Source organism: Argiope bruennichi, chromosome 4 (genome assembly GCF_947563725.1).
Source record: "Argiope bruennichi chromosome 4, qqArgBrue1.1, whole genome shotgun sequence".
NCBI lineage: Eukaryota > Metazoa > Arthropoda > Arachnida > Araneae > Araneidae > Argiope > Argiope bruennichi.
In genome coordinates this window covers 117338657-117410745 of record NC_079154.1, presented here as the reverse complement: position 1 = coordinate 117410745, position 72089 = coordinate 117338657, and the positions used below count along the sequence as shown (strand labels likewise).

General features: G+C 28.9%; 2 protein-coding genes across 2 annotated transcripts; one reads left to right on the top strand and one right to left on the bottom strand.

The window, feature by feature from the left end:
* Nucleotides 1-27856: 27856 nt before the first annotated feature.
* On the top strand, nt 27857-41346 carry LOC129967051 (leucine-rich repeat and immunoglobulin-like domain-containing nogo receptor-interacting protein 1). The gene is made up of 3 exons (XM_056081691.1): nt 27857-28988; nt 31664-31812; nt 39301-41346. The coding sequence occupies exons 1-3, from the start codon at nt 28321-28323 to the stop codon at nt 39447-39449; spliced, it is 966 nt and encodes a 321-aa protein (XP_055937666.1). The 5' UTR covers nt 27857-28320; the 3' UTR covers nt 39450-41346.
* A 15978-nt stretch (nt 41347-57324) lies between these two features.
* LOC129966522 (small nuclear ribonucleoprotein G-like) lies at nt 57325-60472 on the bottom strand. Its single transcript, XM_056080958.1, has 4 exons — nt 60307-60472; nt 60171-60193; nt 58509-58633; nt 57325-57529 (listed from the first exon to the last, which is right to left on the bottom strand). The coding sequence occupies exons 1-4, from the start codon at nt 60336-60338 to the stop codon at nt 57473-57475; spliced, it is 237 nt and encodes a 78-aa protein (XP_055936933.1). The 5' UTR covers nt 60339-60472; the 3' UTR covers nt 57325-57472.
* Nucleotides 60473-72089: the final 11617 nt, after the last annotated feature.

The window sequence follows — 72089 nt, the reverse complement described above, 5'->3', positions numbered from 1 at the left end:
TTATATTAACAATGAAAGGAATATGATGGATTTTGAATTATAGCAACGAATTTTTCTACTTCCTTTTTATCAATTCGTTGTTGAAGTTCTCAGATTTTTCACTCGAATATCGAAATAATTTGAATAAAACGAATGCAGACGATTCTTGAAATAAAATTTGATTAAATGATATATTTGGTCTTACATCAAATTTGTTTATTTCATTCATCTTCGTTATGAAATTAAAGTCGTCTGCTCTATCAAAACAAATCTATAGACTGCGCTTTAACAAAACATGCATAATTTATCTTATAGAACGATTTTAGATACATTTTCACAGGAATATAGTTAACAAAAATGTCTGTTTGCTGATTTAGTAAGCAGTCATTACTACCTAATTTAGTCACAATTTTGTCTTTTAAACAAAGAATAGTAATAATTACATTAAAAACTGCGTGGCACTGAAATTTGTACAATTTATTCATTTTTAGCATAATTGTAAGGAATTGTCCTAGTTGTGTAGTAGTAATTCCACTGAAGTAATCTTTGATCAAAGATTTTAATTTTTCTGAAAAAAAATATTAATATTCGCTGCTATTCACCTTTGACTTTAAGATATTGACATTAAGTATTTGTCTACAAAGGTACAAAATTAATATGGCGAAGTGTTAATTGATATCATTTCAATTTGTGAAACATCTATTCTTTACAGTAACTAATAAGTTTATTCGCTTTAAAAAAATAATGTTTGATTATTTAATTTAGAATAAAGGTGTTTATTTATCTATAATCTATAACCGGCAACTCCAACCTACCCGAAGGACCACAGAAAAATCTTAATGACCGGATCATTGTAACGGCAACAATGGTGGGAACTGTGGTTGATTCCTAAGAGTCATCACCGGCCACGGTACAACCCTTCCCTTGGGAAGTACGCTCCATTATTGATAGGAAGCAGCGAACCACTTTTTTCAGGATCATGAGACCCAACCACGAAAACTTCTCATCCTCAATTACAAGGTGCTTGCTCCCCAGTGAAATTTATTTATCTGTGAAATGAAATTTTTAAAAATGTAAATACATGTCATTTTTCTTGATTCTTTCAGCTCTTAAAGATTCAACTAAAACTGCAACTATTCAGACGATTTAAATGACAGATATTTACATAAACAAATGCAAACATATTATTTATTCAAAAAGAAGCTATCTATTATGCTTTTTATTTTAATGCTGGATAAGCTGATGTGTAAATAAATTCATGTCACCGATGAAATAATTATTCCAAATGATTTCTGCGCGGAGAAATATCTAGTTTCGTTATATGAAATTGCTCTCTTTATTTTGTTGCCAGTAATTGAGAATACACGTATCTGCGAGTGGAATGTGCAGCTGTAATAAAGGAATGCAAGAAATATTGTGCAGGTGTTTTTAATAAAATTCAATACAAATTATGTTTCTCTAAAATAAAGAAATGAGGTCCACATAAAACAGTTTTCTTTACATTATCTTTTTTATTAGTTGTGTCTTGTAACAGTACTCTCTTTACCAACAATTCAGAAATTAATTTTTAAGGAAGGACTATGCGATTCAAAAAATTCGGTATTGTTTTTTATAGTTAAAAATTATATTCCATATATAAAAAAAATCCTGTTTTTTTTTTTTTTAGTTTAAAAATAAAATATTTGCTTTCTTTTTTTCTATGTTTAATCCATATTTTCTTTATTTGACAAAGAACACTTTTTAAGAAATTTCCATAAAAATAACCATTCTGTTCAGTGTTCTTTCTTCGTCTTCTTCTCTTTTAAAAGTTAAAAAAAAGGGGAAAGGAAAATAAAATTAGATTCTTATATTTAAAAACATTTAAAACGGGATAAAATCTAAAATATATCATGTAAAAACAAATTTCATTTCCTTGCTGCTTCAAAAATGTGATTACCAAGAATTGGAATTCGAAGCCTATCAAAAAATTTTAACTGTAATTTTCCAACGCAGCTATATTTCATTAAATTGTTCACTAAAAAAATATATACAGCAAGCAGTACAGTTACATATCACTGTATCGAGGAAATATATCAACAAGTCATTAAAATGAGTAAAACACGAAGCATTTCATTTAATTTTTAGGATGTTTTATTTTTCCAGAATAATCAAAGAAAAGGAATGTTAAGTAAGCTTTATTGTATTATTTGTTGGGAATTTGTTCAATTATCTGAAAATATATGTCTAATATATAATAAAATATAATAACACACAATTTTTTGTAAGTTATATATATCTTCATTTAATCAAATTAAGAATAAAGAATGCAGAAAAAGACTTTAAAACCTCTTTTTTTTTAAGTTCTAATTAAAAGTATTTACGGATTATTTTCGATTTCTTTAATAAAAATTAAAGAATAATAATTAATAATTAAAGAGTAATAATTATAATAATAATTAATTAAAGAAATTTACTATTTCTTTCTTAATCTATTTAAATCCAAAATGTAGTAATTAATTTTTTTTTATTAATCAATTGAAAATTGTTTAAAACTCAGCAAAAAAAAAGAAAAACTTATAATGAAGTAGCTATAAATAATTCCATAATGTGAAGTATTCATTTTTATTCAGATACTTGATAAAAATTTTCACCCTATTCCTCCCTTTTTTAATTCTTCATTGAAATAAGTAACTTTTTTTATAAAAGTAATAGAAAGAAAATCCAATACTTATTAGAGAAATGACCAGGAGTTCCTGAATCCAGGTAACCAATTTTTAAAAAATTCCATCAAACTTTTCTGTAATGTTAGACTAAATTACTCATTATTTTTAGATCTAAAAATAAACGTCTTGGGACATGCAAAACCATTTATATAAGATGTGCGAAATTTAAAAGTATTGATTTACGAGCCTAGATTCAATCGATTGAGGTACGTCTAATAATAGAAAAAGTCGCATAAGTCGTATCGCCCACTGAGATGGTAACAAATTACAGAAAAGGTTTCAGCACGGCAGTGAACATTTTTTTTTTCTGAAACAAAATTTAACATACTTTCATTTTTAATATCTGTTCATTTTTTATGGTTTTTATTTTTAACAGAGCACAAATAAGCAAATTACTTTTTGAGATTCCTATCAGAAAAATAATTCTTCAGTTACACAGCTTCAAAAAAAATCAGTTTTTTTTTTCTTATTGGTTGTAAAAATAATCACAAAAACTAAATTTTATTATGATATGATATTAAATCCTCCCCTGAATCAATATTTCTCAAAGCTCACTGATATTTTTTGCACAAAAATTATTAATATATGAGATAACGTAGGATTCACAAGGAATCCTATTTTCTCTGGTAAATTTGGAAAATATATAATGTAATTTTTGTGTTTTTATTTTAGTTACATACGTTCAATATCAATAGTTGTATTTCAATTGGGAAAAAGTCTGAATCTTATTTATGAAATAATTTATACAATATAGGCATTGTTGTTTCAATTTTTTTTAAATTGTAGAAAAATTTATTAGTTTTAAAGCCTTTTCTCCTCCTCTTATTCTTAGTATACAAAGAAAAAGTATTTCTATGGTAAAAAAATTCGAATTCGAGGCTTTGGACGAATCCCCATGTTTCAAACCCCTCTGAGTTCCAAAATGATCTTTGCACCATTTTTTTTTATTCCTATCAAATTTTGAAATCTATTCAGAGGAAATCTGTCTATCCAAACACATATTAATGCAATAACTACAAACGAAAAAAAGCTAGATAGATAAAATTTGGTGCGTAGGTTTAGAATCTAAAGTGTAAATCTGTATCAAATCTGTTTAAAATTCAATCTGTCAAAGGGTTTGAACGTCTTCCAATTTGTACTTCTGCATAAATGTAAACACGATATTTCGCAAATCTACCAACTTAGATAAATAAAATTTGGTTCAGCGTTTTATCATCTAAAGTAAAGATTCTAATAAAATTTGAATCACTTCAGTCAAAACGTTCACCATCTGTATACTTTCACATGCACATAAAAGCGATAGTTTAGAAACGTAGTGATTAGGTGAATGAAATTTGGTTTATGATCTTAAGACTATTGTTGTACTTTTTGTATCAAATTTTGGCTTCAGTTGTCTAAATACATATTCGGTTTCCTAGTTCTATATTAGCCTCATCCCAGTGATTAACCCTTAACTGGGGACGTGCGGTCTGTGAGACCGCTAGCGATGGATTTTCTGTTACACCTTTTTTATTTTTAGGTCAATTGAATGGATTGACACTGTAACTTCCTGTTTTGTGACCTTCAATACCCGTGCACTTTTTCAACCGATTTCAGCAGATGCTTTTTAAAATAATTCAGTCATTTCTTCGAGTGCGGTCTCTAAGACCGCATCTCCCTGTTAGTGTCCCAGTGATAAACAAGGCTTAGCAGATGGCGCTAAACGTGGGCCAGAAATATCATTCAGTTTACTGATCCTATTATGAAGCAGTGCTCCAGACACTTTTAAATGAAGCAGAAAGTGGTTTTAGTGATAAGAATAATTGTACAGAAGAGTTTTTCGATGAAAGTTCGCATTCAAGTGATTTTGATATGTATGTTCAAACATAATTAATTTTTCTAGTGATAATGTATTTTGAAAAATTTATAAAATATATTAATATACCAAGAGATATATATACAGAATTAATAGGTTGATTTTTATACTAGTTCTTAACTTATATATTTAAAATGCCCTAGAAAACCGCGCTATGAAAGTCACACAAGCCGATAAAAAAAAGGCCAATTTTACCTATTGTCATTTTTTTTATTTTTCATATAATTGCCGATTTTTACATTATATTGTTTTCTATATACCTTCATATACTGTAAAAATAAATATGATTTAAAAAGTAAAAAGTAATATACTTTTTCAAGAATATTATTTATTGTAACATGTAATTTGTGGAGAAAATGTATGTTCCAGCGCATTTACTTTTTTCAATGATAATATATTTTGAAAAATTTCTAAAACATATCTATATATCAAGAAAAATATCTGCAAAATATATTGGTAGTTTTTCATACTAATACATTCATTAGAAAATTTAATTTGAGTGTAAATGAAATGCGGTCTCGTAGACCGCACCTCCCCAGTTGTCCTAAAATTTCACCTCCCCAGTTAAGGGTTAATTAAAAGAAAAAAAAAAGCTCCTCAAACATCTAATGTTGATAGTCTCTTTCACAATAATTATTAGCCAATTACAATTCGATTTAAAAAAGCACAGGTACTAATTTTCTTCACTATACTACGAAGCATACAATTCTGAGGTGCGAGGTTTTGAAAATGAAAATCCGAGCACTTATGGATCTCACAACATTTCTTAAGGTCCGTAATGTTATGCGCAAATGGGAAAGGGAATAGTAGTTCTATTAGAGTGTATGCAAGAAAGTTTCTTGGAAACCCCTACCGATAGTTCTTACATGCATGTTTATTAATATGTAACATGTGTTACATGTATGTTTTGCATAATCGTATAGTTATTAGCTGCATAATTAAATTTATGAACAGATATTTAACAATGCATTAAAACAACCCAAGAAATTTGATCTATTTTAAATATATATATTTTTTTATTTTAAAAACTGAACAGTTGAAATTTAAATATAAATAACCAGAAATGTTCACTTTTTGTAATTTCAATATAAGGATGCTACTCAGATAAAAACTTATATCGACGAATGAAATTACAATCGCATCCAGCTATTATAAATCATGATTCTTATGCCATGATAATTAAACCATAAGTAGTAAGTTGCCTATAAGTAGTACAATAGATAATAAGTAGTACAATTAATAGGTAGTAAGTACAATTAATCCATAAGTAGTTACTATCTTATAACGAATATGTATACAAGAAACATGTTTACTAATTAAAATTGGAAAATTAGATCGCCATTTTCGATTTCACTTCCTCATTTCTATGATAAATATATTTACAAGAATATTTACAAGAAAAAGAAAAGTTTTAATATTGTTCATATAAAAAAGATAAATGTATCAAGAAACAATGCAATGAAAAAAAAATTTACTAATCATTACCTTTTATTCCGAATGATAAAAGACGATTTTGAAAGAAATGGTCAGCTTCCATTAGTAATATTTAATTATTTAGATTTTGTTTCAAAAACACTGTGCACAACCGGTATATTTGATTACTTCGCTTAATATTCAATATAAAATAAATAAGGATAGTTTTCTGTTTTTTTCATATATTTCGAAACAAATTCCTTGTTTTCTTTTTTTGCAAATTGGATATATAATTTCAGAATAGGAAAAAGAAGATTTAAGATAGATAGAAGGTGTAATAAAGAACACTTTTAAAAGCTGTTATTGGACATAAATATATAAAAAGTTTCTTTGCATGTTTGATACAACTATTTTTTATCTGAATATGTTTAAAATAAGAGTTTAAAATCAAAAAAATAATTTAAGCTGGTATAATAAACATTTGACGAATTCGAATTTGCAGTATCAAATTTCGCTTTTTTTTATTAAATTAACTGTTTTTGATTAATTTATCCATTACATTTCAATTCATGCATGGGACTCTAAAGGAAATCGACTTTCAATTGATTGAAAATGAAATCAGAGAGATAGTGCAAACTACAAAAATAGGAATATTGACTAATTTTTGAAGAAGATGCCAACAATTTGATCGAGAAATGAACTAAGAATTGGATGCTCTTGTAAATGCCATCTGCCGGGGAAAGCAGTGATAATGAAGAAGATAAAGAGCACTTTCAGTTTTCAAGAAGTTAAATGAATTGTTGAAAAAGATACAGGAACTATCTTATTTTATATTGGAGATTAACCCAAATGCGAAAAAAGGAAAATAATTTATGACAAACATTTAAAAAATTTTACCGCAAGGCAAAGAGAGTTTCCAAGAAAATACCAACAGCATTTTTAAAAAGCAATTGCTTCTTGTACTTATTGTTACGGAAAATCTCTAGAACCTATGTGTTGTATGGTAAAAAAAAACCAAGCATGAGTTCTGAGTAGCAAAATACAGACGAAGAGCTTACACAAAACAGCAAATCGGTAATAAATAACAGCACAAACTTTCAGAGAGACCTCGCAGGAGAGAGACTTCGTTCGACTACTTACATCTCTCGATTATTCTGCTGCTATCATTGACGCACTCTCAGCTTTGTCTCTTGGTGTTTTTTATAGTATCCACGAATTGACCAATAATTTATTTTATAGTTTCCACTAATTGAACAATAATTTATCCTGGTTTGTCAAGCACTATTAAAATGGACAGTATCTAGTGAGTACAAGAAAAAATGCAAAAAGAACTCTATCAGGCCTTTTATTCCTGATTCATGGACTCTACCTTAGACTGAACCATTGTATATATTTATTTTTCTGTTTGTTTATTTTTTATTTACTTATTTTTTTTTCATTTTTTTATTTATATTTTTCACTTTTTTGTTTATTTATATATATATTTTTTTTTATTTATTTCAATTTTTTTTTGTCTTCTAAATTTAAATTGCCTATCTTCGGTAAATTTTATTATTTACAAATTAAGTTTCAACGATGCGATATTATGTAGACTCTTTTGCTTGGGCTATTGAGACCTCTCCACTTTTTCTTTTTTATGCTTACTCTTTTTTTCTTCTTTTTTTTCCTTTGGCTAGTCCTTTGATAGCTATTTAAATTTCTATTTTTTTTAAATTTATTTATGAGCTTTTACCGGTGTAACGCCACTTTTGGCACACACCTAATCATCATCAGAATACATACGAATAGTTTCCACGACAAGCAAAGAAATTTCCGAAAAGACATCATAGCTTCTCTCCGAATCGAATGGCAAGAATTCCAAAAATTTCATAAACTTTCATTTTTATTGCCAAGACCAGGAGTCAGTGACTGGCTGTCATTCTGCGTCTATCAGAACTGTATGTAAACTCTCTTCTTTACCATGAAGGTGACTGTACAGAGAATCAATATTATTAATTCGTAACCTTATTCCTTACGTAATAATAAAAAACATTTCCGTGAGCATTTACTTTATTTTTTTCCTTTTAATTACAATAATTGGATTTGTTTAAATTATACGCACTTTCTTAATTTAGATTACACCTAATACAGATTTTCTTGCGAGTTCGCAAATTGTACAGACTAAGTCTATGGCAAAGGATACCGACGTGCTCTGATTGGTTTAAGCCTTGGCATCTCTTTGGCAATGTTTTGCCAAAAAGATGCCATTGAGAATCGATGGTGGCAGATAGATAAGGAAGAAGACCTTCTTTACCTTAGCAAAATTTTCATCGATGGTGAAAAACGATACGGAACCACTGAGAAAGAATGTATTTTTATAACAATAAATAAAGCGATTTATAATAAACGAATTATATAACGAATAAACGAATATATAACGTTATATAACGAATAAACGAATATATAACGTTATATAACGAATAAACGAATATATAACGTTATATAACGAATAAAACGAAATATATAACGAATGTACCGAATTATATTTTTATATAAATAAATAAAATATGTGAATTTATCCCCCCCCCCTTTTTTTTACGGTTTGCATGTAATATTAATCTGGATCACATATACAGCAGAAAAGATCAAATCCTGAAACTTAAATTCAAGAAATATAAAAATTACAATTTATTAAAAAATATTTTTGTGTGCGTTTCTTTCTTAATATTATTTTGATATAACGAAAAAAATCAGCTACGAAATCACATATCCCGTTAAAGCTTACATATTTATACGTTTTGGGCATTCAGTAATCATCTCCCCATATGTAGTTGATGGGAAAGTAACAAACGTTCAGCAACAAGTTTCAATGACTGCATAAATTATCTAATAAAGGCCCGAAATATCATAAAAAAATAAGAATTATTTAATTGCTGCATCATATGTTGTGTAATTACTTTCATATAGTTTTTATACTTCTGTGCATAAACAACATTAGTTACTTGTATTACTAGTATTATTAAATTTGTTATTATTATTATTAATTAGTATTAGTAGTATTACTAGTAATATTTAGAGAAAACAATTATATTAATAAAAATTAGATAGTGTTGATATTCACTCGTATCTTCCATAAACCTAATGAAAGGTACAAGGTTTGAGCCAAATAAGCGAAAACTACACTATTATGAGTGCAAAACATTGCCAAAAAGATGCCAAGGCTTTAACCAATCAGAGAACGTCGGTATCCTTTGCCATAGACTTAGTCTGTACAATTTGCGAACTCGCGATTTTCTTTTAATAATGCGATTTTTCAGTACACACAACACTACTTAATTTATGACCATATAAGTCAAGAATTTATTGCATTAAAATATATATATATATATATATATATATATATATATATATATATATATATATATATAATCAATTGGAAGCATCGATTATCATAAAAGAAATCGATGGAGGTCGCGTGCTGCCAGCAGTTCGCGAATTTCACGCGCGAGTCAGCTTTCAACTGTTTTGCAAGCATTTACACAAATAGATAAGTGCAACTTAAGCAATTCAGTTACATAATCTTTTTCATTGTATCATGATGATGCAATTGTTATGCCAAAATTCTAAGGTATTTTCGGAACAACATCAATAAACTTTACCCCTTATGATTTTTAGAAATATTTTATTCTGTATCACACGTCCCATCTCCTTTCGTTCCTCATTTGTGTTCTATTTATTCCCTTTTTTGGAGAATGTCAAGATTTATTCAATAATTATAAAATTCATCAAACAGCTCAAATTATGAATGTACTTGTATGGTAAATCGGTATTAGTATGTAATAATTATTTCTATAAAAGAAAAGTAAATGATAGGGTTCTAATAACCTGGATATGTAATTAAATGCATGAGTTAAAACATATAATAATGTTAAAATACCTTATCTTCTATTTTTTATTTATGAATATTGGTAGAAATCGGAATTGAAACGAGAAAGAATATTCGCGAGAATTGGCTCAGATTTTACACTCATAATTTTTTTAAAAAAATATTTTGATTGAATAAATCGTAAATTAAAATCTCTGATTATGTTGAAATTATTTGAAACGTTTCTCTCTATTAAAATGATAAAATAATAGTCATCAGAAAAAAAAACCGGTGACAGCTGTTAAATCTTTGCACTCGAAAAAGTAATTCGAAGCATAATTATTCATCTAATGCGAGGACTTCTTTATTGCTCTGAAAAATAAATTGTTGTTAATTGTTATAAATTGAATTACCCCCAAAAAGTTGATCTACATCATCTTATTATTCTATAGTACTTTTAACAATCAAAATTTAAATGAATAAAACATCAAAATGATGCACCGTTTTGAATGGTGCCTGATAGGAGACATCCGAGTGCAAAGATTTGAATATGATACAATTTCAAAACGGAAATGCTAATGAATTAAATCGAAATAAACTGAGATAAATTGGTTATTCCAAAAACGAATATCATAGGAACTTACATACCATAAAGTGAACTGTATTTGAAACAATGAAATTTCACTAGTAAATACTGAAATAAAGTCGCATTATCTTTTCTGAAATTGAAGATGATTTTACAATCATGTTTACTTCTGATGTAAACACAAATATTAGTGTTAAAACCAGAGATAGGTAAGGTGCGAACTGAATGACACGTGAACGAAGATTTTGTTTACTTTTATTCTTTTAGAGTACGTTTCAGTGTTTACTGTGTTTCAGCTTCGAGGTCAACGGTAGTTACCAGAACTTAATATATAGTTTCAAGGACAACTAGATAACGATTCAAATTACTGCGTTACTCTTAGCTTCGTAATGTTTCGCTAAAAGTTGTGAAACTTAACTCATTCTATCACGCAACCGATAGTTGTGGTATCAGATGAACCATGTGCTAAATACTCTGACACCAAGAATTGCTTGGCTCAACACTTCTGCAGAAGATTTAATCAAAATTCTCGAACTTTGATTAGAATTAAGTAAACACAATTTCGTAAAAGGTCGTTGCTGCGAGGTTTATAATTGGTGATTATGAAGTAACTAATAAACAGGAAATGTTTGGAGAGATATTAAAAGGATTGTGTTACAAGTTAAAAGACTTTTAGAAAGAAAAAAAAAGGATAGTTTTCTAGTAGTTTTTCATCCACTGTTTAAAAAATGAACCGCTTTTACTTTTTTACAAAGAAGTATTGTAATCATAAAAAAAACATAAGATTTAGCGGAATCTTCACATTTCGAACCTCCCTGATTCCCCTTCTTTTGGATTGTATTTAATTGCAAATAAAATAAATTCAAAAACAAAAAGAGTTTGATGAGTGAAATTATGAATGTTGCCATTCAAATTGTAGAATTAATTTGATTGCAATACAATAATTCAAAATTGTAGAATTTGATTGGAATTCGTGTAATTACAATAAGATAAACAAATACAAATACAATAAGATTCTAAAACACAAAGAGGCAATTTAATGGAATTGTTCCCAGGATTCCATATAATTGTTCCCTCGGAGTTATATATATTAAAGCATGATTTAAAGAAGCGGTCGTTGAATTCTTTAATGATGTGTATTCTTCATACTTCCAAAAAAAGATAATCAAATTTTATATATTATTAAAATAGCTTGTTCAAGTCGTGGCGAGGGCACGGGGTAGTGGCCCGAAGAGGAAGAAATTATTCGGAGCTTAGGTAGCTTTAAAAAAGAATTTTCCGACAGTGGTTTGGTTCCTTGGAATATTAATAGCCAACTCAACTCAGAAGTTAAAGTTGCCGTGAAGCCAGAGTTTGAGTGATTAGAACATAATTTTTACAGCGTAGATTTATTAAAATTTATCTCTCTCTCTCTCTGTCTGTCTGTGTGTGTGTGTGTGTGTGTGAAGACAACTACTGCAAAAAGCTAAATAAATGAGATTTGGCATGCTATCATGGAATAAAATTTGAAGCTCTGTATCAAAATGGGGATTAAATTGATCGACTGGAACGCGATCAAATTACATGCCGGTTCCCTTTCTTATAATACGAAGCAAAATACAAGACATATAAGTTTGTGACAATGTTGAAAGTAGGATACTCTTGCTGATTTATAATATTTTCAGTTTATATATCTTCTAAGTATTAATTTACTATACTTAAGAGTACTTTTAAGTATATAAATCTGCAAATACTTCATTTTTATCCGCACTCTCAAGGTATCAATGGCAGAAACTGTAATTTTGAAAGATTTTAAAAGTTTGAAGTGCTTGTATTAATAGGAATCTTATAAAATTCTGAAATTTTTGAAAATATTTTCTTTTAAAATAATATAAAATCAGTTCTCATCGAAAAAGGAACAGATTTTTGCTATATGTTTTTAAAATGTTTATGTTTTATTAACTGCTACCTGGGCATTATAATGAAACATTTGATATATATTTTTACTTGCATTAGTTATATAAATCACATTTTTAACATCCATCAGTTATAAAAAAAACTTAAGATATACACAGGCAATCAAAGAAAAAAAAAACGAATTCAAGATAGCTTAAAATTTTTTTCCCCCATTTGCATATTTTTAAGTTAGTACTTACCAAATGCTGAGCTGCATTCGATTGCACAGATAAGAAGTGATATTCACGCATCTCTTCCCGTATCTCTATAAAAGCAAAAATAGAATAATACAGTGTGTAAATCAGCAACAAATGCTACCAGGTATATATGCTATTTACGTAAAGTGAATTAACTATCTTTTATATAAAATAAAAAACAGTTGAAAAAGTTAAAAGAAGGGGTTTTTAATTTGTTTTCATGGTGGTATGTTTAATTGAAAATATTTTTATTTCTTTACGTTTTTCTTCGCTGATGAGTAGAAGAGAGGTAACATAAAATATTACCTTTCTTCTGACAATAGGCTTTTATGTCGATTTTTTTTGCTATAATTTTACCCTGTGACGGAAGATTAGTTCTTTTTTTCCTAAGAAACAATAATTTCTAACAAGATTTTTTAAATAGGCCATTGCTTGTAAAAAATCAGATTCTCATAACTCAAGTATAGCAAAATCCAATATAAAATCCAATTCTTACGAAAAATTCGCAGAGTGAATGAAAATCATTAACCCATTAATTGTTTTATTTTCTTTACTATCTAATAAGATGACATATTCTATTTTGGGAATATTTTCTTATTTTAATTCAAACGAAAATCCATTGAATACTTGACTTATCTATGCAAATAATTTTAAATATTCATAGTAATTTTAGTATTGAATTATAATCGTTATAAATGGTTTATTTTTTGCAACTATCAAAATTCGATAAATCGATGCACGTATGGCATTCGGACAAAACAGTTAAGAGGTTAATAATTGTACGTATAAGGAACCAAAAGAATATTGAAAGATAAAAAAGAAAATTCGAAATTGTGTAAACAGAGATTTAGAAACTAAAGTTACCGTTACTTCATTAAAGTTTCTTAAAAAATTAAATATTTCATTTAAATCCCTTTAATTGATATAAACCACGATAAATGGATTAATCATGCTAAAATATTAAATACATGTGCGGAAATAGTGGAATTTATGTATTCTAAAAGAGCATTTATTAGCTATTTCAAATTATATGAAAAAGAAAACCGAGATTTTTGAACACATTCACAAAACCAGGAGGTGGAGGAGTAATGTTCCCAAAATTTTTTTCACATGCTCTATAACACAGGTTTTATCTCCCATTGTCTGCAAAATATTGTGAACTTTGCGCAAGGCAGAGAAAACTTTATAAGGCTTTGACATACAATATTTAAGGAATATTAATCTTTGGCGAGAATTTAAAAGTTTGGCTGAATACCTATCGTGCGATCCTTGGCGGATTTTTTTTTTTCTTTTTGGCGAATAACCCCTTACATGCAGTTAATAGTGTCCGAAAATCGAATTTATGTTTTAGACTGCGTTTTCCCAATTGATTGAAATCAAAATTTGGCATAGAATTTGTAGTCACAAAACACCAAATTGAACAAAGTCATATCATTTAAGTCATTGCATTTTTTTTTTTTTGAGTTATCGCATTTACAGGTTTCTGAAAGGACAGACCGACAGACGTTTGTCTCCTTCTTGAATTTGCCTCAAAATTGATTAGATATCTGCAATATTAATGTTAATTCTGTGTACAGATTTTATCCATCTAGCTCTCTTTATTTTGTAGTTTTTGTGTTAATTTACATTTGAACAGCCAAATAGAAAGACTTCCTCTAATTAGATCTTGCTCAAAATTTGACAGAAATCTACAAATTGGTGTAAAGTTGATATACCAAATTTCATTCGTCTAGCTCATTTTTTTGTGTTAATCTATATTTGAATAGCCAACTTGAGAGACTTCCTCTAGTTAGATGTTGCTCAAAATTTGATAGAAATCTGAAAATTTGGTGTAAAGATGATATACCAAATTTCATTCGTTTAGCTCATTTTGTAGTTTTTGTGTTGATTTACATTTGAACAACCGAATAGAGAGACTTCGTCTAATTAGATCATGCTCAAAATTTGACAGAAATCTACAAATTTGGTATAAAGATGATATACCACATTTCATCCACCCAGCTCAGAGAGTTTTTTTTTTTTTTAATTTATTTTTATCACAGATAGACATTTTTCAAAAATATATGAAAAGTATATATTTTATATATAGAAAAATATATCCAAACTCTCCAAATTTTTTTATGATAACAAAACTTAACTCTACTCTTCGTAACAAGCAAGTAATATATATATATATATATATATATATATATAAAATAGGTAAGATAAGGAAGAAAAAAATATCTAGGGAAAAACTAGCATTTGACAGTATTTGTCGTAGACGACCAAACCTCTTGGGAGAAAACCAAATTACGGAGAATCAAATCGGAGACCCGCTCTCATCTGATGAAGATGCACCCCTGAGAAATCATCATCGAACGCCGGAAACACCCCGAGTCCAATAGATGGCGGTGAAAGGGGGATTCGGATGCGATTTGATGTCTAAAGAAAACGAATATTTTCTGACAGTATACTTCAAGAAGGTGTTTTAATTTGGATAAGAAAAACTTGATTTATTTGATTCATTTGAACTTTATAGCAAAATCATGTTCTCACATGATAATAACAAAGAAATAATACAGTTTTGAAATAATTATTAAAAAATAAGAATTTAAGCTAATATAATTACAAATGAAATTAAATACTAAATATTATTAGAATTAAAAGTAGCATTCATAAATTTATAGTGATTAAAAACGTATGACCTTTAAATAACTAAAAATAAATTAATAAATCTCTGGTTATAGCTATATCAATAGGCAAATCGCACAAATTGATACTATATAAATTAAAGGATACCCGTCAAATTACATAATCCGTATAAATAAAATTGGAAAGTCTTTTTATTATTATTATTTTTGTTGTTTGTTTCTAATAGAAATCAGAACTATGAAACAAATTATTTTATTGAAAAGTTTTATACTGTGAAGCATAAGAAAAGTTTCAGAGAAAATTTTGTGGCAGTTCATTAAATAACTAATTTTTAATTGTTAAAATGTAAGTTTCCATTGCACGTGCTCAAAATTGCGCAACAAACTGCAGACCTAAAAATTGCTTAGTGAACAGAATTTAAAAATGCCAAAGCATGGAAAAAAGTGTTTATATCACATTTATTTCATTTTACTGATACTGATAATTGTTTCTTTAACTTAAAAACTGTTTAGAACCTTCATGTAACAAAAATTATTTGATTAATTGAATAATTGCTTTTAATTATTAATGATTATTAATTGCTTGGTTTTAATTATTAATGATTATTAATTGCTTGGTTTTAATTATTAATGATTATTAATTGCTTGGTTTTAATTATTGCTTTTAAATTAATGATGATTAATTGCTTTTAAAGGGAGATGGAGTTTGAAATATATTGTTGAAAATAGATTATATTCTATATTTTAAACACATATTTAAATAGTTACTCACAATATTTTCCTAAATTCGTATCATTATTTAAAAATCATTAATAACTGACTCAAAAAAAATTATAATAATTTTCTGTGGTGTGTTTTAAAATCATGTTGGATTATTCCTAATTTTTTATGAACTTCAAAATATTTAAAACCTTTAATTTTAAACCCTTCCGTATTTAAATTAAAAATTTTCAAGCAGAAAATTGAAATTTTTTCCCCATTATAATATTTTAATTTTTACTTTTCTTTTGCATGGAAAATAGTTTATTTAAAAACATATTTGCTACGCTTGCATTTGAATTCTATTGAGTAATAGTATTAATTGGGTTTTTACTTTTTTCCAAATGACTTATACCTAAATTTTGCTCACTAATGCTGAATATTTCATTAAAATTTTCGTGATAATTAATTAAACCCTAATTTTTCACTTTCAAAAAAAAAAGCCATGAAAATTTCATCCCGAAATCCAGTAATGCTACATGTCTCAATTAGTTTATGATAAAGAAATTTAATTTATGCATATTTTACATCATTAGTTTAGATTAAAATGAAATTCTCCATAAGCGAAGTTCCGTCGGTAAACACTTTCTGTTGACATTTTTGTTTATTAATGATCTTTATTATTTTATTTAATAACGATTTCTCGTGTAATTAAAATGTTTATAAAAATAGTTTTATTATTTATCATTCTAATACATTCTTTAATCCCTAATGACGCAAATTAATGCAATGTAGTAAATAGCAAAATGCAGTAAAATATTATGTTGCACGGAATTTGTTTTATCTTTATATCAGGCCGCACTTCCTTCCGCGAATTACTTCTCTTGCATCGTTAATATAGTAATTCATACAGTAATTTATATGTTCAATGTAGAAAGTATAATAATCGACGTCCTTGCAAAGGAGTAGCGCATTTTCCCCGTGATCTGGGCGTCCCGGGTTTGAATCCCGGTTCGGGCATGGTTTTTCTTCATCTGTGTTCTATCTGTGAGGTGTGTGAATGTACCCCCCTGTAAAAAGGGTTGTGCAAGCGAATGTGTGAGTTTCATCTTCATATGAGCTAGAAGTCAGACTTCTGCCCACGGGTGCTCAGGGGTCTTTACCATCAGAAGCTACTGCAGCCCCTTTCCGTGGTAACGCGGACACGACATCATCATCATCATCACAGTATAAGTCATCACTGACTCTCCAACCCCCCCACCCCCTCCCCCCTCGAAGGCACACGGAAAAAGAAAACTGAATTACCGGACCACAGCAACATTGGTGGGAATTGTGGTTGAGTCTTAAGGGCCATTACCGGCCACGGCACAACCATTCCCGAAAGAAGCACTTCCCGTCATCGATGGGAGGAGTCAGATCCTCCCACTTATTTATTTACTCACCAGGGTGACGAGATCTAACCACCATACCGGAAGCATCTCATTCTCTTTTCGAGGTGCCTCCCCGGAGGTTATGTAGAAAGTAAAAAGTAAATTTTTTTTCTTATAAGAAACATTTGTGCCTTTAAAATGCTTTTATTATGGAGATTGTTTAACATTATTATTTATTATATCAACAGACATGTCAATCAAAACAAAATATATGTAATCTTAAACAATATCATATTAGTTTAGTTATAGAGATCCATATTCAATACAGGTTTGGGGCTAATGTATCAGCCGGATATATTGTATCAGGTTCGCTAAAGTATCAGATACACAAAATTAAGAATATCAGTTATTCGGTATCAATTTTTTAACCTGATTAATAATGAGTGGTAAGCTCATTCGTTTTCAGTTGGTTGATACTATACTAAACTGATACAAAGTATTCAGTCGATATATCCTGGTTTGCTGTCCTGTCTTGGCAATGCTGTGAGCATTTCTTAACTATATATATTTCATTTCCAGCCATTACTACTGTTTATCCAATGTGATGGAGCGCATGAAAATTGAATAATCTCATCCTTATATATTAACCAACAGCAAAGTCTTTTATTTTTCCTATCTATCCGTCAATCACGGTCAAACTCAAGGTCACTGGTACATCGTTATCTATTCCGAAAAAGCGAAATCATCATTTGAAATCATATTTATATCAGTATCAGCTAAATTCTCGATGTAAGTGAGAGAAACTATACGCACTGAGTAGCCGGTTTGAGTCCAAAGGCAAATGAATCGTTTACCTGAAGTATCATATACAATCGAGTATCAATATCAAACTTACCTGATACAGAAATGCCTAATATCAACCCAACCCTGATACAGAAATGCCTAATATCAACCCAACCCTGATTCAAAATCCTTGAAGGTGTTCGGTGAATAAATGTAGCAATGGTGGTTTTGTACATATCAATGAGACTCGAATTATTTCTTCTGAAATTTAGTAGAATACAATACAGAGTGTTCATTAATTATTGTCGGGGTTTCCATACCTCATAACTTTCGAATAAAAAATATTACGCAAAAACCGATTACGTATTCGCAAATTACAACTCAAAGAATTTTATTAATGATATTAAAGTGTAAAGCTTGCACAATTTACACTTTGTAGGCATTCAGCTGAAGGCGATTATGTATTCGTAAATTACAACTCAAAGAATTATGTATTCGTAAATTACAACTCAAAGAATTACGTATTCGTAAAGTACAGCTCAAAGAATTATGAATTCGTAAATTACAACTCAAAGAATTATGAATTCGTAAATTACAACTCAAAGAATTATGAATTCGTAAATTACAACTCAAAGAATTATGTATTCGTAAATTACAACTCAAAGAATTATGTATTCGTAAAGTACAGCTCAAAGAATCGCCTTCAGCTGAATGCCTACAAAGTGCAAATTGTGCAAGCTTTACACTTTAATATCATTAATAAAATTCTTTGAGTTGTAATTTACGAATACGTAATCGGTTTTTGCGTAATATTTTTTATTCGAAAGTTATGAGGTACGGAAACCCCGACAATAATTAATGAACACCCTGTATTATTATTTCAATCATCAGGCATACACTAGTTTCTAACCAGCAGGAGTGGTCTCACCGAAACTTTCTCGTATACTCTCTAATAAGGTCTCTAATAAAGACTGCTCTTATCCCAAAGAAAGCCTTGAATAACATTGGCGTGAAATAGTAATAAAATTTTAAACTTATGCATGAGCATTTTTACTAACTCTATGTTGTCATCCTTGGCGAATTATTTGGCGATTAATCCTAGTATGCGGTTAATAGTATCTGAAAATGGAATTTATGTTTTAGACGCATTTATCTCAACTGACTAAAAAATTGACAGAAAACTATATTTGTGGTCACAAAATCCTATACCAAATTTGGTATATTTAAGTGCGTTTTTGCCATCTGTCGGTCTGAAGTTTTTGAAATATCATGGTTGCATGTTTCTAAAAATACAGACCGACAGATAGCCAACCCTTTGTTGGATTTACTGAAAATTGGACAAGTGTCTAGACTGTAGTTAAACCTGTGTATCAAATTTTATCCATCTAGCTCTCTCTGTTATGTAGTATCGTATAAAAATATACTCGAACAGACGGACAAACAGAATTTTTTTTTTTGAAGGATTTTGATAGAAATCTACAAATTTGGTACAAAGCCAGTACACCGAAATTTTTCCGTTTAGCTCAAAGCGTCTTTCAGTTATCCTTGCCACAGACAGTCAGACATTTTCCAAAAAATGAGCCTTTAGAACTCACGGAAATCTCAAACGTGAAGATTCATCAAAATCTCGAGCTCCAGTTTTTTGATAATACTTTCTCTATACTACAAATAAAAGATATTTAAAAAAAAATCTTTTATATACAAAAATCTATTACATAAAAAATCATTCATAAAGTTTTAGAAAAAAATTATTATAAGAAAGAGGCAAAAAATCACTTTTTCATTGCAGAAAAACAATATTTATCTCTCCTACTGAATAAATCAAAGTCAGCAATATGCGTAATAATTTTGAATGTTGTAAAATTATAATTCTAAAGTGATTGCTTACATTTAATTTTTTCAATGCCAAAGTATTTTCTGGATTACTTTCCAAGATATGTAAATTAGGAATCAAAAGATTTGAAAAGAATGAGAGTAGCCATTTTTTCTGCTGATACTATGAATATTAAATACTTCCTAATCTGGTAACTGCATGGCATGCTTTCAGCTTGAACAAGCAGATAAAATTTCGAATATTATTTGATATCAGCAATTTTAAACTATCAAGCTTTTGGATATATTTAAGAATTCTTAAGGTTTGTATTTATGATTCTTAAAGGATAGTAATTACTATTAAACTTTCATTAAAATTAGTAATTACTATTACTATTACTAAACTATTAAGCTTTTGGATATATTTAAGAATTCTTAAGGTATTCTATTTATGATTCTTAAAAGGACAGTAATTTTTTCTTGTAATTTCAATTTCAAAAAGTTTCCAATTTTATTTTGTGGAGGAATATATAATATTAACATGACTCTTTGACATTGCATAATTTGTAAGGTTTTTGTATTTGATATTTTTTTCATCATATTTTTAAAGAAAAGATCAGCAACAGCTTTAAAAATATAAATGCAGGCTATTTATTAGCTAGAAAGGTCGGGATAATCTGGTTGGTAGAGCGTTGGACTCGCATCCCTCTGGTTGTGATTCACACCCCGCCGGCCGAAGACTCTCCGTGTGTGTGGTGTCTGGCGCATGTATAAATCTGTCTTGATCAAAAAGTCCTCCATGTCGAAAATAATACCACTGGGGGTACTGGTTCATAGGTGATCGTTCTCTGATTCAGGTATAAATTACTCATCTGTGGATGAGTGAATGAAATGCATGAAATACTGAAAAACAAGAGACACTCACTCGGCTTAAACCGCTGACAGATAACTGTCATGGATTAATCGCCAAAGATGACAAGATAGATTCTATAAAAATGCTAAATTCAAAAGTTAATATTTCCTGACTATTGTACTTCATTACCATGCAAAGCATTCTCTGGCATAACAAATAAATTTTTATAGAATAGACGAGAAAGTTTTGGGGACTCCACTTCGCTGCAGATTTAAAAACCTAATTTCAGATATTAATACAATCACTACCACCGAAACAAATTAATTTGTAGTTTACAATTACAAATTAATTTGTAGTTTATATTACATTTCCTCCGGATTTAAATAATCTCTCTTCTGCTTTATATACATTCACAATTGATGTGGGTTGAATTTTGAAAATAATTTAAAAGAAAAACAACACGTTTCAATTTTAAAGCAACGCTTATGAAATGAAATGGTATTTGAGCTTTCCAACGATACAGTAATTACTTACATTTTCCTTCAAAGCCGTACAAATTATATATCATTCAATTTTTCACTTTTAGATACCAGCTGGCATTCATTCTTAGATTACTCCTGTACCAGCAGATTATTTTTCTTCTCGTATAGACTCATACAGATTCTATACCATTTGGTTATTAAGATTTCACTCTTTCTTCCCCGGTAGATATATGCTGTTCTGTTCTCGAATTTCTCTACAGATAATCTTTTGTCATCTTCATTATTGCAGCATCAAGCGCATGGTGGCTTGTTCTTTTGATGATGAGGGAAAATAAGAATAGGAAACCTCATGAGTGGTCGGAAGGGCCTGTCTACATCATTATTCACTAACTGGAAAAAGGGACGAGACGCTTTCTTATTTCTTCATTTGAAGTGGCGTCTTAAAGACCTTTTATTAGTAATTTCATATAATGGCAATGAAAAGATTAATGTTTTGGCATTCATTTTACTGTAATTTGACACATTTTTCTTATTTCAAAAATATAGTTGATACTTTAATTAGTCCACCTAAATTCGCTTCTTAAGGAACTGAAAATTAATTTGGAAGCGCACATTTCGAAAAACTGAATTTATTCCAACTACTTGTAAAAAAAAACATTTCCAATCATTCTATCCATGGGATGTTTTAGAGCATGTTCTCAAGATCAAGAAACTATCAATCCGTAAATAAACAATGTGCAAAAAACACCTATATAATTTTTCTGAATCTATATAATAAAATATACATTGTATTTAGAGAGCGCTAATGCTGCTACAACTAAAACACAAATGAACTTAACCAAAATTAGAAATAAATATTAAGTTAACAGCCAAGGAATCAAAAAGAAAGATTAAATGAATCCGGCCCGAAGACTTTCTCAAGGGTCACCCTCAGGCAAGGATTCAAACCAGGGATTTTTTCTGTGAGGGGTCTGACTTTCGTCCAACAAACTGACCCCTCGTGACCCGAAAATCCCAGAAAATTGAGGTTTTGGGGATAAATTAGTATCACAAGATTAAAACAAGTAAAAACACTAGCAAAAAAACAATCCAAATAAGACTACAGCAAATCAAACCACAAAATACATGAAGATAGAACCAATAAAGTAATATAAACACAAGGCAAAATACCTACAAATTGAAAGTACAAATCTGAAGAAAACTACTTGAGGTAAACCTCAAGTAGTTTTCTTCAGATTGCTCAATTTTGTGGGATTTTCGGGTCACGAGGGGTCAGTTTGTTGGACGGAAGTCAGACCCCTCACAGAAAAAATCCCTGGTTTGAATCCTTGCCTGAGGGTGACCCTTGAGAAAGTCTTCGGGCCGGATTCATTTAATCTTTCTTTTTGATTCCTTGGCTGTTAACTTAATATTTATTTCTAATTTTGGTTCTCAAGATCAATGTAGAACGATTCAGAAAATCGAAGCAATTTTGAAATTAAATAATATGCGTAGAAGAAATAAAAAATAAAGCCAAATTTTTCTTACTATGAAATTGAAACTATATCGCAGCATAGCTGCTATTTAACGAATCCACTAATAGTTTTGTTATCGTCGCAACAATACGTTACAAAGAGTAAGACAATATTAGGGACAACGGTTTGCAAATGTTCAATATATCTTTTTTTTTCATTCAGGAGATCAGCTTTCAATTAAGTAAATTTCATTTCATCATATGGGTAAACAGAATATTTTTTTTTAAATCTTTTACAATATTAGAAATAATGCTTAATGTAGAAAATGCATAAATGTTAAATTTCCATATTTTTTTTGTGCAAATTGCATTTTTTATTATTATTCATAACTTTTAAAGTTGCTCTAGCTTTTTGAATCACTCTATATTTAAATTAGATATTTAAAATGTCTCATTAAATCCTTAACACAGAAATGATGTTATTGTCCTCTTTGCTAATGATAAAAGAGAATATGTGTGTGTTGGAGCTTTAAGAACAAACCGTTTGACATAGAGCTGCCAAAATTGGCACATATATACTTTAAAGAGTAAGAATGTGCAACTCGGAACGAATTTTTCAAATTTTAATTAATTAAAAGTAAAACAAGATTTGGGGGGGGAAGTTTGTAAAAATTTCCGAAATCATTCCCGTGCAGAAATTATTTGTATGTCGTTTTTAAGGTTCATTATCTTTTTAATGACACTAAATTTATTTCTGTAAAAGACTTTGACTTCAGCTTTTAATTAATTTATTAATTAGCATTAAAAGTTATTTTTACAACACACACAAAAGTATATTTTACAACAATATTTTCATTGCTATTCAAGGAATCCAAATTGTTTTAAAAGTTTCATCAAATATTTAATCATTTATTGCTGAAAGGCTAAGAAATAACGATTATATTTATTATCTGTGTAATTTTATATAAGGAATAAAAAAGTGAAATTATGGTATTTCGAAAGTCAGAAGATAGATCCTAAGTTTTTAATAGCATTCATAGGGCTTGACTCTATTATGTTATTTCAGGCACACAATGGACAGAAATGATATAAAGTTTTTAGAATGGTAGTATTTTGATATCTGACACAATATTGTTTTTAAAAATATGTATTTATGGGTAAATATATATGTATACATCAAGTTATCCATATTGGATTTAATTGATACTAAGCAAATGCTGATATTCCTGGCAAGCCAACTAGTCGCCAAAGGCAGCTGGCTAAAAAAATTATATGTTTATGCCTATGCAAACATGCATTTTTTTCTAAACTCATTGTCTAGTTTTATTACTATTTAAAACAAAAGTAAATAAACGCATAAATTAAAATTGCTCATATCATTAAAAAGATAGCGATGAAGACAAAAATTCAGTCATTTCTTGATTGATTGAAGCCACAGAAAAAAACGCTTCATTCTTTCTGTTCATCGTGTGCATGAAATATCCTAATGAAACCTTTTGAGATCATGTTACTATTAAAAGTATTCAGTAAAATTGATTGAAGCTACAAAAAAGAAGGTTTCTTGTATTTTTCTAGAAATGGTTTGTAATTCGAATACGGTAATTTCTTCATCCATTCAATAGTAACAGAATTTGATTATAACGATTAGCAAAATAATAATCGATATTCTTGATGAAATATAAATATTCTTTCCTTATCTGTGATATCAATTGAATCAATGCTGACAATTTTATTAATGCAACAAATCTTGCTTCTAAATAATCTGTGGAGAAAATGGAAATATCATTTTACACATTTTGTAACATGCTATCAAATACAATCTGTTTTGATCTGCTACAATCTTTTGTAATCTGCTATCAAATATAATCGGCGAGGTTCTTGTAGCTAGGGAATTCGCTCCGCACACAAAAACGTACATCTATTTCGTTCATTCCAAGTGGATCTTCCAACGAACAATCATTGGAATTCATATGCCTTGACTACTAGTTTTAAGCAATTTCGATTTATAATCGAAACTGCTCGACTTAAACTGATTTTTTTCGTATTATCCAAAAAAAATAATCACTGAAGCAAGCATGTAAATAATCCGAATACGCCAGCTGTTGCCAAATGCCGATTAACAAATTCAACTCACGTCGGAACAAGAAGAAGTATTAAAAACATATTTTAAAGTATTTTAAATAATTCTTCAAATTATTATCAGGAACATTTTTTATATAGAATTATCTGTATTACCATACTTCTCGTGGCAAGACTTAGCAAAAATTCTTGCACATTTTCGCTAATATTGGTCACAAAAACTCAAAATCTGCTCTTTTTTGCAAAATTTATACAAAATACCTTCACTAATTGTGATCAAAGAGGTATTTTCTAACCTATAAATACAAGCATACACTTCCACCCAACAATTATATATGCATATCAGTCACAGTTTCGTTTCCATTTCATGTTTGTCGAAACTATTCCCTTTGAGAACAATTAGATTTAAAGAACATTCCTAGGAGATTTCCACACAATTTTGCCAATTTGTCTTCTGGTCATACTCTCCATGGAGTTGTCATGAGATGATTTATGGCGTCGATAATAGGATACAATTAAGAACTGTAGTATACGTAGGCATAATTAGACAAGTTTGGAATATGTTAATAGGATTATGTATCCTAAATATAAGGATGCAATGCTTGTAGAATAATATGTTACAAAAATATTATTTTTCTATTGAAAGTATTTTATTGATTTGCCAGAAAATTAAAATGGCGCACAGAAACACGTCGTTGAGTCACAAAGAGTGACGTTAAGTCACCATGGCAACAAATTATAGTAACTATGGTTTGGAAAGGCGACATTGGAATTGTTTACAATGAAGTCAAATCAGCTGATACCAGATTCGCATATTAAACGTAAGAACTCATGAAATCCAATTTTACAGTGTCGCTCCTTGTGCTATCACATTTTTCCCCAGTTCATTACCTAAGGGATTCCGAAATTAAATTGGCATGTTGACTTATGTACAAGGTGGTTATAATATCTTTTCCGTCAAACAAAAAAATATTACAAAAAAGAATTGGATATATAATATTGAAAAAATTTAGTTCTATAGAATTTTTTATTCCAGCAAATAATCCAACCAATGCAGAAATCGTGATTTTGGATGTGATTGCTATCCAAATGATGTCACCGAAGAAAAAGATTCAATGTATTCGTTGGTTCCATGAATTCAAATCAGCCATAACTATTCAATATCAAATTTGGGATTACATAAAGGATAGAGTGTTTGTAATAACAATTGAAGATATTGATGCACTCAAAGGGGGAATCACAGAATCTGTGTCTTGCTCGACAATCGGCATTATGTGGTGAAAATTGGATACCGCCTTGACATTTTTCGAGCTACCAAGGGTGCTCATATGGAATTTAACTGACGTAAGTGATTTTCATAAAAGTTTTGTAAAGTTAATTTTATTTTTTATAGTAATAACCATATGGTAATTAATAATAATAATTTATATTAATTCTTTTCTACTCAGTAAAAAACATTGTGATCGCCTTGTATATAACATTAGGAAAAAAATTTATTCACACATTTGGGATTTTTTTTTTAAATTATTGAATATTTTTAGCCTTGACTTGCATTTTTTCAATTAGAAATATTTTTTCTAGAATAATTCTGAGCTTCATTGTAATCAATGACTGTACTGAGCTTCATTGCAATCAATGACTATACTGAACTTTATTGTAATCAATGACTATACTGAGCTTCACTGTAATCAATGACTATACTAAGCTTCATTGCAATCAATGACTATACTGAGCTTCATTGTAATCAAAGACTATACTGAGCTTCATTTAATCAAGTACTATACTCAGATTCATTGTAATCAATGACTATCTGAGCTTCATTGTAATCAATGACTGTACTGAGCTTCATTGTAATCAATGACTATACTAAGCTTCATTGCAATCAATGACTATACTGAGCTTCATTGTAATCAAAGACTATACTGAGCTTCATTTAATCAAGTACTATACTCAGATTCATTGTAATCAATGACTATCTGAGCTTCATTGTAATCAATGACTAGACTGAGCTTCACTAAATAATAATAAGCAATCACTTTAACAAAAAATAAAAGTACTTTTAGCATAGAATGAGTTTTGTAGATAGGTATAAACATCATTTTGTAGTTTGACCTTCTCGCAACTTTAAGTCGAAGTCTCTAATTTACTTTGATATTGTATTAAAAATGTTTGAAGCAAGAAGAATGAAATTAATAACTCAGAAAATTTATTCCATGTATATGAAATTTATATTAAAAATGGTCAAAAGTAAAAGAGTTTTTGATAGTTTTCTTTATAAAATTATGATTAAGAAATCATACTGGTGATAAATAGAAAGCAATGTGCTGCCCTTAGTGTAATTATTTAAAATATTAAATCAATTAAATTCAGATTAATGTCATATGATACATAATAAACTAGCATATTGAAATGTAATATTGATTTAATTGAAAAGAACCTGTGAAAGCAGCTTCATAACTCAAAAAAAGAAAGTTTCCTTTGTCTGTTTAGAATTGTGATTACGTCGCGAACAAAACTGAATATAAACATTCGCAAGGCAGATCCGAAAGATATTCTGTTTCTATTGTTTTGTTTATGAGAATACGCGTATATAATTATTTTTGCTTCCTAAAATAGGTGAAAAGACACATTATAGATAATTATGAAATGCCTATCTTAAATACAAGGGAGAATTTTAAGAGAATTTTCCATTACTAAAAATTTAATTTCATACCGAATAAAAAGAATAAAAGAATCTTAAGTATGTTTGTAGATTCGATTTTTTTCCTTTTTCACAACAGTGCTTATCAGTAGAGAACTTCATAAATAATCCGTATAAATCCTGTCATTGACCTACCATGTGAACTTGTCACACGTGCTGAATGGTATCTACATATTAACTCTCAACCCTCCTCCATGCGAAATACCGGTTATCGAAATAAAATTTAATTTATTTAAACTTCTTATCTGAGAAATTTTAACTAAACATTTTAAATATTCCTCGATAATCGCACGAGTGACCTCTAAAGCCCCTTGAAATTGACCTGTTGCTCACTTAAAATGCGATGCTGAGAACCATGATCGCAATTATTTCACTGTTTATATCACGTGGAATTAATGTGTGACGACGGAACAAGGTCGAAAAATTAAAGCATAAAAAGCGACGAAAGTTCCGAAAGAGGTATCATATTAGCTATAGGTTGGAGCGAATTAACTAGTTTTCTCTAATCGATTGAGTATCAGATCTGCAGTTCAATCAAAGATCAGATTTACTCAAAGCTGATCGATGCAAGTACTTGTTTAAGCAGTAGGATAAGGTGACTAGGATGATGGTTGATATTTGAAAACCATTCGTAAGCAGATTAGTATTTTCTTATATTAAAAGATTTTATCATTAGCAGTATCAGTGAAATAAATTAAAACTGTCAGTCGTCCATTTTTATGAACTTGAAGGCCGTGAGTAATATGTACTCAGAAAATATGGATTTTTGGTGCATTTAAAAGATTTTTTTATAATTTTTCTGTGATCTGCCACATCTTCTGATGAAACTGGAGAAGGACATTTATCAAAGGACACAGATAATCACCTGTAACACGATTGCTGATTCACATGTAAAATCCTTCACGTGTAGCTTATTTTTTGTGAAAAGCGTCTGACAGACTGACAAGATGTCTACGAAGAGTAAGTGCTTCATCATCATCTGCATTGTATTTGTGCTTTTACCTGTTTTTATTTCATGTACCATCATCTACACAGACACTCAATGTACTTCAGAGACTCTGGAACCATGCAAACAACACCCGGCGTTTGCTGAGAGTATTTATTGTGAGAACATTAATGATATTAAAACTTTCGTGCGCGTACTCCGCTGTGGGTCCAGAAAGAACATGCAAGAAGTTTTCCTTGAGAAATCTTCACTGGATTACCTTCCTTTGTATATACTAGACTTTTGTGGATTCATTTTCTTAAATGTGAAATCCGTTGTCCTAGACAAGCTGCTAGAAGGCAATGTTTTCATCAAATTGCAACAACTACATCTAGACAATGTGTTGTTCAGGCGAGCCTGGTCTTGGGAACCTTTGAAAGTGCTAGAAAGGTTGCTAAGATTTTCTGTGGTGAACATGCCGGTGCAAGTTTTAAACGGCACTCTAGTGGATAACCTCACGGATAAGTTGAAAAGTCTTATACTTACCTCAACTAATACAACAGCAATAAGTGACAACGCCTTGCAGAAATTCACTGATTTGGAATATGTGTCGATCCAAAATAATGAAATCACCGAATTAAAAAGAAGCATGTTTCCGAAGCCAGCGAAAATAAAATTCTTTTATTTCGGGTAAGTTTCGATTAGAATTTGTTGATAACGTCATTATATTTAACTTTATGAGATCTTTATAGCAACATCATTATATTTGAATCACTCAAATTGTAATTCTTTTGGTTATATTTATGATATTTAGTTTTGCCACATCATACGACGATCAATCATTCGATTAATGTAAATGATACAAATGATTCTGAAATGAAAAAATGTTTAAACGTATTTTCGATCAATTCATTAATTAATTCGACGCAGTAAATAATGTAACAGAAGCTTATTTATAAATCATTTGCTTCTAAAGTAGTAAATAATTTATTTGTTTTTTCAAAGTGAGTTCTTACATTTTTATTAATCTAAAATTAAGAAAAAAGAATTTTACTTAAAATTTTTGTAATTATTTTAAGATTTTTAAGAGCATTAAAAATCTTTAAGTAAAAGTCTAAAGTCTTAAATTACAAAACTATAATACCACTGAATGATTTATGAATTTAGAGTTCACAATTGCAAACTGTACGTAATTGTATGTGATTTGCTGTACGAGATTGAACTAGTTGAAACCATTTGAATAATAGACAATTAAAAATGCGGTAAAAATTTTGCAAAATAGCAGCAGCATTCAATTTTTTCTCTTATATCTTGCGAAAACATCTCTATCTAAAAAAGAAAATTTTAGGTTAATTTTCGACTCCTACATCATGATTATGATTCAGCTAAAATTTTAAAACGAAAATAAGTAAGAAAAAAAAAGACTAATTATTCTCACTAATTTTTCATAACAGCAAATTCAAGAGTAACATTTAAGAGTTTAGAATTGCAAGATTTTTATAAAAGTTAAAGCCGCAAGCTATGGTTAGCTATGGTCCTATTATGCTACATTTTTAAAATCTAAAATGTCATTCATTAAAAAATATTGTACGAAAATATCAAATATTATTTATTTAAAGTTTTGATTAATTTTTGATAAACATGAATTTTGTTAATAAGATAGAAATATTGAATTTCTATTAACTAATATAATCGATGTTAAGTATTATTATTTCATTTTTATTAATTTCAAATTAAATACAATTAATTTTAATTTGGTATCTATCAATTTTTAATAAACGAATGAATACTTTAATTTTCGTTATAAATATATATATATATATATATATATATATATATATATATATATATATATATATATATATATATATTAAAAATAATTAAACATAAATTTTACTGAGATTTTAAGATCAATTTTTAACCCCGCAAAAATTGATCTTATTTGTAATGATTTGAAAAAAAAAATGCAACCTTCTAACAAAATGGTTTGGAAGTCAAAAGCTTTCTAAGAAATAAAATTTTATTAAAAAGAAAAACGTAATCTAGAATTTTGCTGGCTGATTAATAATTCTCTAGATTAAGAACAGAAAGCTTGCACGGACGTCAACAAAAATTAACGTTTCATATGTCTTTTTTAAAATGAATGGAATTATGGGTAATCTGAAAAAGAATTGTGAATATGATAGCCGTGACATCTATCTAAAGCTTGAAAATGATAAAATAAAATCTTTTGGCGTTAATTACAAAATGATGAATTGCAAACATAATTTTGTTAATAAATTGCAATATGAGAGGTATTTATTAAAAATTGCATCTATTATTTATTACAGTTTTAAGTTTGGAATAAAATTTACTTCTGGTAGATAAAAATAAAGTTTACTTCGCGTTTTTATCTTTTTTATAATTCATTTCGGATTTCCATTGAGAAAAGATCGCATTTTGGTCACTGAAAGTGTAAATAAAATATTAAATTATTTATATAAATTTACATTTTTTATTATCTTTTTTTATTTGAACTTGAAATTTTTTTGTAATTTTTATTAACTTAACTTAACGTAACTTAACTTTTTTACTTGTAAAGTGCCAGACGCTTTAGATTAATTAGTAACTCACCTGTTGACTCCTAACTCTTATTAGAAAAGCTGTTTCCGATTGAACATAGACTTGGTAGTGTATGTACCAAAATTCATTTGCCTAATTCAAAGGGTTTTTTTTTAATTAAGATTACAATATTCTCTCTATGCTTTGTATACAGTACGTTTAAGATATATATATATATATAAATTCTTGAAATATTACATAAATTAAGAAAGATATTCTTTAGTGCCCATAAAGTTTAAACGCTCAGTGACTCTGTTTTCAATAATCAGATTACAAAAAAAAATACTTTGTTTCAGTAAAAAATATTATTATATTAATTGCAGATTAATCCTTTCCACTTTAATTTAAAGTATAAATTCTACGGGAGTCAACAGAAAATTAGAGAGATATATATTACATTATGACTGAAGGGCCTTATAATATTATGAGTGAATTATATGACTATCAAAATTTGAAGATTTAAAATATTTTGATGAAGAAACTATTAAAGTAGGAATTGCATAAAATATTTAATTATTAAAATTTTAACGAACATTAAGATTGGCGAACCGGCTGGTCGCCAAAGGCGGCTAGTATATAATAAAATAATACAAGGAAAATTCTTGAAATTTTTGAACTTGCAATCATTACATTAATTCACACTTTAATTTTATTCTGATGGATAATTTTAGAATACCCTGATTTGTAAGATTTATTTCATAATTCTCTTAATCGACATCTGAATTTATTAATTTTTCTTAAATAACAAAAGTTTCTTTTTTCAGGAAGAATAAGATCGACTCGTTACCCATCGATCTCTTTGAAGATATGCCAGATTTACAATACATCGCCCTTCAAGGAAACATGATTTCGGAAATTCACGAAAGTGCATTCAAAGGAATTTGGAACAATCTGTCCAGTCTTTTATTAGATGGTAATTATTAACTCTTAATGACTTAATTTAAGTCATTAACCAGCTTAAATCGGTTTCAAACAACCACGAGACTTCTCTATCGGTCATTATCCCTCCCTTATATATATATATATATATATATATATATATATATATATATATATATATATATATATATATATATATATATATATATATATATATAATTTTTTTAGCTGGCAAACAAAGTTTTGGAGTTCGACAGATTTTGAGATGAAAAAAAAACCATCGTTTTTCTAAATATCGAAGCATGCGTAATCTGATAGTCTCGTGATTGTTTCAAACCGGTTTAAACTGGTAAATGACTTAAATTAATTAAGGCAATTTGTATAAAGTATAATTTGGAAATCAAGTTGTAACTTTAATGTGGCAAACTTCTGCATTATTTTCTAATAACATTATTTTAGTTAGTTGAAATTATCCCTGAACCAACAATCTTCATCAATTAAACAAACAATATTTAAACTTGTTTGGTTTATTTTTAAAAAACGTTGCGCGAGTTAGGCAATAACACTGTGATTTCCAAGTGAAATACTACAACAGCAGACGATAGATAATTCAAAAGCTATACAATGAAAAAGCTATACGATTCTTAAATAAAACTACATTAGCAGACGATAAATAATGGAAAAACTATACTGTGAAAGCCGGCTTCAAAATAAAACTACATTAACAGACAATCAACAATTTGTTGCCTTCAAATCGTTTTAAAAACCTCCAACCAAAGTAACATCATTTTCTCACATGATAATAATAATACTATCTTCAAAGTTAGGCTTCAAATTTATTACTTTACAGAATTACGGTTAAAGCAAACTTAGCGAGAAAAAATTTAAATTTAAATAGTATGCTTTCTAATTGTCTAACAAACCATTCTTTTTTCACATGCCCATGATTAATGGCAGCTGCTTCGTGCATTTTTATTATATTATTTAGCTTTGTCCGGAAACAGCTTTTTCCTTCTATTTCGAAGTCAGTCCTTCATGTCTCTGGCAAGGACGAAGTATTTACATCCAATGACAATTCAGCTTGATTTTGGGATTTATTATTCTATCAAATCGTTTTGTCAAAAATGTCACTGAATAAGTTATATCATTTACAATTTCAATCAATGCTATTTCATTCATTAGATCTGCAGGAATGCTGCAACATCTAAAAAGAAATTTTAACCAGCATTTTCATTTTTTTAATTTTTTATACAATAAGATTACAATAAAGAACGAAAATAGGGAGGGAAAGGAATAATAAGAAAACAAAACGGTGGAAAATAAATCGAAAGCTATGAGAAACTTAAGATAGGATTGTTTTCCAAACAGTACTCAAAAGAATAATGATTCTCCCAAAAAGAAAAGCTATATGACGGAAGGCAAAAAGTGATTTTTTTTCCTCTCTTGAATTTGGAGCCTACCAGTTGGAATTGTTAAGCCTACAGATATGTTTTTTCCTTCACTTTTATTCAATATTTTCTTTGGTTCTCGATATGTTTTTCTTAACTTTTTCCTTTCGTTCGTATCGGTTTCATTATATCTTTTCCCTTTATTAGAAGCAATTCATTGATTAAAGATACACCAAGCCGGCGTCCTGGCATAGGGATAGCGCATCTTCTCCGTGTTCTGGATGTCCCGGGTTCGAGTCCCGGTTTGGGCATGGTTGTTATTCCTGTTCTATCTGTGAGGTGTGTGAATGTGCCCTCCTGTAAAAAGGGGTTGTGCAAGCGAATGAGTGATGCGTGAGTAGCAAAGTCGTACTCTTGGCCCAAGTTGGCTCTACGATAAAAACAAGAGGTGCTCCCCCTTAGGCTTAAATCGGCTGTCTTCGAACAGCGGGATTGTCCATGGCAAGTGCCATAAGAAACAACAACAAGATACACCAATCATATAATACGAGTTTTGTGCTAGGTATAAAGATTTTTGCCTTGTATTTCTCTGAGAAATTTTAATTACTGCCTAGCTAGTTTTCTGATTTATAGAGCGCTGTTCCAAAAACTATATATACTAAAAGGATTCAATTTTTCAGATATTAGTTATCTTGTTTTGGAAGATTGACTTACTGTTTTCCAACCTTATCCCATAACCAACAGTGAAAGTTCAAAGCCATTCTGTTCTCGCATAACTTCCACAGCTATATCATCGTGACAAATGATTTGAAGATAACAGTTTCAAAATGTGAAAGTTCCATATTGCTATCAGATATGGTGAAAATATACCTCAAATCCTCTCTGGTTAACCGATCACAAAGTCAATATTCTGTCACCAAACTATAACTCCACTAAATTGTCATATTTTTAACTCAGATATAACCAACAAGCAGCAAATATCAGTGCAGCAAATGTTGATAAAATGTGTGCAAATGCGGAAGCAGCAAATGTCGATTATATGTGTGCACTGACATTCCTCTCAATGTCGATGCACACATACTATCGACATTCAGAGGAATGAGATCTTCAACTTCTAATCTTTCAGCCTGGAAATTTGAATTTTGACCACCGCTTGGACGTAATCTGAAAGTATAATATATCGAGCACTTTTGTGATAAATACAAAAGATACATATAGCAGTTGCATAATTTGTATTTATAGTTATTTATTTAATCAGCTAAGTGACATCGAAAGACTTGTCTATCATGTAATTTGTAGCGGATTGTTATGAGCGAGGAAAGAACCTGGGACCTTGTGGTTCACAGCCAAGTAACAAGACCACAAGACAAAAGCAATTGCCCGTGTTTCGTAGCTGTTATCTGGCTTATAAGCTTTTCACCACAAATTCCTCATTAAAAAGTGCGGGGGGGGGGGGTTTGTTTTGACCTTTAGAGTCTTAGGCGGATAATTTGGAGATAGCATTCCATCTACATATATTTGACTTGTTAGCATATCTTAAACCCATCTGACGAGAAGAATCCTTCTTCTTGTGTTTAGAAATTTAGACAGCAATTACTGGCTAAGGTGACACCCAGTTTAAAAAATAACAAAATTTGTTTAAAATAAATATTATTTAACTCTCAAATGGGACTTTAATCCCAACGCTAAACATCAGCAGGTTATTTACTACTATTTTAATGCACGACTGAGCAAAATGACTTACTGTTTTCCAACCTTATCCCATAACCAACAGTGAAAGTTCAAAGCCATTCTGTTCTCGCATAACTTCCACAGCTATATCATCGTGACAAATGATTTGAAGATAACAGTTTCAAAATGTGAAAGTTCCATATTGCTATCAGATATGGTGAAAATATACCTCAAATCCTCTCTGGTTAACCGATCACAAAGTCAATATTCTGTCACCAAACTATAACTCCACTAAATTGTCATATTTTTAACTCAGATATAACCAACAAGCAGCAAATATCAGTGCAGCAAATGTTGATAAAATGTGTGCAAATGCGGAAGCAGCAAATGTCGATTATATGTGTGCACTGACATTCCTCTCAATGTCGATGCACACATACTATCGACATTCAGAGGAATGAGATCTTCAACTTCTAATCTTTCAGCCTGGAAATTTGAATTTTGACCACCGCTTGGACGTAATCTGAAAGTATAATATATCGAGCACTTTTGTGATAAATACAAAAGATACATATAGCAGTTGCATAATTTGTATTTATAGTTATTTATTTAATCAGCTAAGTGACATCGAAAGACTTGTCTATCATGTAATTTGTAGCGGATTGTTATGAGCGAGGAAAGAACCTGGGACCTTGTGGTTCACAGCCAAGTAACAAGACCACAAGACAAAAGCAATTGCCCGTGTTTCGTAGCTGTTATCTGGCTTATAAGCTTTTCACCACAAATTCCTCATTAAAAAGTGCGGGGGGGGGGGTTTTGTTTTGACCTTTAGAGTCTTAGGCGGATAATTTGGAGATAGCATTCCATCTACATATATTTGACTTGTTAGCATATCTTAAACCCATCTGACGAGAAGAATCCTTCTTCTTGTGTTTAGAAATTTAGACAGCAATTACTGGCTAAGGTGACACCCAGTTTAAAAAATAACAAAATTTGTTTAAAATAAATATTATTTAACTCTCAAATTGGACTTTAATCCTAACGCTAAACATCAGCAGGTTATTTACTACTATTTTAATGCACGACTGAGCAAAATGACTTACTGTTTTCCAACCTTATCCCATAACCAACAGTGAAAGTTCAAAGCCATTCTGTTCTCGCATAACTTCCACAGCTATATCATCGTGACAAATGATTTGAAGATAACAGTTTCAAAATGTGAAAGTTCCATATTGCTATCAGATATGGTGAAAATATACCTCAAATCCTCTCTGGTTAACCGATCACAAAGTCAATATTCTGTCACCAAACTATAACTCCACTAAATTGTCATATTTTTAACTCAGATATAACCAACAAGCAGCAAATATCAGTGCAGCAAATGTTGATAAAATGTGTGCAAATGCGGAAGCAGCAAATGTCGATTATATGTGTGCACTGACATTCCTCTCAATGTCGATGCACACATACTATCGACATTCAGAGGAATGAGATCTTCAACTTCTAATCTTTCAGCCTGGAAATTTGAATTTTGACCACCGCTTGGACGTAATCTGAAAGTATAATATATCGAGCACTTTTGTGATAAATACAAAAGATACATATAGCAGTTGCATAATTTGTATTTATAGTTATTTATTTAATCAGCTAAGTGACATCGAAAGACTTGTCTATCATGTAATTTGTAGCGGATTGTTATGAGCGAGGAAAGAACCTGGGACCTTGTGGTTCACAGCCAAGTAACAAGACCACAAGACAAAAGCAATTGCCCGTGTTTCGTAGCTGTTATCTGGCTTATAAGCTTTTCACCACAAATTCCTCATTAAAAAGTGCGGGGGGGGGGGGTTTGTTTTGACCTTTAGAGTCTTAGGCGGATAATTTGGAGATAGCATTCCATCTACATATATTTGACTTGTTAGCATATCTTAAACCCATCTGACGAGAAGAATCCTTCTTCTTGTGTTTAGAAATTTAGACAGCAATTACTGGCTAAGGTGACACCCAGTTTAAAAAATAACAAAATTTGTTTAAAATAAATATTATTTAACTCTCAAATTGGACTTTAATCCTAACGCTAAACATCAGCAGGTTATTTACTACTATTTTAATGCACGACTGAGCAAAATAAATTTAATAAAAATAAAATTAATAACAATAAAAATGCACGATTAAGCAAAATTAATTTAACAAATCTATTACATAATCTTATACAAAATACCCGAATTCCATGTAGAATTGTACAAATGTCTAAATTACATGTTTTTTACAACACAACGGAATTACTGAGCTTTCAACAAAAGCTCGGTTTTTGTTTAAATATTTACTGCTTTGAAAGTTAAAGAAAGTTACTTTGTAAAACACATTAAGTATTCAACTGAGCATGAAGTAATGTTGTTTCGATTCTTTAACTGAATCTCCGCCGAATTGCTGAATTACGCTTAAACTACTGAGAGAATAATTAATGAGCTATTTTTAACTGCAACTGCTGAAAAGAGGGGAATAATTTATCTCAATTGAATAAAAAAAACTTTAAAATACAGAAATTCGTGCGTGTTTAAATGGATTAAAATAGCTACTAATAAAAGTATTTAACTATGTGTCAAGTTTGAATTAAAGTACCGTTATGGATATAGTAAAGTATAGTTAAAGGTTTGAATTATAATAATCTATATTTGCTTCTATTTTGATAAATTATCCTCATAAGTTAAAAGCATAGAATTCTGAATGCAATATTTTATTACTTGAACTGTATCAATGTTTAGATGTTTACATTTCATATTCTTTTAAAATAAATCTGAATACAGGCAGATTTTATGTTCAAAAATTTGCCAAGATAAATTTTACAAATTTTCTTGCTATTGAAATTTAATTCTATAAAATTTGATCAAATTCACAAAATATAGAACTGTGTTCTGTTGGCAGAGAAATTCTATTAAGTTAAATATTCTTAATTTGATTTCTTTGGCAATTCACATTTTTTTTTCATTGTTTTCTAGAATTTTCTACTAACATACTGTTAAAATATCATCTAAATTTCGAATTTTTCTTTGTTATTTTCAAATAAAATTTTAAAATCGCAAAAACTATAATACTAAGGTTTTGATTAGCTAAATACATTCGAAAAACTGTATTTTCAATTATCGTCAGAAGATAATTTTAAAGCTCTTAATTCAAGAGCACTCTGTTGAAGTACAGTATGCTCAAGCAAAGAAAGCAATAAGAATTTTCCCACTTTAAAGAAAGGCTTTGAACAGATTAGTTATGAATTATATTACCTACTATAAATTTTTATGGTATAATTGTTGCATTTAAATTAATTATATTTTTATTATATTATTAATTCTTAGGTGATTTCTTGTTCATTGAAATTATTATAAAAAACAGTTTTTAGATACAGATTACTATCTATTTTTTAAATTACTTAATATTTAATAATTAATTATGAGCAATATACTAAAAAAGTTGTGATTTTTATTAGTTTAAAATCCGTTATTTTATCTTGAGATACTCATTTTTTGAGCCTGAATTTCTTTATTGGAATTTTTAAATAAATCTAATTTTTATTGTGCAATCGTCACCTCCGAATGATCCAAGTAATATTGTAATTACCTAAAAGCAACTAAATCCATTCAATGCAACAAAAGTATGGTATTTAAGATGCAAAAATTTCACACATTATAAAAATAGCTAAGAAATATAGATAATGATACTTTTTAAATCATTACATTAATATTTAAGGATAAAAATTTAAAAATATATATTTAAATCTATTATAAGTGTATCAACAAAATTATTGTAAATAAAATTTCTGAAATAATTGAATTCTTTGAAAGAATTAAAGAATTGGGAACCAACTACAGTAGAACTCAGATTATTCGAACTAAAATAATCCAAACCACTTTATGAAAAAAAGAAGAAAAAAAACAGACTCAAATAGGTATTTTCTAGAGTAAAAAAATAATAATGTCAATTAAACAACTGAAATTAAGAGATATATCTAAATAACATTATTTTAATACCATATGAAAATAAACATTATGCAAATAACTTAGGATTTTTTGTCATTAAATTAATACGTTAAGACAGTTAATTTTTTTTTCTAATAACTTTTATTTCCATCAATATTTTAATCACCTCGATAGTTGATTATCCGGATCAGATCTGGCCCCCAATTTTCCGAATTAATATTGGAATTCTATCGTACCATTATATGAATTTTTGTTGGAACTGTAAATGTAAGCAATTCACCATATGAAATTGAATCCTCTCCAATCTAATGCATAACAGATTATTGTATAAGAAACAATTTCGAGGTAATGATTCTTAGAAAACCTTGAAAAGCTTCGTTTTGCGTTTGTCCCCCGTTTCGTAAGAGACTTTTAACAAGCATAACTTTTAACTAATAAAGAAATATGGGGAAAATAAGAAAGATGCGATAATAATTGCTTATTTCTTTGTTCCAGGCAACCCGCTCAAGTGCCACTGCAAAATGCTGTGGCTTGCAAAAAGGAAATCACCTGCGGTGTTCACAGGCAGCTGCTACGCGCCGAAACTCAAATACGGCAAACTTTTGAAAAACCTGAGCGATTTGGATTTCCGCTGCTTTCGCTAAAAATGCAACATCATCAAGCACTTAACCAGAAGACGTGTTTACATATTTGCTGAAGAACAGCATTCATTCTACTTTGCTGCTTTTTTGTGAATGCAGAATTGAACTGGAATATAATGAACTAGAATCGAGTTTGAGTAAAAATGAAGGAAACAAAGGGATGCAAAGAATACATTTATATGCTGTTTTTCGAACTATTTTCGATGCTTTTTTACGAGTATGACTGATAGAATTTCTTAACACGGTTATGACGAAAAAAATATTTAACTGTTGGAAACAGAGGTATTATTTATTGTAAAATATTTTTCATTTATTTAAGAAGAATCCGCCGATATTGTATGTATTTCATATATCATTTGATGCCATTTCATTTGAACCAATTGAAATCATAAGAATTTTTTTTTCACTCTTCATCAGCTAGTAATTTTCCTTTTCACAATATGTAGTAGAGTCTCTACTGATTCCTGCGGTTTGTGGATTACAACTATTTAAAATATCAAAAGAAGAAAGCAAATAATTAATAAAGTTTCAAAATAGTAATACAAAATAATAAAACGTAAAGATTTGTCGAGTTTCAAATTTTTGACGATAACAATACTTTCTCTATACTTCATGTACGAGGGAGAAAAAAGAATTGTTTCCAAAAAAAATTGTAGAAAATGTTTTTATTAACTTTTTACACTATTTCCTCTTTACAATTATGCATAAAACTTTGAAATATGTTTTATTCTCACTTGTAAAAATTTGCATTTTCATAAACCTTTTATTTTCTGCAAGTTTTTTTTTAATTGATATATTTATTAAATGGATTGCAGAACTTCATAAAGTTTATAAAAGATATATCTATACTACTATTATAAATGTGAAAGTTCGGATGGATGGATGTTTGTTAGTCAATCACGCCAGAACGGCTGAACAGAATTGGATGAAATTTAGCTGATCGATAGATTATAGTCTGGAATAGGACATAGGCTACTAATTATTCCGTTTTATTGAGTGGTTAATAGTTTATTAATTAAAAGCTAACTTTCCCGCCAGAAATCTGCCAAAAATCGCCAAATGAGTAAAGCTTCAAGGTTTTTTCCCCCCGTCAATGAGATTAGGATTAACATGATTTTGACTATTATTTCAAACGATTCTGTTTATTTTCGTAGTGTTTGATACATTTTAAATCAAACGTTGTTAATGAATCGATCTTTCGAATTCATTCTGAAGTACTTTTGAATTAAAATAAAACAGAATAAAGGGAATTAAAAATTTATAATCTATATTACATTAAACCAACTGGCGTAGAAAATTCAGGCATTTGTGTTGTCCCAATTGGCGTTGAAAATTCACGCATGCGCAGGCGTAACAAAAGATAAAGCCATTGATGCTATAAATTCCAATCTATTTCCACGCCAACGAAGTCGCGGGTAAAAGCTAGTTTGTAATAAAAATGATTAGGTCTATATAAGTAATAGAACCTGCGCTATTTTTGCTAAACATTTACAGTAATTCTTATATAATAATAAATTACAATAAAAAGTTTAATAAAAATAATTATAAAAATTGAAGATCCTACTGCATAAATTTCTAGTTGATGGATTCTTCTGTTTTGTCTTATGTTGTTCTCATATATTCTGTAAAATCTATGCTATATCAATTATCTAACAATAACCTTATCAGATATATTTCATAATATTTCAATTTATGAAATAATTATATCCTTATTTTACTATGCTGATCTTTCAAATATTGCATTTCCACCATCATGTTCGTCTTGTTCCTATTCTCATGATTCTCATCTCAATTTTATTTCATCTAGAATAAATACACATGACTGTATGATATGAAAACAGAAATTGAAATAAAGATTATGTTGCAAGTGATTTTGTAAATAAAATATTTGATTTCCCAATTTGTGTTTTTGTTTTGAATGAAAAAAAAAATTCTCCAAATTTCTGGTACCTATGTATAGAATAAGAATATTTATTGATCTTGTTCATTTTCTTTCTTACAAAAAATGGGCAACGAAAAAATAAATCATGGAGAACAATCAGCTTCTAATACATCAGCAACAGTGCACAAAAAAAAAAAATATTATGCACACAAAACAAAATAAAAACGTTAAAAATGCAGTTAGTAAGTAGCATTAAGAAATAATATTGTATTTTTAAGAATGTGTGTTAATTTCCATTTTATATAGCAATTTTTTAATTTACGATTAATTGAGTAATGATTTATCTTTTATAATCGATAATTAACTGATTTAAAATATTGCTTTAAAATTTGTTATAATTTCAGCTTGCTTTTAAAAGAAATTTCGCTCATTTGAAATTTGAAATAAAAAATAGTTTATGTTCAAATTTTATTAAACTTAGAAATTGTTGATTATATTTTGAAATTGAGATAAACAAATTAATTTGGAAATAATATTTTAAATTTTGAACTTTATTAAGAATTGTTACTTATTGAAAAATCCTTTAAAAGGCAAGTAGATTTGATTTGATACTTTTTTAAATGCTGTTGTTTTTAAAATTTTCATAAATTTTTTATTGAATAAAAATACATTTTATGCAAAATGTTGTTTTAAAAGTGCCTTAGAAGCACGACAGAATATTTTTGAATTGTGGTTCAGACAGAAGAGAAAAATGAATGAAGAAATATCACTCTTTCAAATCTCAGACCTATGGAAACCAACTTGCTCTAGACTGCAAAAGAAAACACATGTGTGTTGCATTGTTAACTTCTAAAACATTTCTCAGAAATACTATGCCATTATCTGAACTTAAATATGCTATTTAGTGTTAATCATTAGAATTGAAAATTCAAATATACTCTTCTTTGTAAAGAGGTATTTCGAAATTTATATCAAAGATGATGTTTATCTGAAGTTTGATTTTTCAGTTTTCATTCCAAATAATTTTAAAAAATCACTTTTGGCCTCGGCAGTTTATACAATTATTCAAACTCTCTCTTTGAACAAATTGTTTCACTCATACAGACATATAAAGCTGAAAAATAAAACCAAGCGCATTAAATTATAATTGAAACGATAGTGTTGCAGACATTTTTTCATGACTTTTATCTTTATGAAAATAGAGTAAACTCTTCCCAGTAGATGGCAGCACATAATCATGACAGCTATTAAACAAATTTTTATTGCAAATGCAAAATTCCAGCTCATGAATTAATATTATTAATGAGTATGTAATATAATAAATATTATTTACAAATTATATTAATGCAGATAATTACTGCTTCAATGCATGAGGCTTTTAGCATTGTAAAAATAAAAGATAAATTGCGATAGTTTATTTCTTTAGATATAGAATTCAGGTCCCCGCATTTAGCCGATAGTACCCATTTCTCCGATACTGTTTCGTTCAGTAATGTCGGGGTGGTCGGCATGAAGAAGAAGCACCCATTATTCCCATTTGAATCCCGCTCGTTGCGGGCTTGCCAAGAGAGCATTTTAAAAACCTTAGGATAGTGTAAGCATATAAAAAGTAAGAAACAGCTGCGACTGAAGGTTTTAATCTTTAGAGGAAAATTCGCATCTCTAGATCTGGTCCATGTTGAATCTGTTGTTGATAAACGGAACAATCGCATTAGTGCAGTGTGGAAATTTGAAAAGTTCTGAATACGCCTCGAATACTCCGCGTAAAATTTGGATATGGTTCTTGTTAAATAAAAACCTAGTAAAAAATAATGTTAACGTACTATTTAAATATAAAATATAGACTGCTGTCTTCGGTGTTTTTCTCGAAATCTTATGAAAACTCAATATTACGAGGATCATGCTATTTGCCCTCTAGTTTTTTTCAAAACTGAGCATCAATCACATAAGCACATAGTCTACTAGAATAAACATGTTCGTTGAAATTCCTGGCTATAAATTTTATGTAATTGACTAAGGACTTTCTGGCAGAACTACGCCATAACATAAAAGGCAAACAACTTGATGTCTATACTTACATCATTATAATAATTTTTATCGTACTTGTTTATATGTACGCTTGACATGGATTCTATCCTGTATTGGTAAGTTGTTAAATAGTAATTGCAGGCTAAATAATTTGTTATATTGAAATTTAACATTTAAATTTTGTGAATTCTATAAATGAATGATGAATAAAATTTTATAGCCAAATAAAAAGTAAAGAAAATTCTCATGGGATCATAAAAATTTCGATAAGATCATTTTAGCAAAGCATTTTTATGTTCGGATAACAAACTCCTGTATTATATATTTAATAGAAAATATATTTGATATTAGACTGATTTTTTCAACATTTTAAAATATATCACATTTAACTTACAATAGTTTTGAAATGCAAAAGACACTGTGTTTTTTAGGGTATGAGCGGTACAAAAAAAAATGTACCACTTGTTAATGAATAGAAAATAAGACTGATGAAAATTCAAAATTCTTTATGTATGTGTATTTCATATGAATAAATAATGCATATGTTATTTCATGTAAAAAAACTTATTTAATTCATTTATTTTTTCGAAATTTTCAGAATATATTAAACAAATTCCCACAAATATTTGCTATCAAAAACATATTCATTAACAAATGATTCGAATAGGAAACAAAGCATCTGAATGGATTGCGTTCATTTTCTTATCAAGGAATTATTCTAATGGAAAATATATTTAACAAATAATCCGAATAGAAAACAAAGCATCTGCATGGATTGTGGTCGTTTTCTTATCAAGGAATAGTTAGAATAGAAAACATATTTGTTAACAAATAATCCGATTAGGAAAACAAAGCATCTGAATGGATTGTGGTCGTTTTCTTATCAAGGAATAGTTAGAATAGAAAACATTTTCGTTAACAAATAATCCGAATTGAAAACGAAGCATCTGAATGGATTGTGGTCATTTTCTTATCAAGGAATAGTTCGAATTGAAAACATATTCATTAACAAATAATCCGAATAGAAAACAAAGCATCTGAATCGATTGTGGTCGTTTTCTTATCAAGGAATAGTTCGAATAGAAAACTTACTCGCTAACAAGTAATCCGAATAGAAAACAAAAGCACCTGGATTGATTGTGGTCGTTTTCTTATCAAGGAGTAGTTCGAATAGAAAATATATTCGTTAACAAATAATCCGAATTGAAAATAATGCATCTGAATGGATTGTAATCGTTTTTTTTTTTTTTTTTTTTTTTTTTTTTAATCAAGGAATAGTTTCAATAGAAAACATTCGTTAACAAATAACTTGAATTGAAAACAAAGCATCTGAATCAACACCTCCTAAAGTACAACTTTACTTTTAGGAGTTGTCTGAATGGATTGCTGTCGTTTTCTTATCAAGGAATAGTTCGAATAGAAAAGCACATCTGAATAATACTTTTTTTTTTCGATTATCCAGTATACATAAAATAGAATTTTCGTGAATTAATTGAATATTTCTTTTTGTAGGTTGAAATCTGCCTTGGCGATGAAAAGAAAGCGCCAACGACTTGGAGCATTCATTATGTTATTGAACTCGATCGCTTTCTTCATCACTGTAGCCTGTCCACATAATGTCCGATTTTCACGTAATTTTTATATTGAAATAGCATCAGCTGGGTTTCTAATTGGAACTATTTTAGCACACGGAATTCGAAAAACCACTTCTCGTTTTATGGAAATTCTAGGAATAAATTTCTATATCATTGGCTGGGCCTTTATAGAAAACAGCTTACTTGTAGCAAATAATTATTTAGAATTGTATTTTAATGGTATACTCGGAGTATACATTATTTTCTTGGGTATACTATTTTACTTCATAGATAAACAAAACCCAACCCAGTTTGCTATTGAATATCATATTTTGATAGGAGTATTTTTCTTTTCTATAGGCACAGTGATTTTTCTACTTTCTCATTTTCAGATTGAAATGAATCTATTTTATTTGTTTCGAATAAGACGTTTACCCGCTTTTTGGACCGACAAAGGTATCGTATCAATTCTTGTCGGAATCGGATTTCTGTTGATTAGTCTGTTTATGTATTTCCTTCCTCCATATATGAAAGGTCAAATATGTCTGTAATTTTCTATTCGCGAAAATGTGCTTTTTTCACAAGCTGAATTCGTTACAAATGACAACAGATTAACATTTTTATGCTTTTTTTAGGATTCTTGGTGTTTATTTTATTATTTTTCAATGAGGAATAATTGGCTATTTTATTAAGTTTTTATATATTTCATATACAAGGATAAATAAATACTTTTTAATAATGTCCTCGCCAAATTTTTTGAATATTTTACCTTCATATTAACAGTAAAAAAGGAAGAAAAATGGAATAGATAATACTATATACTCCTCTCATTAAAAAACTAGATATTTTATAGATTAATATTTAAAAATTGTTAAAACTACAAAACCTTTTATCGCCATGTTAAAGAAGTATTATGAAAATTCTAATGGCTGTAATTAACGTCAAATGAGCTGAACTAAATGACTTCATTACTAATGTAGCATCAGAATCGCTTGAAAGCGGGTGGTTTTAAAAAAACTCCTTGGAGCTAGACAGAGTAAGATCATGTTTATACAAGAACAATCGTTGACCGCAACAGTTCACGTGACTAAAACAATCTCGTCCCCAGTCACCAAATTATACTTATGTTCGGTAAGGTAAAAAGATAGCGGCAAATCATTATCATCTGTATCGTCGCGTAAACTAATCGTTCGATTACTGACTGGTAATGAGATTTGATTGGATAACATGGTTTCCTACTGGTGACAACAATTATCCCAATGTAAACAAGATTTAATTTAACAACATAAGAATATCAGTTCAAGTAAATGGAGAGAAAAAGAGGGAAACAGTCGTGAAGTTTCTTTGCCATGTAGTTGCCTTGACAAACAATTTGGCCAAAAAAAAAAAAAAAAATGTTGATTATGGCAAAGAGAGTCTAATGTGCCTTCTAATGTTTGACTGTACAGTTATGAGAGCCAGTAATTCGCAATTTTATTTCTTTCTCGTACTCCTTGGTTGTCTTTTTGTCCTCTAATGTCCTATGCTTTTCAATAATAAATTCATGAAAAGAAGTTTTATTTATAATGTTAGGAAATATAATCAGTTTAAAATGCAAAAAAAAAAAAAAAAAAAGTGTGACAGTTGTCTCTCCAAAATTTACTTGTATACTCTCTAATAAAGGTTTTATTTTCAGAGAACATCTTACATAGCATTGGGCGTATAATAGTTCCGAAATATTAATTTTTGGCTCTAATTTACCATTTTTACTGAATCAATCGTGTCATCCTTGGCGAGTTATTTAGCGATTAAACCCTAGCATTCATTAATCATATGCAAAAATCGAATTTCTGTTTTAAATATATTTTTCTCAACCGATTGAAATAAACTGTTGACACAAAACTGCACTTATAGTCACAAAATCCCATACCATGATTTGATATATTTAAGGTGTACGTACACACTTGAAGATTTTTTTTTAAATTTTACTTTTAAAAATCCAGTTTTTTTACAGTAGGTTATTAATATATGTTTAAACTCATTTCAGTGAAAAAAAACCATATTGCACTCATTATTAATTAATATTTAAGGAGCTAATTAGACTATTTTTTGAAACATGATATCTTAAATTCTAATTTATACAGACACACATGCCTAATTATGCCTAATGTTAGTCTTCATGTTGTCTGCCTCAAACAAGTTATAAAAATGTATATTTTTTTAAACAATTTTTTCATCAACGATGAATAGAAAAAGAGAGATTTTTTTCTGTAATTTTAACTTTTAAACAGCTATTAAAAATTTATTTCTATAAATGTAACTTTGATTGAGGCACAAAACATCCACTGTTTCATACAGATTATTTTGATATATAAATAATTGTATTTGGTTAATTTCTTGTTGAGTTATGATTGTTTGAATGAAGCAACATAGTGGAAAAATATCATTCTTCATAAAATGAGTTTTAAAAACACCGTAACTAGAGTTTTTAATGAAAGCACCTCAAGAAAAATAATTATAACTCGAGAAATATTTCGAATATTGACAACATCTTGGTATCGTTTGAAAGCTAAAGGTTCAGAGAACATTATTAAGCAATAAAAAAAATATTCGATATTTTGAACGATTTTCGAAGTTTCAAGTGTGTACATACACCTTAAGTCACTGCGTTTTTTTAATTATCGCGTTTACACGTTTCTGATAGTAAAGACCGACAGATAGTCAACCTGTTGTTAGTTTCGGCTCAAAATCTGAAAGGTGTCTACTCTGCACATGTTAAATCTGCGTAGCGAATTTTATATTTCGTGCTCTCTTCGTTTTGTAAGTATCGCATTACAATTTCATCGAAAAGACGAATTTCCTCTAAACAGAACTTGATAGAAATATGCAAATTTGATGTAAAGATCGTATACTAAATTTCAGCTGTCTAGTTCGAAGCATTTTTGAGCTATACTTATCACATACAGACATGTGGACGGACATTTTCTAAAAATGTGTTTTTCTAACTCAGGATGGAGATTCGTCAAAATCTCGAATTCGAATTATTTTTGGCGATTTCTACACTTTTCTATACTACGTATACGAGAAAATAAAACAAATGAATTAAATTATTAATATTTATAGGATTGTTTTTTTTATCTTGCATTAACTTACAATGAAAGCTTAAAATTACACTGATTAACCATGTAAATTAAAGATAATTTAAGTTTCAAATAAAGAATATAATCTTGCATCTGAAATCATATTTGTTCTTAACCTATTCGAATGGACTGATACATTCAGATTCGTAAATCGAATTGCGGAGTTTTTTACATTTAAATCTTTATTTAAGTCAAAGTAAAAATTCAATTTAAAAAAATTAGTGGATAAGCTTAAGTATTGCAGGATCTTTGCCAACTCATGTGGGAGGAAAAAAACGACCAAAATAAAGATATCATCTAATTAGAAGTTTAAATAAATTCGTAATTCAAGAGGTTTTTATACACATAAAATGAGAATGTTTGCGTTGATGAAAAGTATTACATATTTTACTGATTTAAGAGCGAGTTCTTGATCATCTATCTTTATTGTCTCATAAAAATCAATCAGCTTTTTTCCTTTTAGATTATTAAGATAAATCTGACATATCAATTTGTTTTTACTAAAAAGGATGACTTTTTTATTTCTTGAAAAAAAATTGTAGAATGGATTTAAATTTCACTTATCTGCAAACAGTCTAAGCGAAAACGATAGCTCTTTCGAGGGATCTATTATATTATTTGATAAATGAGTTGACAATTTAAATTTGTCTTCGGATAAGAAAGTATATTTCCCTAAATTTCATACCAGAATATAATACAAAAATTTCAAATGTTAGTTGTTTTTAGTTAGTCACTTAGCAAGTGATTAAGTACAATTATGAAATTGCCTTGTAATCTTAAGATTATTTATGAAAAATGTCTGATGTGAATGCTTGCATATTTTTAATGCTATTTAGAACCTCATTAGGAACCACATTTTTCAATCAAGCTTTTCTTGTCTTTCTAAAAGTGCTGGAATTTCTTGTATTAGTTCAAACAATTTCCTAAGTATATTTCCTTTCTGGTTTCGAATTGGTTCAAAATTACGAGGTCCGTCCTAAAATAGACCTAGTGTTGCTTTAAAACGAGACGTTAATATAACTAAACTAAACTTTCTGATTTCGAAAGTACTGTAATAGGTAGATTGCCAATACCTTTACACAAATATTTAAACAATTTGTTGAATTAGATTTAATAAAATTCACAACCTAGACGATCAGGGATATAATATCTAAAGTTCCTGAATATATTAAAAGCTCCTCACTGGATTAAATTGATTCTTTAACACACTAACTGTCGCATTACGCGTTTCAGAGTCACAGATAATATGTAATTGTACCAAACCACCTACCCTATTAGATGACCCTGTCTCTACAATAGTTAAAAGATAGCAAAAAAGGGGTAATCTAACTAGATAGAAAGCTTGAATATCAGGCGGGAATCGTGGCAGAGAATGCGATAATATGACACCGTAAATCTTTATAATGGATAGATTTAATAATTATTTGATTATAATGCTGTGCATCTTCAGTCTACATTTTTTAGTTATATTAACGCTCTACTTTTAAAACAAACTAGCGCTATTTTTGCACGGACTTCGTAATTTTGAACCGCGGTCAGCTGATACTTTCCTCCCCAAACTTTAGCTTCACACCTGGCGGCGATAGGCCTAATTCTGGCGGTAAGCCAGCAAGTAATAAATTCGTCGCTAGTGAATAATGAACTTAATAGAATAATGGACTTAATCCATATTAATTATAAAAAATAAATTTATTACTATTAACACTCATAATAAAGGATCAACAATTACAAGCAAAGTAAAACCACGTCTACTCTGTATGAGTAGGACTGGTAATGTGAAGTATTTTTTTATCAGGATATAGGGGGCGACATTATACATTGAAATAGAAAGTGGCAAGTGGTACAAACAATACCAGAGAAAGGATATTTGGCCCCAAAGAATTTGAAACGCATCAGACCCGCTTACATGGAGGCTTTTCGGTGGAATCAGGTATGGAAATTGGAACTATCTTGACCCGAAGTCGAAGCCTTACAACAAGGTCATAGCAACTCATAATGTGTGTCATATGTGCATTGAATTCATCCAATTATGAAAGTTCTATTCTAAAATTAAATGTTTTAAACGATACAAATTAATGTGAAATCTGAACCATAATGAACTGATGGTATTGTATGACATCGGAATTAGAACATGAGTTTCAGAGTATGTTTCACAGAAAATAGACTTAGAGAGCATTAAATCTGATGCCCAGATTGAAAAGTTCTCTTGCTTATGTGGCGTAGAAATTCAGAGAATAGGAAATCGTCCGCAATATGTAATCACAACTTGAAATTTCATGATCGTTTAAAAAACTGCCCAAGTGCAGTTTCAAAATACAAAGTCAATTTAAATAAACTAAAATTATAGGAAATCCATAAACATTTTAAGTGTTTTATGAAATTTTAGTTGATTAATAGGAATTTCCAAAACAGAATATTATCATCTACTTAGACATAACAGAAAAGAAAAGAATAAAGTTAATACGCTAAATCAGCCGTCAGGGATTTAGAGTTTAGTTTAGTTATATTAACGTCCCGTTGTAAAGCAACACTAGGACTTTTGGGACGGTCCCCGTCATTTTGAGCCGCGGTCAGATGACGAGGACGACACCAGCGCTGGAACCCCCCTCTCCACGCCACACCACATCAGCGGGAGGACATCTGGCATGACGGATTTGACGTGCAACAAGCCCCCTTACACGACGGTTCTTCGGTGGAATCGAGTCTCGAACCTGAAAAACCTACAGCTCACAAGTCGAGACCTTACCAATAGGCCACCGCGGCCTCTCAGGGATTTAGAGAATGGGATGCTTATTAATGTGTCCCTTTCATAAAAACACTCTCATATAACTTCAAAATCGGATTCAAACCTAACTAAATCAAACTAAAAGAAAACAAGATATTTTCCTACTCGACCTGCATGCACATGCTTGAAAATAATTGCCTCAATTCATTTTTTAAGAAATGAGTAATGAACACCTCTCATCTCTTTCAATAAGAATTATTTTTATTTAACTGAATTAATGTTTAATTTTGGAACAATACGAGAGCTATTTAAGGATCAACCATGTAATTTTAAACAGCGGTTAGATAACTCCACCTCAGGTAGCCCCCTCCTGTACAAACAAATTTTTATTTCACACTAGCAATAGGACATTTGGGTACATCAAATTTAAAATTCTTCAGACCCACGTACACGACCTATCTTAAGTAGATTCGGTTTTGAACCTGAATTCTTCTGTCTCTCCGACAATCCAGAGTCAAGTCAAGATTTTGCCACGAGGCCACTGTAACTCCCTTTCGGTAAGAAATCTTGAATTATATAAATATTGGTAACGAAGATTGAATACTGCCACAATGCAGCTACCCCCCCGACCTGACTAAGCATACAGAGTGCTCCGATTTGCAGTCGTTGCGAACAACAACACTGAAAAGGAAAGTTGAGCACATCTTTGAATCCTAACGGCCTCTGTCATAGTAATCATAGGGGATTCATCATTGTAGTAGAGGTACTCGATCCCACAACCTTAATATACCTACCAGGAAAGCGAGAACCAACCATCATATTCGGAACCTTCTCATTCTCATATCTGGAGCACTCTTCAAAATAGTACATCAATAGTACTGAAAATAATATTTTTACTTACTGAATCGTCAGAGAATTTGAAGATCTTAGAATCCAAATCAAATAGAGTCTAATCCAATCTTAGAATCCAATCTGTCAATCAAAACCAAAATCTGCAACTGTTCCAATGTAAATCCGGCTTAAGAAAGAAAATATAACTTACAAAATTCAAATCAATTTTTGATAGCTAAAAGGATTAGGATTGATATGCTTGCATATAATAATATCTAAAATGAATCAAACTACCCGAAATGAATCAGAAACACTTTTGAACTCTTTAAGTAATAAGTTTTGTTTTCTGTACACAATGGTTCGAACCTTACCTTAATAAGTTTTTTGATTTACTGAAAAATTAAGATTTGAATACAATGGTAGAGTTTTACGAATGGTCCAAGAAATTTTTAAAAATTAATAAAGCATTTTATAGTAAAATTCATTTAGTTATTTAAATCGTTCAGTCATAAGCAGCGTTCACACGAGGTTGAGAAACCCACGCCTACTTCAGAAAAATCGAGCGACTCCAATGGGACAGTAACAAATAGTTTTCTCATCTGGACAACTACTTGCACCTGTCCGATTGCGGTCACATGATCTTCCTGAGGTAGGCGTGGCTTTCTATTGCGCACAATAATTGACCTGTAATTCGTCTTAAGGAAACAAGAACCAACTCTGGTTTTAATAACTTGAAAAACGACGCTCTGACCTAATCGAAACTGCATCAAAATATCTAAAATCAACCAAATGATTTAATTGAAATATCCAAATAAATATTATTCTTGAAATTTCTGGGCAGTTTCTTTTACGGCAGAAAGATTTTACATTATTTTTAAAGTAAGTAAAGCATTTCATCAATTATTTTTAACTTTGTTAATTATCAAATATAATACATTTTGCTAAATACAGAGAAGTTTTCATCTAGACCTACGAATTTACTGAATTTTCTAATTAGATGGCACATCCTATTTGGGACATTTGTCAGTTTAATTCCTATATTATAAGAGGCATTTCAGATATTAAAACATTTCTAAGTGATTTTTACATTTTAAATTGAGTTATAATTTAACTTAATTGCAGATTTAAAACTAAAAATTCTATAATTCGATGCCCGTGTATGCGAGGGACTTGAGACTAACATTCTGCCGATTTACTGCCACATTGAAACTGCAGTTGAAAAAACATTAATTCAACGGTCATGGTAAGATCAAAATTAATTAATTTGAAACTATGACGTTTTTTGAAAATTAATTAATTAATCAGCATGCAATCTATGAAGAAAAATCTGAAGGTGTAATTTCGAAATATATAAATCTAATCACATTATGAATATTTTTTCTTAGCTTTTCTGAAATTTATAGCAAAATCCATTGCCATTTTTTTTTAGTATTTAAACATATGTAAAATAAATCGCTTCCAATATTCTTAGCAGAGATTCTCAGACTTTTAAAATTTGGAACTTTTCATATAGTTAATAAAAAAAATCATTAAACATTTTAAATTGTTATTCGTATTATCATCAGAGAAGTTTTCAACAACTTAAACAATTCGAAGTTATTAGTTTCAATTGTGCAGTGATGTCTTTTTTATTTTTTTTTTTCACCACTGAAAATAGGAATTTTAATTGATTAATATCCAGATATCTTCCTTCCAGTGACAGCAGTTCGACCATCATATTAATGATAGTACTAATTCAGTCGCCAACTCGTTTTGATGTACAACTTTTAAAAAAAGCCTTTTTTTTTAAATTATAATTATGTATTAAACATAGAGCTGTATAATTTTTTCAGTTTTTATGCAAAGCAGTGACATTAATCGACGATATCGCACTAGTTGGGGAGGGGGGGGGTCAAAATTTTATTTTGAGATACTTCTCGAAAATGAAGGACGGTGGAAATGTGACGCATCTAGAAGTTATAAATTCCCATATGAAGTTTAAAAAAAAAAGTTGGTGAAATCGGTAAAGTAATTGGAACTGGACTGTGTTGGATCGATGAACAAGCATTCATGACAAACCTAGGGGCTTTTGTATGAGATGAATATTGACGAAATCAAATCAGTGATTGGGGTTGGGGGAATAGATAATTTGGTTTTCTAATTAGTTTAGAAAACCTTTAGATTTGATGATTAATTTAGAAAATATTTAGATAACAATATTTTACATTTGCTTTTAATAATATATATATGAAATTACTTCAATATGCAATTTTTATTTCCTATTCATCCAATAACCATCAGCAACATCTTCTCAATAAACTTCAATGGTTAAATAAAACCATTGATTTTATTAAATTCCATTTGGAAAGCAAAAGTTTCATTTAAGTCTAAAAATGTATTAATTTAAAAATGCAAACATGAAATAAGTTAAAAGAAAAGAATATAATGATAGAAAATGTTATTCTTTACAGGAAAGATGAACCAACTCCTTGGATTAATAAACGGTTATAGCTGCTTTTCGATAGCATTCATAATTCTATCAATATCTATTATTCTACTGTTTCTAGACTATGTTGTTTTCGGCATCATTCTTTTTTCATCAAGTTTCATTATGAAAATATTCAGCTTGTATTTGATGAGCGAGGATGAATCTAGAAGAAATTGCATCAAGATTCCACATAGAACCAAACGTGATGCAGCATTATTAGTATAATTTTGTATGTAAAAAGATATTTTATTAGAATCGACAGGTTTTTAAAAATAAATAGTTTACTTTTATTGTTCTTTTATTAAAACTTAACTCTTAAAACAATGGAACTTAATATCCTCACACACTTCTTAATCTTATTATCTAAAGAAAACATTATGATTTAACACACTGAAGTCTAAATAATAATGAGAATTATAATCATTTGTGAGTTTTACTTTTTCAAATATATACAATTAGGCCTAGCACACATGCCACAGAAGTCTGTTATCATATGGATCAAAAGGTAAAGATCATTTCCCATTGCTTGATGTTTTAACAGCACAAAAAACTTCTGTGCCTATATGCAAAATTTTTCAGAAAACAATAAAAATTGAATATGAAAGGAAAAAATTGTTATTTTCAACAAGGGAACACTGTACAAAAGTACATCATCTATGATCTAAGCTGAATTTTCACAAATTTGATGGTGTCTTGAATTTCACGACAAAAAGACAATTAAGATTAGACAAGGAAAAAGTTCCTGAATTTTTTTTCTCCACAAATTTCTAATATTTACATTCTTTTTTTACTTAACAAAATAAGTTCTCATCAAACTATGTATTTTTGCAAAATAACATAGTTTAAAAATAAATCATGTCTTAAATTTTCCTTTATAAATAACTAACATCAGTAAGAACAGATTTATAATTGCTGAGTTTTCAATTAAAAGTTAATGATATTTTCTATAAATTACTGTTGATTAAAACTACTGGATAATCTTGCATGATATCCCTACTCTCCTGCGCAAATATTTTTTTTTTTTTTTGTTCAGAGAGCTACCAAATTAAGTAAATTTTTCCACAATGATGGTATTCTGAAATAGATCCTGTAAACTTCAAAGTATAGCTCCAAATGCTTAAATAGTGATCATGCAATTTTTGTTTATTCAAATTTATTATTCTTGAAACTGATAATTTCAAATTTTGCTTCTGAACACTCTCGTTTCCTTTTCATATTACTAAAATAAGTGGAACCACACATAGAAATTTAAAGAAAACAAATTTTACAAGATTTTCCTTACCCCCCCCCCAATATAAGTATTCATTTCTTCGTAAATATTAACATTTCAAAAATACTTTCAAATAATCAAACTTGAGACTATTAATGAAAATTTAAACTATTAATGCTCAATCTGGAAGTATTCCGAAAGAAAGCTAGAAAACTAAGTTGAAGCCCAATTTTCATTTTCAAGATAAGAAATCTTCAATTAGATGTTAACAAAAGACAGACCAATATATAATTTCCTGAATTTCATTGAATTGTCAAGAAATATTACAGCTTTAAAAGTATTTAAAAAAAAGTTTTATGTAATTCGATCATAAATGAGTCAATATCGGTTTTCAAGTTTCACATATGCTGAAAGTTAGAATTTTTATAATTTTGTTACTCTGTATTAAACTAGGGTAAATTCAATATTTTTGAATAAGAATTTTAAATAACAAAATATTAATTCTGAGCAACTGATTAAAAAGAAATGAAATTTCGTATTTTCTTTGTTACATTTCAAGCATTTTCCAGAAAATATTGAAATTACATTGAATTACAGAATTTACATTAATATTCTCAAAATTTCAAAAATCTGATCTTCAACGTTCATAAGGACTATTTACACCTATTTATAAAATGGACATGCTCCTCACAAAAAGAAAAAAACTCTTCTGTAAAAACACACTGATTTACAAACCAGGCATTCACTATTTTGCTCAATTCAGTGTACAACTTTAAATATTAGTCTTCATAATTTCATATAATCAACTCACAATCACTTAAGTATTTGAAAATCATTTCTTTTTCGCCACTCAATTTAAAATTCATTCTTAAATAATTATATTACAAATGCATCAGCATTATTTCCTCAACTCATAAGATAAGTTACAGGCCAAATAAAATAAATTCTTCCCAGGATAAAAGTCAGGGAAGTGCAGATTTGATATGATTGTTTCAGTTAATTGCTCTGAAGTAGATGGCATTTCTGTTACAAAAGCAGATAAATTCATAGAAGTTGAATCTAGTTTAAATGAAAATAACTACGCTGTTAAAAATTATTGTAATTTAACACAGAACTGAAAGCTAATATTTTAAAAAACTTATCTTTTTATAAATTAGATGTGGAAATGCAACACTCCATTAATAGCTTTTGATTACCTTTCCAAAGAGGCTTTAAATAAAATATTTTCCTTACAAGAAAAAATGTAATTACTTGCAGTCTATACGATTTTTTTGTAAAATAACTAATTTAATTTTTTTTACCTAGCCATTACAAGTATATGCATTTCATTATAATAAATAGAATAACTGTGTCAAGTTCAATGCAACAAGTTCTCCACATAAACTTTTTTTAAACCTAAAAATGCTTGCTCCACATATCAAAACAATGTTTACAGTTAGTCAAACTTAACAATAAGAAAATTCTGAAAAATGATACCCGACCATAGTAGAGATCAGTAAGATTACAAGAAAAGTTATGACAAGTTAAATTTTCTCATTCTCCATTTTCTATAATATTTACTTATTCTTTCAGGCAACTTAAGACTTCTGCCATAAAAGATTCTTTCAGTTTCAATTTAAAACATTCATGTAATACACCTTTTATATTCTACATAATATTTCTTTTATTTGAAGAATGTAAGTGACCTGGCCAGATAAAAATTTGAGTATGCCTTATTCTAAAGAATTAAAATCTTTACAAAATAAAAGTATGCTAACTTTAGTCTACTTTTCAGAGTCTCCTCTCCAGTGATGAATGCAGATTGTTTGTTGATTAAAAAAAAACTTTTTAAATTATTTAACTGAAAAAAAATATATCTGCAGTAATGATGCAATTATTTTCAAACTTGTAATAAATCATATCTTAATATTTAGAAGATTTTTTAATTAAATCCTAGAGATAACTGTCACACACAATGATTGTTCATCTAATTGCACTGACATATTTCATGTTGGAATGAATATGAATTTTGCTTACTTTCTTCAAATCAATCAAAACACAAATTAGTATCAATATGTTAATGTTTAATTTTCAAAATGAAAAAAAAAGTACAATCACATACATATAAAAAAGCGTAAATATGAGTGCATCTTTAACAAACTGAAAATGGAAAATGTATTTTTACAAGATGACTTATAGTATGAATTAGTGTCAATTAGTTACACGTTCTAATGCTTCCAGAAGAACAATGCTGTTGCCACGAATAACCTAAAATGAGATATGGTATATATTAAAAACTGGTATTTCATGCAAAATATGCATATTATGCACTATCAGCTTAAAATACATTCATTAAATAACAAAAAAAGAGAAATTAGTTCAAAACAAATATTTTAAACCCAATTAATTAATAAAAGCCAAAGGACAAAATGTTTATGTAGCTAAAAAATTTAATTTAGTTATAGTAACATCTCGTTTTAAAGCAATACTAGAGCTATTTTGGGACAGACTTCATAATTTTGAACCGCTGACAGTTGAAGCTATGATAAACTTCCAAATGTATAATGAAAATTTTACATTTGGCAATTCTTAAATGGCCAAATGTAAAATTTGGCCATTTAAAAATTGGCCATATTTTAAACAAATTTAAACGCTTAAAATGAGGCTTTTTTTAAAATTTTAAGGTATCTAATATACTTTCAGTATTATTCCACAAATCACGTACAAATTTATGAACCAAACTATCAAAAGAGGAAAAAGATAAACAAAAGAAAAGTTTAAAGAAATTAACAGAAACAACTGATAATGAAATCCAAATATTTTATACTACCATAACAAAAGAAATCAACACGACAAATAATGTTTCATTCATAGCAGTAATATTGCATTTACAAATTGATGTTATGAAAAGTGTAAAGAATTTGATAATGAATTAAGAACATTGTAATAAAAAACAATAACAACATTAATTACAAGTGGAATCTAAATTATCAATTAAAAACAAAACAATTCCATCTTAATATTTTATATTCAACCATTTTTACCAATGATTCTACTACTCAATAATCCTCTATTCAATAATATACATTTGTACTAAACAATAACAAAGCTTTCTTTCCAATCTAGCTCTAAAGTTAAAACCTTTGCCAATTAACAATTTAAACAGGCAAGAAATATTGAAATCAATATTTTCTAAAATGCTGTAATTTGAATAAATAGAATACAATTTAATATAAACTATACTTACAATCATCCCAATCGCATTTTGACCTCCATCCTTAGTTTTCTCCATAGCTTCATCAATAACAAGGTTCATAAAAGGATCAAAACCTCGAAGAATTCCAACAATACGCCTTCCACCATTCAATTTCACTAAAAAGCAAAAAATTTATTCAAATGGAAGGAATAATTTATTTAAGTCAAGATAGTAAAACCAAGAAATAAACGAGATATAGCTATAAAGTAAGATATACATAGGAGCATCTTTAAAGCTCAGTAATTTATATTTATGTTATGTTTTACACAAAGTTTAAGAATTCTAAATGTTCATTTTTACTTTCAAGTCTTGTAAAGAAATAATAAAACAGAAATTTAAATTTTATATCTAGATAATGAATCTTATATAATAGATATCAGTGCAGGTATAAATTTTAAATTTTTCTTATATGTAATATAACTTAATAATCAAAATAAACTTTGTATATATAAATACTGCTTCAAAATCATTCTAGTCAACTGAAAGAAAATCCAAATAATTAGGCAATCAAAAAAGAACATGAATTTCTTTTTTACTTTTGAAAGAGGAACAGAATAAACTTTCTCATGACAAGCTTAAGCTACTGACGATTTGAAAATTCTAATAGGATGTATAGGGCTTCATTCATAATTTTTATAATATACAATATTCATAAGGGAATTCTATGTTTGCAAGCATTTAAAAGATTCCACATCATGATTTACTCCATGCTGACTTGAGAAAAAAAAAAAAGAACATAACATTCTTTATAATTATTATAATAGAGTATCACAATTAAAAGCATGAAGGCAGAACACGATGGTTAAGCAATTTTTTATATTTGTTAAAATGCTAAATGCTTCCAATTCAAAATGAAAGTAAAAAGTTATATCCTAGTTAAATAACGTTTATTATTATAAAGATAATAAATAAGAAGACAGTTAAAACAATGCATTCATTAACTAGTGCTAAATCCAGGCTGATTTTGCACAAAATACTTTTAATAGAATAATATACCTTGTGAGGATATAAGTTTCTTTTTTATGTGAATAATAATTTTTGTATTGTAATATATCTACAAAAATGAAAGAAAGATTTTAATAAGTAGAAAATTATGTGGAAAAAATTGTTTTATTGAAATATAATGATTAAAGCAAAAGAAAACCATTTGAAAATTATAACAATTTATTGTACAGAATCGAAATTTATCCAAAAGTAAGTTATTCTATTCCTTGTGTGAATAACAATCATCTATGGTAATGATGTAATGCATAATGTCAAGTTCATTCAAGATACTATTGTTAAAATATAAAGAATTCTGTTAAGTTTTCACATTCCTAAATTTAAATTTTAAACTTTTCCATACTTATAATTTATTATGAAAGTTAATGAGCTGATTTAATGCCCAGTTTTCCACATCATTAACTAAGCCAGATGATGCAGTAATTTAATTATGTTTTTGATCAATCACAGAAATTTCTTAGTAATAAAATATATTACATTAATTCTCATATATTACATTAGTAGTAACACTTTATAAAATACTCGGAAGAAATAAGAATTAGCAGTAATGCACTGATACTTCAAAAAGGGACAGATAAAAACAAATTAATTCATTTGCATAAAAAGCTTAGATCTAGATATAAAATAAATTTGAGAGAAAACTATACTTACAATGAAGTTTCTTATCCATATAGCTGAAAACAAAAAGAAAAAAAACATTACTTGACAGAAACAACGAAATTTCAAAATGGCTATTAAAGTAATTGAAAATTTTAAATACTAAATAATATTTATATCCAGTACTTACCGTTTTAATTCAGGAGGTTGTGCCTTACTCATCTTGGAAAGAAATTTTCTAAAAAAAACTACGCTACAGTAATATTTCAGCAAATAAATCAACAGTAATTACAAATTAACCGACAACGAATTAACAGTACGCATGAACAGTACCCGGCAAAAAGATGAAATAACGGTAACCGTGTTATTGCAGTTATAGTTATGATCATAAAGGATACTCTGCTTTAAATTTAATTTTTAAAAAAATTTAATACATTAAAAGACAAAAATTTGGACTCAGAGACAGTTTGATTTTAGTTTTTTTAAAAACCTTTAAAATTTGGCAATTGATAATAATATGCAAACTAGTATCACTTTAATGGACTTATTCGCGTCTCTTCATAGTCACATGATGGAAAGTAATCAAAACCGCTGATCAGAGTTTTATATACATTGGTCAATCTGCTGTTAATCTCTTTTTATTTATAATCAGAGACTATTTGTTATATATTTTTACTCGTCTTTTTATTATAAATATATTTCAGAAACTCAAATTTTATGGTTACTTTAAAAAAAACTATTTTTTTTTAAAGTGAAATATTCCAGAAATACTTAATGAAAGATAGTTTATTTATTTATATTTTTAATTATGAAAGTCTACTGAAATTTATGATGGTATTGTTAATGAATTTTAAAAGCTTTTTAACTAGTTTGCCAGCTTAATTTGGTGTGTCATATGTGGTTATAAAGAACTATCGGCTTTCCCGACCATCGACAAGCTGGAGATAAAGCTTATATTGCTTATAATTGCTTATAATTAATTTAAAGGCTAATTACTTAAAATAAACATATTTTTATTTTCTCGTATAAGTAGTACAAAGAAAGTATTGTAATCATCATAAAATTTAAATTCGAGATTTTGGCTAATCCCAACGTTTTAGTCCTTAGTGAGACAGTCTTTAAAAAGACACAGAAAACACATTTTTTTAAAAATGTCCGTCTATTTGTGAGAAAGATAACTCAAAAACTATTTGAATTAGACAAATGAAATTTGGTATACGGTCTTTGCAACAAATTTGTAGATTTTTATCTATTCGAACCTTCTTTGAACGGAATAAAGAGGCAGTCTGTCAGTCCGGATGGTCGAATATAAGTTAACACGATAACTATAAAACGAGGAGAACTAGGTGCATAAAATTTGATACACAGATTTAGCATTTATAGTGGAAATACCTATTAAATTTTGAGCCAAATTCAATAGCAGGCAACAGTTTTTAAGTCTGTCCTTTCAGAAGCATGTAAACGCGATAAATCAAAAACGCAATGACTTAAATACACCAAATTTGATATGCGATTTGTAACTATAAGTGTAGTTTGTGTCAAAGTTTTGTTTCAGTCGGTTGGGAAAAATGGATCTAAAATACAAATCTGATTTTTTGATACTATTAAACGCATACCAAGGATTAATCGCGAAAACATTTACTATGGGTCATACGATTTTACATTCAGTAAAATTGTTAAATTAGCATCAAAGATTAATGTTTCGTAACTATTGTATGCCAATGCCATGCGTTTTGGTCGGTGGGACAGCGCCTTTATCAGAGAGCATAGGAGAAAGTTTTTTATAAGAGACTCCGCCTGGTTTCAAAATGAGTTTTATTTTATATTTAAAAGTTAAATTAAGATTATGCACAGAGCTAACTATTTCAAAAGATATTGATTACATTATTTTTATTAATCAGTACATTTACAGTTAACAAATGATTTTAAGGAAAACATAATGTTAAAAATGTAGACAATCACGTGTTAATATTTTAAAAATGAAGGAATTTCAAGAGGAAAAAAATCTTTATTAGGTGTATGATGTAGTAATTAAAGATTTAGTACTGAAAATAAATTTAAAAACATTTAGCATAATACAAAAAGTTTGCTTTATGACACAATAAATCACGATAATACAGTAAATCATTTTAAGCAATAAATTTCAGATGCAATTAATTTTTAAAAAGTATAAAAAAGTATTAAAAAAGACTTCAACTTAGAAATATAAACATTTTTCTAAATAGTAAGGCCTATTATTATGGAATCCCAAACTGTAATTTACAGAAACCCACTACAGAAACTCCATTTGAATCAATCTAAGCCAAACACAACAATAAACAATTGATTGGCCATTCCAATTATTAAACTACTGCATATTAAAAAGCAGCAGGAATTGATCTGTCCAAAACTTAGTACTAAAAATGTTTTCCTGGAGAAGGGCTACGCTTGGCATTGGCATACAATAATTACGAAACATTAATCTCATGGATTAATATTTCGGATTACATTAATATACATGGATTTAACAATTTTCGGATTAATATACATGGAATTAACAATTTTATTCAATATATCGTGTGATCCATGGCTAGTGTTTTGGTGATTAATCCCTGGCATGCGGATAATAATGTCTGTAACTCAAATTTTTGTTTTAGACACGTTTTTCCCAACCCTTTGAAACAAAAAGTAGATACAAAACTACAATTGTAATCACGATATCTCATACCAAATTTAATAAATTCAAGTCTTTGAGTTTTGGGGTTATTGTGTTTATCTATTTCAGAAAATACAGACATACAGACTGTTAAGCCTTGTTGGATTTCAATAGGTGTGTGAATAGTGATAAGCGTTTACACTATAGATAATTTGTGTACAAAATTCTAAGCTGGCGTCCTGGCATAGAGGTAGCGTGTCTTGTGCATCCTGGGTTCGAGTCCCGGTTCGGGCATAGTTGTTCTTCATCTGTTCTATCTGTAAGAGGTATGAATGTGCTACCCTGTAAAAAGGGGTTGTGCAAGCGAATGTGATGCGTGAGTAGCTAAGACGTACTCTTGGCCCTCGTTGGCGCTACTAAAACGACAGACACTCTCTTGGCTTAAAATCGCTGACTTCGTTAGCGGGCTTGTCCATGGCAAGTGCTATTACAAACAACAACAATAAAATTCTATCTATAGAGCTCTCTTCATTTTTCATAGTAATCATGTTAACATATATTTGAACATCCGGACAGACTTCTTCTGAACGGATTTTGCTCAAAATTTGTCAGAAATCTACAAATTTGATGTTATGTCCATATATTAAATTCCATCTGTCTGAATGAGTTTGTGTTATCTTTGTCACAGATAGACAGACGAATATTTTTTTCAAAACTTCTTTTTTGGACTAAAGAATATCTAAAACATGGAGATTTGTCAAAATCTCGAGTTTGAATTCTTTTTCATGATTACAATACTTTCTCTAAACTTCGAATGCTAGAAAGTAGTTAAACTCAACGTTTTTCAACCTTAAATAAATGTAAGTAGTAATTACAAATTAAAAAAATTACAGTTAATTCTTTATCCCCAAATATTTAAGGAATTTATTTTACTATGTTCAAGAGATTTAGACTAACATTTCGAAAAATAAAAGATGCATCCTTTTATCAAAAATTCGATTAAAACTAAGTAACATGGTACAGATTTTTTTTATCAATATTTGCCAAATCGAATCAAATCGAAACAGCGCAAAACATGTACTAGATTTCTTTTTCTCACTATAATACGAAGCTAAACTGAAAATACATAAAGGAGAATTTCAAGAGGAAAATACACCCAGTGGCTAAGTCAAAAAGTTTGTTTTATTACAAGAATCTTAAAATTACTTATCAGTTAATTCCACTCAGAATTCAATAGACACTATATTTTAGCATTTTTCAAAAACTATGTACATTTTTGCAATTTTATTTATCTATTTATTTTTGCAAAAAAATTGTAGCATTTTTTAAGAAAAAAAAATAGCAGTTTTAAAATTTCTTCAATATTGATAATTTATCATTTCAGGCAATCCTGCATCACAAAATATGATGTATGTGATCGTCGTCTGAAAATCAAATTATTGTTTCTGCTTTATTTTTGAAAATTTTCAAATTTGGCTTCAACTTTAAATAATTGCGAGAAATATATATTTTTTTAATTATAAGTATATGTTGTCTTAAAAAAAGCAAAATATGCATTCAGTTTTTAATTTGATTTAAAAAGTTTTACACGATTCCACCTCTGAAAACAGGATCAAATGTCTGAATTCCGAATTAATGAGGATAAAAAAAAAAATTCATTGAAAACAATATTTGAATTGTTTAGTACAAAATTTGTAACGAACCTTATAAGAGGAATCTTATAAATGCTCTTGCTCTAAATTAGGAAATATCAATAAGTTTTACAAATTATAATATATGAATTTTCAAATTATTGTTGAATGTGTGTGCTGCAGGGGTGGATAGTTAACTATCAAAACAATTTCTCCGCCCATGAATATTTCTTGCATATGGAAATGTTATTAGCTTCATAATCGGAACCTTTCATTATGATATATTATCTGGCTTTGGTGGCCAATTGATTCTCCAGTCATATTAATCATATTCATTTGATTATATTAATTAACTTTAAAATGTACAAATCTTTTACATTTTGGTAAGCTAAAATCTGATTGCTATAAAACTCCGAAAAGAATTAAAAAATAATTATTAAAAAAAACTATGCATAAAAAATGAATTATTAATAACCGTAATTTTGTTTCTGAGAGGAAATGAAATTAGAATTACATTTTAGAAATGTAATAGAAAGAATAACTTTCCAGAATATTAGATAAGATTGAATGAAAACTATATTAAATTTTGGTTATATATATATATATATATATATATATATATTTCCAACATAAATTCCAATTACTACAAATCATTCAGCTTATCATAAATAATATATTTAAATCCGTAGTAACAAAAAATAAATAAAATTTCTACTGAAGATTAATTTGATGATTATTGGCAATATAGTTTTAAGAAGTGAAGCTATCAAAACTGAAAGAAAACATAACCCCAAAAAGAAAATCGACAAAAGTGCTATATTTTAAATTTGAAACAATTAAAAATAAAAAAAATAAAACAAAAAATTAGCAAAAAAAGCATTCGATTAAAAAAAAAGACAAGTGAAACAATGAAAATGAGCTACATTATATTTTAAAAAATTGAATACTAATTATTTTTTATAAATTTAACGAGGAAATATTGTATTTAGAAAATTAACATCGCCGAAATAAAACTTGTTTTCAAATCGGTACTTAAAAACTAAGGATAGTAATTTTTATATCATTACAGAACTGAGAAAAGTCATGCATGTTGCTAAAAAAATTCAATCATAAATAGATGTTTTAACACAAAGAGAAAACAAAATTAGAAGACATATTTTTTTTGTAAAACAGTAAATAAATTTTTACATACAGAAATCTGCAGTTTATTTTGTAATAACTGTATTTATAAGCCCTCAACTGTAAATATAAAATTGTTAAAAATTTCTTACGTCTTTTTTAGTATCGATTTGTATTCTTTTTCGGTCATTTTGCAGATTATCTATGGAATTCATTCGATTCGCAGATAATCAGTTTACTATATTTTAAACTAAGAGCATTTTAGGTTTATTTATGTACATGCTTAATGCATCGTCTTATGTTCTGATAATGCTCAAGTTTTAAAAATCGAAAGAAGAAAAAATTATTTAATATGCCAGCTAGCGTATATACGTAAGAAATACAACAAAGAAAAATTACGGTTTGCATCTTCTTACCACTGCTTGCTAAGAAACACGACTTTGGTTATTCTCGTAACTCCTCTCGGCGAACTATTAATCATTTGCATTTCAAAGCGTTAATAGAATTCTTCGAATTTGCAGTGCGTATTTCAGAGCGACCACTGAGGTAAGTTTTTATTGTGCCTTCTTTCCTTTGTTGTTTTAAAAATAATGTAGTTGCAATCATCAAAACGAGTTAAAAATGCTGAAAGGAAGATCCAAACTTGATTTTGAAGAAGTAAACGATGCGTCATCAGTTGGAAAAGGGGAAACTAAATGAAAGCACATTGTATGATAAACTATATTTCACTTTATAACCTCGTTTCTTTTAAAAGAAACATATCTTCCATTACCCTCACAAAACTCATAATTATCACAATTATAGATTTGAAACTCTTAAATTTCAGAATTCATTCCATTGACTGAAGTATACATTTTTGTTAAGTTTGTTGAGTATTTCTTCGCGATAAGTCTTGAATTTCCATTTTTATTACATTTATTTTGTTTTGATTTAATGACTCATTTAATGCTCCTTTCTATTAAAAATTAGATTTTCTTTGTGTATTTTTTCAAGATTAAAATACAAACAAACAATTTTAAAAACTTAAAATAGCACAAATGAGACTGACCATAGAATGACATGAACAAATCACATTTCGTTACTCTTCACATTCTTAGAAGGATTTTTTTTATAAAAGACAAAGAAATGTTATTTTTTGCCACATATATAATTATCTCACTAACACTTAAATATTAAGTTTTATGAGTTATTATTACTGTTTCAAAAATCGAAAATTTCCGTGCTTTTGCCCATGCGCTATTTGGTTTTAATCTCATTTAAAGAAAGATAAGATGTAAGATGAATGTTGTTTTTCACTAAGCAAAATAGAGAAACATTACAAAAGTTTCGAATTAAAAGAGAATAACGACAAGGAGAAAATAACGAAGGAGATGAAAACAATAGCTTGAGAAAATGAAACTTAGCAAAGAACTCTAAAAGTATGTTCTAACACACTCTACATTGCATTTCCCCTCCCCCGCTGCAGAATATAATTGTTTAAAAGGATTCGGCATTATATTCTAAAACTAATAGTAAGTCTTTATTTTCTTTTTAAAACGATTGACGTGCTTTATTAATCGTGATATACATTTCACATGCACATTTTTTAGATAAATCAATACTCATTATTTGAAGGTGACCGTTTAATTTACTTATTATCGAGTCAACACGTTCGTATATCATTCATAAATTCTATTAGCTGGAGAAAATAAAAGTTAACTTAGAATAATATTATTCACCGTTTTTCTTTAATTCAATCGATATGCATTAAAAACAGTTTTTAATTCACTACATTTTTCGTGCCATCTTGCTAATATAATATATAGATTAGCTTGTTTTTTTTTTAATGGACGCATTCTTGGCAAAGCCTATGAGTCTATAGATAATGCAATGAAATATTTCACGATCCTTTTATATATTTTCGAACGAAGAGCTTTGTTGCCCGAACTCGCAAGGTTTCAAAGCAAATATTTTCAAAACTCTGTAAATAGATAAATTCGTTACTGTTTGTCCTCCGTAGTTGTTCCTCTATCCGTTATAAATGTTTGCAATGTTATATTCTGTTGTAATATTTTTTTCTGACTTAATCGATATATTCGTAACTTTCGTGCGGTATTTTCATAATTAGAATGAATGTTCTTAATATTTTCGGAAACATTGATTGCCATCTATGAATAATTAACTTTGTATTCAATAAATGGATGAATACATAATTAATTTATGATAAATTTCGTTGTTGTCTGTTTATTCTTACAATCTTTTCTTTGTGCGAGGTGTATTTATTTGTCAATAAAAAAAAGAAGATAATGCGTATCTGCAATGAAGAAGCTATTGAATAATCCTTTTTTTAATAAACGGTAAAGATTGTATTAATACAAATTTCATCTCTGCTCTCTGACTGATATATATACTGAGCTACGAAGACATCAGAATTTTAGTCTCCTCGAAGCTCCGTTGGATTTTTAATTATTCAGCTGTTAAGATGACGTCACTGTTCTATTTCATGAAATGTATGATGGTAAATTTATTGTTAATGTAGGAAAACAGAAAATGTAACCTACATGGGATTCAAAGAAAAGAGACACTTTAACTTCCAATGATTCATGAAAAAGGAAAAATATTTTTCTGTTTTCAAAATTTTTAAATTAACTTTATCGAATAATTTTTGAAAGATTTTGTTTACTCTCAAGATAAATTGTGCAAAAGTGTAATAAAATAATCATTGCTATTGCCAGGCAGTTTAAAAATGGAGACATTCAAACTCTTCAATTTCATTAGAGAAATTAAGAAAGTTTAATAAAAAAAATTGTTCGTAGATTTATTTTTATCTTCCTTGAGAAAATTCTTTTGAAGTTAAATTGTTGGTATATGTCATAATTTTTACTAAATACTGGTACAAATTAAGAAAGTCTATTGAAATTATAGAAAAGTGTTGAAAGTAATTTCTTTATCGTGCAAAGACATTGACGTTATGATTGCTACTTTCGCTAGTTAAATTTTTCTGCAGTTATGCTCGGCAAATCAAAATTTCCATTGTCAAAAACTTAAGAAGTTGTTAAATCAAATAAATGTGTGAGGATTATAAGGTATATCTTTGGAAAGTAATATAGTTACATCAATATTGTGTAGATAAAATATCTTTATGGCTATTACTTCATCAAGTTATATTTTCTCTGGATTAATGCTACACAAATGAAAATTGTCTGTACCATTGGTATTATTCAGAGTAAAAACCGAAATATTTTTTTAGTTACAAATATCTAACAACAGTTTTACAAATGTTCAGAATTCCGAAGTGAATGTCTTTAAATAACCATGAAAAGAAGACCTATAATTGTTATTTATAATGGTATTTTGTTCTGGATTTTTCCTTCCAGAAGAACTAGAATACCTTTTCAGAAAACGCTGAAATGTCTCTCTTACTTTTATGTGACGATATTCAATTTTTCTGCCCTTTATTTACTTGTGTCTGGCTTGAGGACATTTTATAATCAAACAAATATTAAATTAGGTTTTACTTATGTATTCATAGACATTTTATCGTTTATTCTTTGGTTTTCTATAGTATATCAAAGACGACATCTGGAACAATTGATTGCCTCATTGAACTCTCAATGCTTAAACAAATATTTGAACAGAAGTCACGTACTACTCCTTAATTCGTTAGTGTTTATTTTTTGCATTTTGACACCAAGTTTAGCTGTAGCATCTGCATATTTAATGGACGATGTAGACGGGGCAACTGACTTCTGGAGCCTGAAGTACAAACTCGAAGATAAAACTCACAAAAGAATTGTGAATGTTGCCGGATGTTATTCATTTATGACAGTGTACATGCAATTTCCATCTCTCATTGTTTTATTCATGTGCTTTCTCATTCATCTTCACAAACTGCATCTCACATATCTCAACGATTACTTAAAATCTATGGATTTATGTTTTAAAATACAAAAGTATGCCAATGTATTGAAGTATTACGACTTTATCGAGGAGAACTTCCATTTCCTGAAGAGGATACTATCATTTCCATTGCTTATAGCTTTGATGCATAGTTACTTCAATTTGTATTCAGTATTATCGCTCGTCTTAAAAGCAGAAATCGAAACTTACATACTCGTTGAAATGAGCTGCAATGTATTCACAGGCATAGTTCTCCTGACTTCACTAACGATCTGTAGTTCCAAGATCCCGGATGATATGAGGAAGATCAAAACCACAATCGGACTCTTGATAAATAAGCATGAACAAATAAGCAATGCGAGAAATGAAAAAGAAATTCGTATTCTCAAGAGAATGGAAAAGAAAGAGATAATGCATTTGTCCGCCTACGGTATGATTGACTTTAAAAGGAGTTTCCTTTTGACTGCCTTTGGGACACTTTTTACATATGGATTGCTGATTGTAAATCTTAACTGAGCAACGAAAGCAAACTTTTGAAACATTGATAACGTTATTTCTTTTAACTTTTCTACTGATAATAAACGCGAATTTCTATTATTAATGCTCAACAAGACAGACAGTTAAATCGTCTATGACTCGAGAATATATAATAGTTAATTGTTTATGTTATAATGCTAATGCTATAAAATAGCGTTTTCATTTACTTCTAATTTTCTTAAGGCCAATTGGTTATAATTACTTATACAGTTAATCAAAAATTCAGGAATTTTAATTTCTTGTTTTTCATTAATCTTTCTTTAATTTAGATATGCATACTTCGGTTCCTAAGAAAAAGAAAAAAGAAATGTTAAATTTAGGCATATTTCTTAATTTATTCTTGTAAATATTCTTCTTTTTATTTTATAAATGTTAAATTGGTCGAGTGAACTTATTTCGAGGATAATTCAATTCTGTTTTCAGACGCTTTTATTTAACCTTTATAATTATTTTTATTTAGCTTCTCTTTATAAGTTTTATATTTGAATAGATAGAATTTTGTTATATTGTGTTTTTCTGTTGCATTTTTATGTTTTAAGAACTTAATTACCAACTAGATTACACATCGCTTTGATAGGGATCCTAAATTTTTTATATGTCCACACATTTTATTTAATAACTTTCCTTTTAATTTTTCTGCAATAAGCATGCATTTTCTATGCATTTCTTATTTTTGCATTAAACATTTTTAATAATAATACATTTAATTAATTTTTCCGAATTTCGAATAAATTTAATTCTTATATTTTCGTATGAATTTGTTATTTTATATTCAAGCTCATCAACCCTAAATATAGAAACAAGGGTCGACTGCCACTCATTGTTCCCTATTTTCGATAGACGGCTCAATCCCAAACAAACAAAACATTTTACTTCATATAAAAGTTCATGATTCTCCGATATGTCATTAATGCTCGTTTTCCCCCTTTCTTTTCGTTTCGGGATATTTTGCAAAATAAAACTTTGCCTTCAGGCTTCATAACTCGACCAATTTCGTCACTTGGAATTATAATTAATCTATCAGAATTCTCTATCATTATTGAGCAATTTTTACTTATATTATTCTACCTATACTTTTGGTTTTTTTTTTTTTTTTTTTTTTTTTTTTTTGGATAAGCTGTATTTTATTAAAGTTGAGTGATATGACAAAATTATTTCGAATTAATATTAGCCTAATTCTTGATCATATAAATGTGATTAATACAGTTCATGTCGATGAATTTTGATGAAATACAACTAATAAAAAAATAAATAAAAGAGCACTGTCTAAGAAGCTCACTGTCATGAGCATCCCTCATGGGTCACACCTAAGTTCTAACTGCAGCTAGCTAGCTAATTAGATGATTCCCCTTTCTAACATAACTAAGAAATATCAAAGAAAGGGTCATCTAATTAGATAGGTAATCTGAGCATCAGGCCTGAACCGAGGCAGTGAAAGTGTTAAAATTATGACTGAATAATAATGATAAAACATTCTCATAGTTTAGCTATATTTGCAAAGTAACGGAGTTAACTGAAATAGAGATGTCGATCCAATTGTTAAAGTTTACTGTCTTTTATTTTGTATATTTACCGATAATTGGGTTTGAGGCTGCAGACGATCCTTGATGTCGGATTTAAAAGTTGTGAGCTTTCATATGCAATTTTTAAAAAAAATGGCAAAATTGGTAGATTAGATATTTTATTTAGCGGTTGTGACTAGCAAACACTTTCCAAGAGTGCTTTGAGTAATGTTTTTGAAATTGCTCACTGAAATAGGCGGTGCGTGGGAGAAGATCGCCACTGATTTGTCGTGAAATTCATACGACCTTCATATAACATTAATTGGCATTAATTTTTTTTTTTTGAAAAAGAAATTGGTGGAATCGGTACTGTTAAAGTGGCTGGGAGAATGGTTCTTTGCTAATTATTTTATATAGATAAAGGTCGAACAGCTGGTCGTGAAAGACGGATGGTTTATCAAGCTTTTTAAGGCATCACAAGTATGCGATTATTTAAAAATATCTTTTGGCTGATTTTCTGCCTTTCTTTTGTTTGCTTTTGAATGCTGCCATACGTTACTTACTCCACTTTAAGAACTTCCATATTAAAAAATGTCTGCAGTAAAAATTACCATAAATTTTGCTCTAAAATAAAAATCTTACAGTTTATTGAGTTGAAAGACAATGAATA

Excerpts from the sequence above, each read along its gene's own strand:
- LOC129967051 (XM_056081691.1), top strand. The coding sequence starts at position 28,321 with ATGTCTACGAAGAGTAAGTGCTTCATCATCATCTGCATTGTATTTGTG. Across the intron at positions 28,989-31,663 it reads ATAAAATTCTTTTATTTCGG|GAAGAATAAGATCGACTCGT; the intron begins GTAAGTTTCGAT and ends TTCTTTTTTCAG. Across the intron at positions 31,813-39,300 it reads GTCCAGTCTTTTATTAGATG|GCAACCCGCTCAAGTGCCAC; the intron begins GTAATTATTAAC and ends TCTTTGTTCCAG.
- LOC129966522 (XM_056080958.1), bottom strand. The coding sequence starts at position 60,338 with ATGAGTAAGGCACAACCTCCTGAATTAAAACG. Across the intron at positions 58,634-60,170 it reads TATGGATAAGAAACTTCATT|TGAAATTGAATGGTGGAAGG; the intron begins GTAAGTATAGTT and ends TTTGCTTTTTAG. Across the intron at positions 57,530-58,508 it reads AAAATGCGATTGGGATGATT|GTTATTCGTGGCAACAGCAT; the intron begins GTAAGTATAGTT and ends ATCTCATTTTAG.